The sequence below is a fragment of the Papaver somniferum genome, unplaced genomic scaffold (assembly GCF_003573695.1).
Source record: "Papaver somniferum cultivar HN1 unplaced genomic scaffold, ASM357369v1 unplaced-scaffold_18, whole genome shotgun sequence".
Classification (NCBI taxonomy): Eukaryota; Viridiplantae; Streptophyta; class Magnoliopsida; order Ranunculales; family Papaveraceae; genus Papaver; species Papaver somniferum.
The window spans coordinates 8,415,738-8,487,826 of NW_020627707.1; the positions used below are offsets into that span (position 1 = coordinate 8,415,738).

The window sequence follows — 72,089 nt, forward strand, 5'->3', positions numbered from 1 at the left end:
AATGACCGCGTCAAGTGAATCCTTTTCGGCAAAAAAGGATTCTTATCGAAATTAATGACCACTTCAAGTGAATCCTTTTGGCTTCTGCTTTTGATGAAGCAAATACTTAATTTTTCGAAGCAGAAGTAAATTTTCATAGTTTAGTTTGAATACAATAACAAAATTAAATAATAAACAAAAAAAAAAAACTAAAGAGCGAACCAAAAATAATCTGCATCAAGAGTTTACCTTCCTCTTCGTCGTTCAGATTTACAAAGGAAAATCCAAAAATGAATATACAGAAAGTTAATCAAAGTAATTTAATGAACATGTAAAAATGACCGGAAAGAGAAGAACAGCTAAATCCGAATATCAATCTCCAAGCAGAAAACCATTCTTGAGGCGAGATGAGTGATGGAAAAGAAAAAACCCTATTTTCTGCAAGTATGTCACCTATATCAGCTATGTAAAGAGAACAGGGCCCACCACTCGGTAGAGTCAGTTTTTTCGATCGGTCCAAAATTGTTGTTCGTGTTTTCCATTTCAATGATTCAGTGCAGACCGCCCAATAAACACCACCAAAACCGTCGTGTGAGAGGGAGAGGGGATGGTGGGACTAGGGATGCACAACGGTAGGGTGGGTAGGATATGACCTATTTCGTCGGCGGGTAAGAAACTTTTTCCCTGCAACCCTATCCGCCATTAAATGGATAAGATCCTACCCGACTCATTATTTGGCGGGTCGGGTAGGATAGGATAGCGGGTATAATCGTTTTAAACATAACATATGATATACGAAATAGGATAAAACGATTTTGCCTCGAAAATTTCATCTGAAGACTTCACAAGACCTGAAATTTCATCTGAAGACTTCGCAAGACCTAATGGGATTGTCGTGAAAGACGGTGATGGGGCTGAAATTTCATTAGGGCCATTACAGAGAATGTTCACCTTTCTAAGCCCTCCTATAACTTGGTTAGCTACAAGTTTTACCACCTGCATGGCGTTGAAGCAAAACCTGCAGCGCAGTCAAAATCTTTATGAACCAGCTGCTTGGCTGAGATGTAATGATTAACCAAGAGCCTATGGTTGTTTGTTTGGATACCGCGGTTAAGGTGATTCTTAATAAATTCAGAGCTACAAAGTAGATCATGCCAAAGCTTGCATACACACTTACATGTTAAGATGGAATTCACTGGTAACTTTAGAAACATCTCTGCGTGAATATCTTCTGGAGTAGCTCTGACATATATATATATATATATATAGCTGTTGCTTCGTGATTTTTCTTCTTTAGCTCGTAAGAGATTAAGGTTTTCAAGTGAAAGATTCATTTTTAGCGTTTCTATCTCTTATTTATTTGCTTGAAGTGCACAATATCACAAGTAAAAAACTTTGGATACCAATCCGCAACAAGTTTGAATTCATAGTTCGCCTAGGAAAAGGAAAATTCTCTTTGTTCGGTTTTCTCACGGATTTAAAGAAGGTGGCTCTATTTCCATTATCAATTAAATTTTGGTCATCTGGCTAGGCTTGAGAAGAAGAAGAAAGGGCTTCGTGATTCGTAAACTCTAATGTGACATATAAAGATCAAAAATACCAGTCGTTAAATTATATTTGCCATATAGAAAAAAAAGCGCTGGTTATGCTAAAGTTGATCTCGGGTTGGGAAGAAGCACTTTTACTAGTCGCAAAGTCATAAATCATAATCGGTAATTCAAATTCCACCAGTTATTCTGGTTATTACAATAAAAAATTGGATTTCGAATGCCTTTAGTTTTCCACAAGGTCATTGGCCAGCTTTGTTTTTTGGGTGTAGAGGAGATTAGCTAGAGGCTCTACTTTATGTTAGTGACCTTCCTTCAGCACCTTGTTTTTTGCATTATTTATTTTATTTCTTGGTTCCAAGGACCTTTATCTATGCCGAGAGACAAGTTTTGCGACCTGCATGGAGTTGACACTTTATGGTAGATGCATGCCAACATCCCTTTGCTGGCTTTCATTCCTGAAGCTGATGTTTGTGTACTGTATATGCATGCCTGATTTGATATGTCTCTCGATATTTAGGTCACTTTTGAAGTTGTTATTTTGTATACGACATCTACAGTTAGGAAACATCTAATATATCGAATTTATATTGGTACCGGAAATTGACTATTGCCTGAGAATTTCTATAATTAGTTGTGTTTTCAGTCTATAAATAGAGGGGTAGCACCTTAGAAAATTAAGGGTGAATGCAAGTAGCATCATATCATAGGGTAAAGAGAGGTGAAAGCTGGGAGGTGTGTCCAAACTGTCGGAGGATTAAGAGGAGTGTCCGTGAAATTAAGTGCTGATGTTAGAGGAAGATAGTTTTTCACAATCGGTGAACATAGCTAGGGGTGCACATATGTTATGTTTAAGCATATGTTATGCGGGTAAGAAAGGACAGGATTATTTGGTCTTTTACATATGTTAGGCGGGTAAGCGGGTAGGGTAGGATAATTTCGGATTTTATCCGTCACCCTACCCATTTGACGGCGGATAAAATAGTGTTTACCCGTCACCCTACCCGTCAATGGCGGGTAGGATAGGATGACGGGTAAGGGTAGGATATGTGCACCCCTAGGTGGGACACATCGTCAGGGAGTTAGAAGGGGGCCATTAAAGGGTGAGCCAGGTCTACCAGCTGAGTCTAGGCGGTTTTGGAGGAGTTCTATGGGACGGTCTGTTAAAAAAAATTGTTTCCATTTATATCCTCTTTGGATGTGTTTTTTACTTTCCCTCGGGCGTTATGCATTGCATTTTTTGATCTATTACAATCTTTGATCAAGCTCATATATTGTACGGGAATACAGATATGAGGAAGCTGGTATATTGATTCGTCAATTTTCAAAAAGTGAGATACAAAATACTTAAAGATTCGTGTATATATATATTAAAAAAATATTTTAGTAAAATGAATCATATAAATATAAAATTATTTAAATACTATTTGGAATATTAAATATAAAATTATTTAAATACTATTTGGAAAATTAAAATTAAATCTCGCTCGTCCATCACTCATCAATATTGTTTTTATCAAAGAGCATTGTTCGTTAAGTGAAAGATCTGCAACTTCATTTCTAATGATACCCCACATTCTACTTTCTCCTTTCGTATAATTTTCACTTTTTCATGAAAGGAGACGAAAATTACTATGAACAAACACTAAATCTGAGTTTGTTGGGAATAATATATATATGCTCTAATTATTATATTATATATAAGAAATATTCGTTCTTAGAGTATCCGAGCAGTATCCCTGAGTATCCCCTACCCTTTTCGTACTTAATATAAAAAATGATACTTTCAATGGAGTATCCGATATATATCCCCAAGTATCCTAAGTATCTGACATTGCTACGGCGTCTGATACGGATATGTCATCGGTTTTATTTCGTACTTCATAAATTACAATTGTGGAAGCTCAGAATTCTACAATAACCTGTTAAATCTGTTTAAAGCTTTTGGTTCGAGTAATGTTATATATTTAAATAGAAAGTTTCTTCTTGTGGTAGATAGGATAACTAGAAAAAGAAGAATCGATCTTTTCTTGTTTGCAGACCTTTCATGAGATAAAAAATCTTTTTTTACTGATAATAGATTAGAGCCTGCTATTATCTAATGTAATGCAACTTTCCTTCCCTTTTTGTCAGAAAAAAAGTTATAGAAAAACCTGTAGATTAAAGAAGAAAAAAAGAGGTTAATTCCAATAATTTATTGATTTGTCTCCACTTCGAAATCATAACTTAAAATGTAATATAGGCTCAACTTCCCTAATAAAATTATTAAAGAGTCCACAAGATAGCAAACTCATAATAGAATCTAGGAACTAAAAATTAGGTGGCTTACATTTGTAACGAATAATAGGATGATAATTTATACTATTCGTGGAGACGTACTTGCCTGATCAAACAAACAGGGTCTTTTTAAATTTAGACAGTGGGATGGATAGTACCCTGATATTTTTGAAGATAATGGATGAGACGATGACGACCACGGGCGTATCCTTTATTTCTTCAGTGTCCAAGTTACGACTTAGCTTAGTGGTTGCCTCATCTATACAGTTATCTTAACATTGTTTCCGCTGGAAAAAAGATAGGGTGTAAGTCGAAAGCAAGACTATGTACAGGTAAACTGTTACTTTTGTAACTTGAAAAATGCAAAGCATGAGAGTTACAAATACCTAAGGTCTTGGAGCGTGAACTCGCGCATCATGCAAGGCTGACCATTGGCTCTCTTCATTTCTGCAGATTTGTCAGACTGCACACCCATGGAAAAAAAAGGTATCAAATAACATAAAAAAGTGGGTATACGTTACGCCAGACACTAATCAATAATTGAGTGGCTACACAGTAAAGATTACTAGTGAGGTAGGTGTTCGCCAAACGCCATTCCAGATCTTCGTATTTGGAAAAAGTGAACTTGTGATGAGGGATTTCGATTGAAGTGCCTCATAGATATTTCTCCTCAGTATCCCAGTTGAAGAAAAGGCGGTGTTCATTGTGATCTGGCCGAAATATCTTTTTATCACCAAGAGTGGCGAACCTGTTCAGGGAATATATTCCACCAAGCGTAGCAATGGATCGAATTTCCAAATGAGCTTCTTTGGTACTACGCCATGCAGTTCATTCCCCTGTGTCAGGCACAAATGTTATTTGATGAAGTCAGATGCCAGATTGTAATAAACATATGGTTGTTACCCTAAAATCAAACATAAGTATAATTCACTACAGCCAGTGAATTACGATAATTTGAACATGGAATTTCAAAATATAGAACAGACTATTTCCAACTGTTATTGCATGTAGGGGGAAATACCTATCTAACTTCAAATTTTTAGTATGTACCAAAGATTTTAGATATATTTGATTCAATGTACAGAAATATATACTAAAAATATGATATGTTCAATACGACATTAGAGATGAGACTACAGGACAAACATATTTCAGATACAAATTCAGATGCTTACACTGTCATCGAGCATGAAGACGTCCAGGCTAGTGACCTCGTTGGTACCCATGAAATCTAGTACATTCCAGTTTCTTGATATTCGAACGCGAGTCATCCATTTTGTGCCTTCTTCGGTGTCACCAATATGAAATAAGGTTTTATAGGTGTTTGCCTAACGTTCGGAAGGGCATCTGGGGATCCATTTGAATACAATGAAAGAGTATGGACTGCATAAAATTGGAAACAAATAGTCAGCAAAAGTATCACCAATGACATAAATATACACAGCAGGGACATCACAAATTATTTTGAAAGCAAAAATATTGTCAAATTAATGTCACAAATATATGTTGTGTCTATTGTCAAATTAATTTTTTCTTCATGTAAATTCGAAATCTACAGCACCTAGAGATAAACTTCGACAACAATTTTATTACTAACATCATATTTTAGTCGGTGTTATGCCAAATCTGTCTTGGAACATCACAAATTTGTCTCTGCATGTGGGTATGAAAGCAAAAATTTAGTGCGAAATGAATAAACATCAATCCTATAAGTAGAATATCAGAATTATATTGTAAATTAATTATTCCAGCTCTGTTCAATAAATATTTTTTCACTGCAGCAGGTTTAGCAGGTTCTTCATCAGAACTTTCATTAGAGCTACTTTTCTTTTTTGAAGCAGGCTTTGCAGCAGGTTTAGCTTCCTGATGGAATGAGCAGTGGAAATAAAATTCAGTAAAACATCATATCAATCAGATTAGGTTATTATCAATCTGTGGTAATACGTACAAATAGATTTGTTTTATAGATAGTTATTTTTTATCACAGTCTTGATTTAGTTTTTATTCTGATTGCATTTATTCTATTTTTTTTTTGATAACTATGTATGTTCTATTATTTTGTAGGATTGTTGAAATTTACAGACGTATTTGTTCATCCAAGCTAAGTTATGGGGAAACCCTAATAGCCACTCATGAAACGATCTCTCAATTCAGGTGATTTTTGTATTCAACTCACTGATTTTACTTTCAAATTTTCTTTTTAATTTTCAAAATTATATGTGATGGTTCCCACTCAAAAAAAAATCGTCGATATTTAATGTTTGTTAAAATTTTGTAGCATTTATGGTTGATCTTGATATATCCTCGAGAGTGTTATTGCTATCCCGTGTTAATTTACATGATAAATCTGTGAAATTGCTATTTAGAGTGCCGAGACATTATAAACTATAAATTTCAAGTCTTTCATTTGTTTCATTTGTTTACTGATTGACAAAGGCTTATCAAAGTTCTACTAATATTAGTATATACAGCTTGTGGCCCTATATTCTCAAGTGCCATAAATACACAATATGTTTTTTTTTAGAATAAATCATATCGCGTGGGTCTTGACATTTTGGCGTCTTTTCATTTATGTTTGTCTAATTCTAAAGTTTTCTAAAAATCTATGTATACTCTTCCAAGACTATATATAAAAACATCAATCATGTTCATGCAGGATGGGAAAATCTCTTTACCATATCAAAGCGGGACGGGCGAGTTTTACCAAATCATATCGGGACTGGGCGAGGCAAGGCGAAGCCGAAGCCGAGCTTTACCAAATCAAAAATATAGTTCAAAGAAAAAGATGCCCGATACGTAACACATGTATACAATATTTTTTAACATGATTTGAATTCAGATGTTCATGCATAATACCGTAGCTTTAGGACCATTACTCCGATGGTTGGTGCATAACTATACCATTGTATTTGTAATTGTAGATGGAATTGGTGAACCAAGTTTAGTATTAATAGATTTCTTAATCCTAGTTTGTTTGTGATAACAAAAGTACGTCTTTTTGCGTCTCTCGGCGTATATATATATATACATAGAGGCAGCGTCAATATTCACGTTCATGGGTCTAACATTAAGGACTGAAATTTTGTTTTGACTGCTTTACTGGGATTTCTTTTCTCTGATATATCGTTTGGTAGGAAGTAAGGAAATAAAGTTCTCACAAATTTGAAGTCAGGTCTTGTCTCACATTGATGGAGAATCTTAATGATATGAGATTAGAAATCTTTTCACGTCTTCCTCCCTTGCAACTTTTGAAGTGCAAACTTGTTTGCAAAAATTGGGAGAATCTTCTCTCGCTTCAAAAAGTGGGTCTTCTTTTCTTGATTGAACCATCTCTCCGTGACAGAAACCTACAGCTTCACTTTGGAGATTATGAGGAAATTTTTAGCATGAGCCGCTCCAGTGGGGAGGAGTTTACATATCAAAACCTTACAAAGATCAATCATCCGGCCATTAATAAGCGATCATGCGTGTTAGTGGATATGATGATTGGTTCTTGCAATGGTTTGGTTTGCTTTTGTATACCCCATAACAAAATCGATGATCCTGTCTACATCTGCAATCCTATCACTACCGAATATATTAACCTTCCCCGGTTATTAAATCATAAGAATGGTTATGTAGTGAGTGGATTTGGCTACCATCCTTTGATTGACAAGTACAAGGTCATTCGAATCCATTATCCAAGATCACATGATTCTCAAGGAGTCCCAATCACCCTAGGATCCGTCGAGGTATATACACTTGGGAGCGGTACTGGATGGAGAAGCATAGGAGAAGTCACCTATGACTTCTCAAGGAGTGGTGTCCTTGCGAATGGATCACTCTATTGGCTAGACTACAAGCAGAAAAGAATAGTGGCTTTTGATTTGGCAGATGAAGAGTTTCGATGGCTCCCAACGTTACCACCATGTTTCAACGGTAACAAAAAGGCCACATACCACGTCAAGGTGTTGGGAGGGGATTTATGTCTTGTTCATTCAGAGCCCTATGAGCCTATAGACATATGGTCATTCAAAAATAAGGAGATAAAAACGGATGTCCACGGTGATAAAGAAGAGAGGTACCAATCTTGGAGTTGGAGTCTGGAGTTTCGTATACCATGTTCACTCCTCCACACGAAGCATTATTTGTACGAACCTTTCGCTCACACGAAGAAGCACCAGGTTTTGTTGTGGATACATGATTCAGCTATTTATTGTTATGACAAGAAAACCGAAAGCTTAAATGAAGTTGTGGGAGAAGATCAAAATAGGATGGGTTTGTTTCAAGGAATCCCACACATGAACAGCCTTATTTCGATGAAAGCTCTAGGTGAAAAGTTTAAGAGTAGAACACATCAAAAGAAGGAAAAAAAGAATCGAGAAAGGATAAGATAATGGATATGTTCTTTCTGGTACTCATAATTTTTCAAGTTCCAGAGGGAAGAACTAAGAGACAGACTTGTTGTTAATTGCATATTTTCTTTCTTGATTGGTTAATGAGTTGGCAGTTTGTTGATTTTACATGTTTCATTATTTTATTTATTTTTTCGTTTGCTCTGTCGTTAGAATACACGCATTCAACTCAAAACGAATCCTTAATAAACCGCAAGATTTTAGATTTACACTCGTGCTGGCTGGTCCAAGCCTTCTAACTCGACCAACCAACCCAAATACCATCCCTACCTTTAACTGACAAGTTATCAGCCGAACTGCTCACATTCTTCATATATGAAAATACCTGGAAGTTCGGACGACAAAATTAATAACAAAAAAAAATTAAAAAAAAAAGAAATTAAGAAATTTAATATAGAAAAAGAGCTAGAACGGGCCCCTAGCTCAGTTGGTCATCCCCGTTCCTCAAAGTTTAATGCGCTCCAGGAGGCCCCGAGTTCGAGTCCCCAATGGCGTAATATTGCAGGAATTAACATGGAAGGTAGTGTTAGTTTGCCACCTTGTAACACAATCTCAGCCCCCTCCCGCCGTTTCGGCTCCCTTGGCTAGGTTACCCATGAGGCTCGCTGGAGGTTAGCACAGCAATCTGTTCAATTAATGTAATAGTATTTCGTTGGAACTTAGCTTGTTCGGCTTCCAACTAGTTTCATGTATAATATCCATCCATAAGATAAAAAAATACAAAAATTATTTTAAATTAATATTTATGTTTTTATCTTTATTTGATATGCCTCCACATATGGGTCATTAACTGCCTAATTGGGTAATAGTGAATTGTATTTTACAAAATAGTTAATCCGGTAATAGTGAATTTTAGTTGAGAATATAGTTAAGAGAAAAGACGGATCAAATGGGAAGCTTACATTTTTGCCTCATAAATAGCAGTGGTGTTTTTTTCTTTTGTTAAAATAGTTTGGTTCATTAAATTAGGATGTCTTTTGCATACTCCCTCCGTACTTATTATATAGGCGGAATTTTCATTTTTCCTTGTACCATTATATAGACGGAGTCCAAATTTCAAAACAATTTTTTACTTCTATTACCCTTATTTATTTGCTTGGAAATCCTCACAATTGAGTTTATGTCTCTAACATAGGGAATATAATAAAAGATAAAATAGGAAAAGTCATGGATATTTATGAAATTAAAAAAGAATTTTTAATCTAAGAGAATTGGTCCCTCCGCCTATATATGTGGTACGGAGAGAGTATTTTAATTTTAATGATTTTGAGACGATTGATGTCACAAAATATATGTTGTGTCTATTGTCAAATTAATTTTGTCTTCATGTAAATTCGAAATCTACAGCAGCTAGAGATAAACTTCGACAACAATTTTATTACTAACATCCTATTTTAGTCGGTGTTATGCCAAATCTGTCTTGGAACATCACAAATTTGTCTCTGCATGTGGGTATGAAAGCAAAAATTTAGTGCGAAATGAATAAACATCAATCCTATAAGTAGAATAGCAGAATTATATTGTAAATTAATTATTCCAGCTCTGTTCAATAGATACTTTTTCACAGCAGCAGGTTTAGCAGGTTCTTCATCAAAACTTTCATTAGAGCTACTTTTCTTTTTTGAAGCAGGCTTTGCAGCAGGTTTAGCTTCCTGATGGAATGAGCAGTGGAAATAAAATGAGGCTGAGGCTAATGAGTGACAGTAGATTAATGGTAACTGAGAAAGGTTGTGTATCGAGTGTCAGGATATATACAGTGCATCAAACTGATATTAAACAAATCTATGTACATTTCATTATTTTCGACAATGGATAGCAATAGGAATCACATGAATCCTGAAGAAAAGAACAAGATAGATAGCTTGGAAATTTTTATCTGTTTTACTGCGGATATAATGCTTTATAAATTTGAAATCAGTTTAGATTCACTATGAGCTTAACTTTTTCATGGAATATTCTATTTTAACTGATGAGCGATTGGATTTTGTTTTATTTTTCATAATATTTTTCTAACTAACATCCACAACTTGGCGTATTAGCTTCTGCGATTTATAAACGTGAAATGCCATGGGGTCTTAGAATATTTTTCCTAAAGGACAGAGCCTTTAACTGTACTCATATCTACGGTCTAAAAACACTTAATAGATTGGATGTGTAAATTAAAAATCCATATATTTGTTTGCTTACGGTTCACTCATGCGTTAAACTGACATTAAGAGAATGTCACTATGGTTGTGGATCTTATGTTTTCTTGGTTTTGGTTACATTTGCTTTTTCTTAAAGAGGAGTAGGACAAGTATTTTTTACTCGTATTGTGCAGCTTCTGATTCAACCTTCACAGCGACCACAAAATCCCTTCCATACCCTCCATAATCATTAGTGGTTGCAATTGTGATTCCTGGACATGATCATGAGCATGAATTAGGCTGAGGAGAAATTTAAGTTGGCATCATAGGCTTAACTTTCATCTTATAATGATAAAATGGGAGAAAAATTTGTTTCATATATTGTATTTAAATATTTTTGTCGTCAGTTCCACAATGTTAAGGAATATTAGGAATGTGCACTCGGTCCTTTCCTCTCTTTTAAAACAGGGTGTAACAATTCATTTTTTCCGTGTTAATGTCAAGGTATATATGGTGGTGACAAGTCTGCAACTGCGTGTTATCCAAACGCAAAATCTTATCTTTGTGCCTTAGGTCCATACCAGTACTTGAATAATTGTTGCTGCAACACAAAAAGTGCGTGCGTGCAGATATTTTTTTGGACACCCTTTTAAGTTTACCCACAGGTTTAGTTGGCACCTTAGCGAAAAATATCGAACTGATGCTTCGGAATATAGCCTGCTACAGCGTCCAGTCCATGCAACCTTGATTCAACAAAGGGATTTTAAAGTAGTTCAACACAAACTGAATGGGACAACGTAAGACTATTGTGACACTCGCTGACACCGGCTATTTTCAATTTGCAAGCCCTATATGAGTAGGTGCTAAACATGATACTAACAGGGGTTAAAAATTTGCAAACGTTATATAAATTTTTTTACATCCTAAGGTAAATTGATGATAACCCCTATGGCTATTAGCAATCTTTCTAAATCAGACTAATCCAAGTAACATAACATGCTAACAGTGGGCACTGGCAAAAACAAATCATCCCGGGCCATTATGGCACGGGTTATTATCTAGTAGTATAAACATAATCAGGCCAACCATGTCTTCCAAAAGCACCCGAGGAGCAATAAACTAATGTGCACAGGTAAGGCTGAATATGGTCATCCTATCCTATAAAATGAAGACAAATGGCAAACAAAAAAGAGAGTGAGAAAATCATCAATACTTTTGGTACCCGTACACCAATGAAAAGTGTGGGGGATAGATCGCCAATTGTTTCCATCGAAAATTATGCCAACATTTTGTAGAAATACAAGTAAGAAATAGTTCCTCAAGTAAGAACTTTAGCTTTTCTCCTTCTCTCGGATCTGAATTACCGATATACGGTGCAGATAAGGGATTTTCAGTGTGGAGGCATGATTGTCTACCTGCATTAACATCCAGTAAGTTACAATCTGCGCACTTATATGGAATTCCAAAGTGAAAAGATGACAATTGTAACTATTACTTGTTTTTCTAATGATTCGAAGCTCTAAATCTTTGTAGAAAATGTGCCAATCCAAAATATCATACATGTTCCAAGAACTTTATTATGTTTAATCTATATCTGAAGAGCTGTGAATGTAAACTGGTCACCTTCAAAATGGATAAGAATTATGCAAATGATTATTCAAACTGAAGTAAAAAGTGCTTTGAAGTAATATGTACCAGATTACAGAAAAGGATGCAGACACGATAAAAATTGAAGAGAGAAAACTAATCCAACTGCGATAAACAAATTCATACTCTAGAGCAGCTTGATTTAAAAGTCTTGATGTTTACTAAGCCAACCTCCTCATTAGACCCCATCTCTGAATTCTAAAAAATAAAATTAAAACATTATTATGAGATATGTTATCTAATTAAATTAAGAGAACCCATAAATGCATATTAGAATTATTGAAACAGAAAGCTAATCATACTAAAAATCAACTTCTATATGCTATGAGGGATTAAAATCAGTCATTCGCTTAAGAAAAATATCTAAAGTACCTGACGTTCGCTGCCAAGAGAGTTGGATGACTCATGACTCGGAGGGATTATTTCTGTTTGGTTGAACTGTAGGGCTGAACATGGTTTCGGTTTTCCGCTGAAACCAGACCGAACCAGACCAATTAGGAAGAAACCAAACCGAACCATTTACTAATGGATTGGTTATGGTGTAGAAAGTGGAAAACCGATAGTGTAGGTTTTGGTTTGGTTTGACCACTAAAACCGAACCAAAAACCATTGAAAAACCGATTAATTTTTAAACTTAGTTTTTACCTTGATTTACAAGTGTTAGATTCTACTCATTGATTTAGAGGATAAATAGAAACCCTAAATCTAATATTTCATTATAATACTCTCCCTCTTTATCATCCTCTTAGTCGCCTCCCTTCTCCGCCCCTAACTACAGCAGCCACTGCTGCTACTCGACTTTCTACTTCCCTTCTTCCTTCTTTTTTGTTTGTCAATAACTAAATTAAGATATATTATATATCTTTTTTTGATCTCTAGATTTAGAGTATGCTTTAACTATTTTTGATTTTTTTTTTGTCTGTAAATTTGTGTAAACCAATACTATCGGCAGTTACGATTTTTTTATCTGTAAATTTGTGTATTTGTTTTTTGTTTGAGTCATTTGACATAATTATTGGTTAACGAAAAACCACTGGGACAAACCGAAACCGGTTGGAACCATTTGGAAACCGAACCAATGGTTAATGGATTGATTTAGATTTTTAGAAACCGATAATATTGGTTTCGGTTTTGGTTTGGCTAGAAACCGAACCAAAACCGACCATGAACAGCCCTAACTGATATTACTGCTTTTAATACTCTCCTTTTTTTGCCTCATTCTTTGGTCTCAATTTCTTTCTATATCTGGATTGAACAACAAGGAATTTAGTTTTAAAACGCATATAATTAACATAACGCAAACAAAACTAACCATAAAAATTCAAGGTGACCAAATTTGTGGTACAACCCCAATCAAATGCTGGGATTAATTAAAACTCCATTTTAAATTAATTATACAAAAACCCCAAAATTTTAAAAAATTGATACAAAAACCCCAAATTTCAAAATTGGTTTCATCAAAAAAAAATTATGATGAAACCAAAAATTGGTTTCGTCAAATTCTAAGAGGTTTCATCAAATTTTACGATGAAACGAAATTTTGGTTTCATCAAAATTTTATTTTCTTGAATTTTTGTGTTACTTTTCTTTTGACGGGTTTTTTGTGGATGGATAGTGATTCCTTTGGGGTTATCACTCGCGGACCGCAACACAAAAGTTAAACATCTTGGTTTCTTTCAGTTGCGAAAATTATAGGTAGGCCCATGAGTTTTAGAAGCACTTTGCAGCAATGATTTGCAGTTGTCATTACGCAGGAAATGCCATGCTTTACAAAGCCATATGAAACTCAAGAAAATTTCTGAAACAATATAGGAGCGTTAGTGAGAGAGACAAACCTTTTGATGATGAGAAGATCGCTAAGGGATTGTAGTAAATCCATAAAGAACGTCCAGGTTTTCCGACGACACACAACCCAACGTAGCGGATTGAACTACTGCAAAACCCCAATTTATGCGTACTTAAATGATCATCATACAAAGAAGGTATTTAAATGATTATACCTTAAAATCAATGACCGCGTCAAGTGAATCCTTTTCGGCAAAAAAGGATTCTTATCGAAATTAATGACCACTTCAAGTGAATCCTTTTGGCTTCTGCTTTTGATGAAGCAAATACTTAATTTTTCGAAGCAGAAATAAATTTTCATAGTTTAGCTTGAATACAATAACAAAATTAAATAATAAACAAAAAAAAAATACTAAAGAGCGAACCAAAAATAATCTGCATCAAGAGTTTACCTTCCTCTTCGTCGTTCAGATTTACAAAGGAAAATCCAAAAATGAATATACAGAAAGTTAATCAAAGTAATTTAATGAACATGCAAAAATGACCGGAAAGAGAAGAACAATTAAATCCGAATATCAATCTCCAAGCAGAAAACCATTCTTGAGGCGAGATGAGTGATGGAAAAGAAAAAACCCTATTTTCTGCAAGTATGTCACCTATATCAGCTATGTAAAGAGAACAGGGCCCACCACTCGGTAGAGTCAGTTTTTTCGATCGGTCCAAAATTGTTGTTCGTGTTTTCTATTTCAATGATTCAGGGCAGACCGCCCAATAAACACCACCAAAACCGTCGTGTGAGAGGGAGAGGGGATGGTGGGACTAGGGATGCACAACGGTAGGGTGGGTAGGATATGACCTATTTCGTCGGCGGGTAAGAAACTTTTTCCCTGCCACCCTATCCGCCATTAAATGGATAAGATCCTAACCGACTCATTATTTGGCGGGTCGGGTAGGATAGGATAGCGGGTATAATCGTTTTAAACATAACATATGATATACGAAATAGGATAAAACGATTTTGCCTCGAAAATTTCATCTGAAGACTTCACAAGACCTGAAATTTCATCTGAAGACTTCGCAAGACCTAATGGGATTGTCGTGAAAGACGGTGATGGGGCTTAAATTTCATTAGGGCCATTACAGAGAATGTTCACCTTTCTAAGCCCTCCTATAACTTGGTTAGCTACAAGTTTTACCACCTGCATGGCGTTGAAGCAAAACCTGCAGCGCAGTCAAAATCTTTATGAACCAGCTGCTTGGCTGAGATGTAATAATTAACCAAGAGCCTATGGTTGTTTGTTTGGATACCGCGGTTAAGGTGATTCTTAATAAATTCAGAGCTACAAAGTAGATCATGCCAAAGCTTGCATACACACTTACATGTTAAGATGGAATTCACTGGTAACTTTAGAAACATCTCTGCGTGAATATCTTCTGGAGTAGCTCTGACATATATATATATATAGCTGTTGCTTCGTGATTTTTCTTCTTTAGCTCGTAAGAGATTAAGGTTTTCAAGTGAAAGATTCATTTTTAGCGTTTCTATCTCTTATTTATTTGCTTGAAGTGCACAATATCACAAGTAAAAAACTTTGGATACCAATCCGCAACAAGTTTGAATTCATAGTTCGCCTAGGAAAAGGAAAATTCTCTTTGTTCGGTTTTCTCACGGATTTAAAGAAGGTGGCTCTATTTCCATTATCAATTAAATTTTGGTCATCTGGCTAGGCTTGAGAAGAAGAAGAAGAAAGGGCTTCGTGATTCGTAAACTCTAATGTGACATATAAAGATCAAAAATACCAGTCGTTAAATTATATTTGCCATATAGAAAAAAAAGCGATGGTTATGCTAAAGTTGATCTCGGGTTGGGAAGAAGCACTTTTACTAGTCGCAAAGTCATAAATCATAATCGGTAATTCAAATTCCACCAGTTATTCTGGTTATTACAATAGAAAATTGGATTTCGAATGCCTTTAGTTTTCCACAAGGTCATTGGCCAGCTTTGTTTTTTGGGTGTAGAGGAGATTAGCTAGAGGCTCTACTTTATGTTAGTGACCTTCCTTCAGCACCTTGTTTTTTGCATTATTTATTTTATTTCTTGGTTCCAAGGACCTTTATCTATGCCGAGAGACAAGTTTTGCGACCTGCATGGCGTTGACACTTTATGGTAGATGCATGCCAACATCCCTTTGCTGGCTTTCATTCCTGAAGCTGATGTTTGTGTACTGTATATGCATGCCTGATTTGATATGTCTCTCGATATTTAGGTCACTTTTGAAGTTGTTATTTTGTATACGACATCTACAGTTAGGAAACATCTAATATATCGAATTTATATTGGTATCGGAAATTGACTATTGCCTGAGAATTTCTATAATTAGTTGTGTTTTCAGTCTATAAATAGAGGGGTAGCACCTTAGAAAATTAAGGGTGAATGCAAGTAGCATCATATCATAGGGTAAAGAGAGGTGAAAGCTGGGAGGTGTGTGCAAACTGTCGGAGGATTAAGAGGAGTGTCCGTGAAATTAAGTGCTGATGTTAGAGGAAGATAGTTTTTCACAATCGGTGAACATAGCTAGGGGTGCACATATGTTATGTTTAAGACATATGTTATGCGGGTAAGAAAGGACATGGATTATTTGGTCTTTTACATATGTTAGGCGGGTAAGCGGGTAGGGTAGGATAATTTCGGATTTTATCCGTCACCCTACCCATTTGACGGCGGATAAAATAGTGTTTACCCGTCACCCTACCCGTCAATGGCGGGTAGGATAGGATGACGGGTAAGGGTAGGATATGTGCACCCCTAGGTGGGACACATCGTCAGGGAGTTAGAAGGGGGCCATTAAAGGGTGAGCCAGGTCTACCAGCTGAGTCTAGGCGGTTTTGGAGGAGTTCTATGGGACGGTCTGTTAAAAAAAATTGTTTCCATTTATATCCTCTTTGGATGTGTTTTTTACTTTCCCTCGGGCGTTATGCATTGCATTTTTTGATCTATTACAATCTTTGATCAAGCTCATATATTGTACGGGAATACAGATATGAGGAAGCTGGTATATTGATTCGTCAATTTTCAAAAAGTGAGATACAAAATACTTAAAGATTCGTGTATATATATATTAAAAAAATATTTTAGTAAAATGAATCATATAAATATAAAAATTATTTAAATACTATTTGGAATATTAAATATAGAAATTATTTAAATACTATTTGGAAAATTAAAATTAAATCTCGCTCGTCCATCACTCATCAATATTGTTTTTATCAAAGAGCATTGTTCGTTAAGTGAAAGATCTGCAACTTCATTTCTAATGATACCCCACATTCTACTTTCTCCTTTCGTATAATTTTCACTTTTTCATGAAAGGAGACGAAAATTACTATGAACAAACACTAAATCTTGAGTTTGTTGGGAATAATAATATATATGCTCTAATTATTATATTATATATAAGAAATATTCGTTCTTAGAGTATCCGAGCAGTATCCCTGAGTATCCCCTACCCTTTTCGTACTTAATATAAAAAATGATACTTTCAATGGAGTATCCGATATATATCCCCAAGTATCCTAAGTATCTGACATTGCTACGGCGTCTGATACGGATATGTCATCGGTTTTATTTCGTACTTCATAAATTACAATTGTGGAAGCTCAGAATTCTACAATAACCTGTTAAATCTGTTTAAAGCTTTTGGTTCGAGTAATGTTATATATTTAAATAGAAAGTTTCTTCTTGTGGTAGATAGGATAACTAGAAAAAGAAGAATCGATCTTTTCTTGTTTGCAGACCTTTCATGAGATAAAAAATCTTTTTTTACTGATAATAGATTAGAGCCTGCTATTATCTAATGTAATGCAACTTTCCTTCCCTTTTTGACAGAAAAAAAGTTATAGAAAAACCTGTAGATTAAAGAAGAAAAAAAGAGGTTAATTCCAATAATTTATTGATTTGTCTCCACTTCGAAATCATAACTTAAAATGTAATATAGGCTCAACTTCCCTAATAAAATTATTAAAGAGTCCACAAGATAGCAAACTCATAATAGAATCTAGGAACTAAAAATTAGGTGGCTTACATTTGTAACGAATAATAGGATGATAATTTATACTATTCGTGGAGACGTACTTGCCTGATCAAACAAACAGGGTCTTTTTAAATTTAGACAGTGGGATGGATAGTACCCTGATATTTTTGAAGATAATGGATGAGACGATGACGACCACGGGCGTATCCTTTATTTCTTCAGTGTCCAAGTTACGACTTAGCTTAGTGGTTGCCTCATCTATACAGTTATCTTAACATTGTTTCCGCTGGAAAAAAGATAGGGTGTAAGTCGAAAGCAAGACTATGTACAGGTAAACTGTTACTTTTGTAACTTGAAAAATGCAAAGCATGAGAGTTACAAATACCTAAGGTCTTGGAGCGTGAACTCGCGCATCATGCAAGGCTGACCATTGGCTCTCTTCATTTCATGCAGATTTGTCAGACTGCACACCCATGGAAAAAAAAGGTATCAAATAACATAAAAAAGTGGGTATACGTTACGCCAGACACTAATCAATAATTGAGTGGCTACACAGTAAAGATTACTAGTGAGGTAGGTGTTCGCCAAACGTCATTCCAGATCTTCGTATTTGGAAAAAGTGAACTTGTGATGAGGGATTTCGATTGAAGTGCCTCATAGATATTTCTCCTCAGTATCCCAGTTGAAGAAAAGGCGGTGTTCATTGTGATCTGGCCGAAATATCTTTTTATCACCAAGAGTGGCGAACCTGTTCAGGGAATATATTCCACCAAGCGTAGCAATGGATCGAATTTCCAAATGAGCTTCTTTGGTACTACGCCATGCAGTTCATTCCCCTGTGTCAGGCACAAATGTTATTTGATGAAGTCAGATGCCAGATTGTAATAAACATATGGTTGTTACCCTAAAATCAAACATAAGTATAATTCACTACAGCCAGTGAATTACGATAATTTGAACATGGAATTTCAAAATATAGAACAGACTATTTCCAACTGTTATTGCATGTAGGGGGAAATACCTATCTAACTTCAAATTTTTAGTATGTACCAAAGATTTTAGATATATTTGATTCAATGTACAGAAATATATATACTAAAAATATGATATGTTCAATACGACATTAGAGATGAGACTACAGGACAAACATATTTCAGATACAAATTCAGATGCTTACACTGTCATCGAGCATGAAGACGTCCAGGCTAGTGACCTCGTTGGTACCCATGAAATCTAGTACATTCCAGTTTCTTGATATTCGAACGCGAGTCATCCATTTTGTGCCTTCTTCGGTGTCACCAATATGAAATAAGGTTTTATAGGTGTTTGCCTAACGTTCGGAAGGGCATCTGGGGATCCATTTGAATACAATGAAAGAGTATGGACTGCATAAAATTGGAAACAAATAGTCAGCAAAAGTATCACCAATGACATAAATATACACAGCAGGGACATCACAAATTATTTTGAAAGCAAAAATATTGTCAAATTAATGTCACAAAATATATGTTGTGTCTATTGTCAAATTAATTTTTTCTTCATGTAAATTCGAAATCTACAGCACCTAGAGATAAACTTCGACAACAATTTTATTACTAACATCATATTTTAGTCGGTGTTATGCCAAATCTGTCTTGGAACATCACAAATTTGTCTCTGCATGTGGGTATGAAAGCAAAAATTTAGTGCGAAATGAATAAAAATCAATCCTATAAGTAGAATATCAGAATTATATTGTAAATTAATTATTCCAGCTCTGTTCAATAAATATTTTTTCACTGCAGCAGGTTTAGCAGGTTCTTCATCAGAACTTTCATTAGAGCTACTTTTCTTTTTTGAAGCAGGCTTTGCAGCAGGTTTAGCTTCCTGATGGAATGAGCAGTGGAAATAAAATTCAGTAAAACATCATATCAATCAGGTTAGGTTATTATCAATCTGTGGTAATACGTACAAATAGATTTGTTTTATAGATAGTTATTTTTTATCACAGTCTTGATTTAGTTTTTATTCTGATTGCATTTATTCTATTTTTTTTTTTGATAACTATGTATGTTCTATTATTTTGTAGGATTGTTGAAATTTACAGACGTATTTGTTCATCCAAGCTAAGTTATGGGGAAACCCTAATAGCCACTCATGAAACGATCTCTCAATTCAGGTGATTTTTGTATTCAACTCACTGATTTTACTTTCAAATTTTCTTTTTAATTTTCAAAATTATACGTGATGGTTCCCACTCAAAAAAAAATCGTCGATATTTAACGTGTTTGTTAAAATTTTGTAGCATTTATGGTTGATCTTGATATATCCTCGAGAGTGTTATTGCTATCCCGTGTTAATTTACATGATAAATCTGTGAAATTGCTATTTAGAGTGCCGAGACATTATAAACTATAAATTTCAAGTCTTTCATTTGTTTCATTTGTTTACTGATTGACAAAGGCTTATCAAAGTTCTACTAATATTAGTATATACAGCTTGTGGCCCTATATTCTCAAGTGCCATAAATACACAATATGTTTTTTTTAGAATAAATCATATCGCGTGGGTCTTGACATTTTGGCGTCTTTTCATTTATGTTTGTCTAATTCTAAAGTTTTCTAAAAATCTACGTATACTCTTCCAAGACTATATATAAAAACGTCAATCATGTTCATGCAGGATGGGAAAATCTCTTTACCATATCAAAGCGGGACGGGCGAGAGTTATTCTGGTTATTACAATAGAAAATTGGATTTCGAATGCCTTTAGTTTTCCACAAGGTCATTGGCCAGCTTTGTTTTTTGGGTGTAGAGGAGATTAGCTAGAGGCTATACTTTATGTTAGTGACCTTCCTTCAGCACCTTGTTTTTTGCATTAGTTATTTTATTTCTTGGTTCCAAGGACCTTTATCTATGCCGAGAGACAAGTTTTGCGACCTGCATGGCGTTGACACTTTATGGTAGATGCATGCCAACATCCCTTTGCTGGCTTTCATTCCTGAAGCTGATGTTTGTGTACTGTATATGCATGCCTGATTTGATATGTCTCTCGATATTTAGGTCACTTTTGAAGTTGTTATTTTGTATACGACATCTACAGTTAGGAAACATCTAATATATCGAATTTATATTGGTACCGGAAATTGACTATTGCCTGAGAATTTCTATAATTAGTTGTGTTTTCGGTCTATAAATAGAGGGGTAGCACCTTAGAAAATTAAGGGTGAATGCAAGTAGCATCATATCATAGGGTAAAGAGAGGTGAAAGCTGGGAGGTGTGTGCAAACTGTCGGAGGATTAAGAGGAGTGTCCGTGAAATTAAGTGCTGATGTTAGAGGAAGATAGTTTTTCACAATCGGTGAACATAGCTAGGGGTGCACATATGTTATGTTTAAGCCATATGTTATGCGGGTAAGAAAGGACAGGGATTATTTGGTCTTTTACATATGTTAGGCGGGTAAGCGGGTAGGGTAGGATAATTTCGGATTTTATCCGTCACCCTACCCATTTGACGGCGGATAAAATAGTGTTTACCCGTCACCCTACCCGTCAATGGCGGGTAGGATAGGATGACGGGTAAGGGTAGGATATGTGCACCCCTAGGTGGGACACATCGTCAGGGAGTTAGAAGGGGGCCATTAAAGGGTGAGCCAGGTCTACCAGCTGAGTCTAGGCGGTTTTGGAGGAGTTCTATGGGACGGTCTGTTAAAAAAAATTGTTTCCATTTATATCCTCTTTGGATGTATTTTTTACTTTCCCTCGGGCGTTATGCATTGCATTTTTTGATCTATTACAATCTTTGATCAAGCTCATATATTGTACGGGAATACAGATATGAGGAAGCTGGTATATTGATTCGTCAATTTTCAAAAAGTGAGATACAAAATACTTAAAGATTCGTGTATATATATATTAAAAAAATATTTTAGTAAAATGAATCATATAAATATAAAAATTATTTAAATACTATTTGGAATATTAAATATAAAAATTATTTAAATACTATTTGGAAAATTAAAATTAAATCTCGCTCGACCATCACTCATCAATATTGTTTTTATCAAAGAGCATTGTTCGTTAAGTGAAAGATCTGCAACTTCATTTCTAATGATACCCCACATTCTACTTTCTCCTTTCGTATAATTTTCACTTTTTCATGAAAGGAGACGAAAATTACTATGAACAAACACTAAATCCTGAGTTTGTTGGGAATAATAATATATATGCTCTAATTATTATATTATATATAAGAAATATTTGTTCTTAGAGTATCCGAGCAGTATCCCTGAGTATCCCCTACCCTTTTCGTACTTAATATAAAAAATGATACTTTCAATGGAGTATCCGATATATATCCCCAAGTATCCTAAGTATCTGACATTGCTACGGCGTCTGATACGGATATATCATCGGTTTTATTTCGTACTTCATAAATTACAATTGTGGAAGCTCAGAATTCTACAATAACCTGTTAAATCTGTTTAAAGCTTTTGGTTCGAGTAATGTTATATATTTAAATAGAAAGTTTCTTCTTGTGGTAGATAGGATAACTAGAAAAAGAAGAATCGATCTTTTCTTGTTTGCAGACCTTTCATGAGATAAAAAATCTTTTTTTACTGATAATAGATTAGAGCCTGCTATTATCTAATGTAATGCAACTTTCCTTTCCTTTTTGTCAGAAAAAAAGTTATAGAAAAACCTGTAGATTAAAGAAGAAAAAAAAGAGGTTAATTCCAATAATTTATTGATTTGTCTCCACTTCGAAATCATAACTTAAAACGTAATATAGGCTCAACTTCCCTAATAAAATTATTAAAGAGTCCACAAGATAGCAAACTCATAATAGAATCTAGGAACTAAAAATTAGGTGGCTTACATTTGTAACGAATAATAGGATGATAATTTATACTATTCGTGGAGACGTACTTGCCTGATCAAACAAACAGGGTATTTTTAAATTTAGACAGTGGGATGGATAGTACCCTGATATTTTTGAAGATAATGGATGAGACGATGACGACCACGGGCGTATCCTTTATTTCTTCAGTGTCCAAGTTACGACTTAGCTTAGTGGTTGCCTCATCTATACAGTTATCTTAACATTGTTTCCGCTGGAAAAAAGATAGGGTGTAAGTCGAAAGCAAGACTATGTACAGGTAAACTGTTACTTTTGTAACTTGAAAAATGCAAAGCATGAGAGTTACAAATACCTAAGGTCTTGGAGCGTGAACTCGCGCATCATGCAAGGCTGACCATTGGCTCTCTTCATTTCTTGCAGATTTGTCAGACTGCACACCCATGGAAAAAAAAAGGTATCAAATAACATAAAAAAGTGGGTATATGTTACGCCAGACACTAATCAATAATTGAGTGGCTACACAGTAAAGATTACTAGTGAGGTAGGTGTTCGCCAAACGCCATTCCAGATCTTCGTATTAGGAAAAAGTGAACTTGTGATGAGGGATTTCGATTGAAGTGCCTCATAGATATTTCTCCTCAGTATCCCAGTTGAAGAAAAGGCGGTGTTCATTGTGATCTGGCCGAAATATCTTTTTATCACCAAGAGTGGCGAACCTGTTCAGGGAATATATTCCACCAAGCGTAGCAATGGATCGAATTTCCAAATGAGCTTCTTTGGTACTACGCCATGCAGTTCATTCCCCTGTGTCAGGCACAAATGTTATTAGATGAAATCAGATGCCAGATTGTAATAAACATATGGTTGTTACCCTAAAATCAAACATAAGTATAATTCACTACAGCCAGTGAATTACGATAATTTGAACATGGAATTTCAAAATATAGAACAGACTATTTCCAACTGTTATTGCATGTAGGGGGAAATACCTATCTAACTTCAAATTTTTAGTATGTACCAAAGATTTTAGATATATTTGATTCAATGTACAAAAATACATATACTAAAAATATGATATGTTCAATACGACATTAGAGATGAGACTACAGGACAAACATATTTCAGATACAAATTCAGATGCTTACACTGTCATCGAGCATGAAGACGTCCAGGCTAGTGACCTCGTTGGTACCCATGAAATCTAGTACATTCCAGTTTCTTGATATTCGAACGCGAGTCATCCATTTTGTGCCTTCTTCGGTGTCACCAATATGAAATAAGGTTTTATAGGTGTTTGCCTAACGTTCGGAAGGGCATCTGGGGATCCATTTGAATACAATGAAAGAGTATGGACTGCATAAAATTGGAAACAAATAGTCAGCAAAAGTATCACCAATGACATAAATATACACAGCAGGGACATCACAAATTATTTTGAAAGCAAAAATATTGTCAAATTAATGTCACAAAATATATGTTGTGTCTATTGTCAAATTAATTTTTTCTTCATGTAAATTCGAAATCTACAGCACCTAGAGATAAACTTCGACAACAATTTTATTACTAACATCATATTTTAGTCGGTGTTATGCCAAATCTGTCTTGGAACATCACAAATTTGTCTCTGCATGTGGGTATGAAAGCAAAAATTTAGTGCGAAATGAATAAACATCAATCCTATAAGTAGAATATCAGAATTATATTGTAAATTAATTATTCCAGCTCTTTTCAATAAATATTTTTTCACTGCAGCAGGTTTAGCAGGTTCTTCATCAGAACTTTCATTAGAGCTACTTTTCTTTTTTGAAGCAGGCTTTGCAGCAGGTTTAGCTTCCTGATGGAATGAGTAGTGGAAATAAAATTCAGTAAAACATCATATCAATCAGGTTAGGTTATTATCAATCTGTGGTAATACGTACAAATAGATTTGTTTTATAGATAGTTATTTTTTATCACAGTCTTGATTTAGTTTTTATTCTGATTGCATTTATTCTATTTTTTTTTTTGATAACTATGTATGTTCTATTATTTTGTAGGATTGTTGAAATTTACAGACGTATTTGTTCATCCAAGCTAAGTTATGGGGAAACCCTAATAGCCACTCATGAAACGATCTCTCAATTCAGGTGATTTTTGTATTCAACTCACTGATTTTACTTTCAAATTTTCTTTTTAATTTTCAAAATTATACGTGATGGTTCCCACTCAAAAAAAAATCGTCGATATTTAACGTGTTTGTTAAAATTTTGTAGCATTTATGGTTGATCTTGATATATCCTCGAGAGTGTTATTGCTATCCCGTGTTAATTTACATGATAAATCTGTGAAATTGCTATTTAGAGTGCCGAGACATTATAAACTATAAATTTCAAGTCTTTCATTTGTTTCATTTGTTTACTGATTGACAAAGGCTTATCAAAGTTCTACTAATATTAGTATATACAGCTTGTGGCCCTATATTCTCAAGTGCCATAAATACACAATATGTTTTTTTTAGAATAAATCATATCGCGTGGGTCTTGACATTTTGGCGTCTTTTCATTTATGTTTGTCTAATTCTAAAGTTTTCTAAAAATCTACGTATACTCTTCCAAGACTATATATAAAAACGTCAATCATGTTCATGCAGGATGGGAAAATCTCTTTACCATATCAAAGCGGGACGGGCGAGTTTTACCAAATCATATCGGGACTGGGCGAGGCAAGGCGAAGCCGAAGCCGAGCTTTACCAAATCAAAAATATAGTTCAAAGAAAAAGATGCCCGATACGTAACACATGTATACAATATTTTTTAACATGATTTGAATTCAGATGTTCATGCATAATACCGTAGCTTTAGGACCATTACTCCGATGGTTGGTGCATAACTATACCATTGTATTTGTAATTGTAGATGGAATTGGTGAACCAAGTTTAGTATTAATAGATTTCTTAATCCTAGTTTGTTTGTGATAACAAAAGTACGTCTTTTTGCGTCTCTCGGCGTATATATATATATACATAGAGGCAGCGTCAATATTCACGTTCATGGGTCTAACATTAAGGACTGAAATTTTGTTTTGACTGCTTTACTGGGATTTCTTTTCTCTGATATATCGTTTGGTAGGAAGTAAGGAAATAAAGTTCTCACAAATTTGAAGTCAGGTCTTGTCTCACATTGATGGAGAATCTTAATGATGATATGAGATTAGAAATCTTTTCACGTCTTCCTCCCTTGCAACTTTTGAAGTGCAAACTTGTTTGCAAAAATTGGGAGAATCTTCTCTCGCTTCAAAAAGTGGGTCTTCTTTTCTTGATTGAACCATCTCTCCGTGACAGAAACCTACAGCTTCACTTTGGAGATTATGAGGAAATTTTTAGCATGAGCCGCTCCAGTGGGGAGGAGTTTACATATCAAAACCTTACAAAGATCAATCATCCGGCCATTAATAAGCGATCATGCGTGTTAGTGGATATGATGATTGGTGCTTGCAATGGTTTGGTTTGCTTTTGTATACCCCATAACAAAATCGATGATCCTGTCTACATCTGCAATCCTATCACTACCGAATATATTAACCTTCCCCGGTTATTAAATCATAAGAATGGTTATGTAAAGAGTGGATTTGGCTACCATCCTTTGATTGACAAGTACAAGGTCATTCGAATCCATTATCCAAGATCACATGATTCTCAAGGAGTCCCAATCACCCTAGGATCCGTCGAGGTATATACACTTGGGAGCGGTACTGGATGGAGAAGCATAGGAGAAGTCACCTATGACTTCTCAAGGAGTGGTGTCCTTGCGAATGGATCACTCTATTGGCTAGACTACAAGCAGAAAAGAATAGTGGCTTTTGATTTGGCAGATGAAGAGTTTCGATGGCTCCCAACGTTACCACCATGTTTCAACGGTAACAAAAAGGCCACATACCACGTCAAGGTGTTGGGAGGGGATTTATGTCTTGTTCATTCAGAGCCCTATGAGCCTATAGACATATGGTCATTCAAAAATAAGGAGAAAAAAACGGATGTCCACGGTGATAAAGAAGAGAGGTACCAATCTTGGAGTTGGAGTCTGGAGTTTCGTATACCATGTTCACTCCTCCACACGAAGCATTATTTGTACGAACCTTTCGCTCTCACGAAGAAGCACCAGGTTTTGTTGTGGATACATGATTCAGCTATTTATTGTTATGACAAGAAAACCGAAAGCTTAAATGAAGTTGTGGGAGAAGATCAAAATAGGATGGGTTTGTTTCAAGGAATCCCACACATGAACAGCCTTATTTCGATGAAAGCTCTAGGTGAAAAGTTTAAGAGTAGAACACATCAAAAGAAGGAAAAAAAGAATCGAGAAAGGATAAGATAATGGATATGTTCTTTCTGGTACTCATAATTTTTCAAGTTCCAGAGGGAAGAACTAAGAGACAGACTTGTTGTTAATTGCATATTTTCTTTCTTGATTGGTTAATGAGTTGGCAGTTTGTTGATTTTACATGTTTCATTATTTTATTTATTTTTTCGTTTGCTCTGTCATTAGAATACACGCATTCAACTCAAAACGAATCATTAATAAGCCACAAGATTTTAGATTTACACTCGTGCTGGCTGGTCCAAGTCTTCTAACTCGACCAACCAACCCAAATACCATCCTACCTTTAACCCTAGTTAGTAAGTTCGCGAATGATTCACGAATCATTCGCGAATTTTTCCGTATCACGAATTTTACCGTTTTATTCGCGTACGTTTGCAACTCTGAACCCAAGTCGCGTATTATGTGGCATTCCCGGATTATTCGCGAACCGTTCACGAATTTTACGTATTCCGAATGATACGTCCGCTTAATTCGCCATAAATTCTTTAGCTTTTACTTTTCAAAGACTCCACTTTTTGGGCTTTACTGCCTTCCGAGCATACACGACCGAATATTAGACGTGTTGTAATTTTTATGAAACAAAAACGACTGAAGAGATTTGAAGGTGAAGATGAGAGAGATCTCAAACTCACTAACCAAGCATCTAAACCACCATACGACGTCCTCTTGGAAAACTAATGTTGTATATATTATTAATATCATCATATTAAGTTTATTTTTTCTTTAAATAACTCACACATATGCATAAAAATTGGTCTATGACCTTATAAATACAAATTATTTGTTATATATAGATACCGAATTTTCAGAGCCGAACTCACATTTATAAATCGAATTATACACGTACGTATGCCGTTCCGAATTACTGACGAATCACGTCCCGTTGACCGAATTTTGGACCGAATCTGGATTTTACAAAACCGTATAATACTCGTACGTTTGCCGTTCCGTACGTTTGCCGAATCCCGAATTGCTAACTAGGCCTTTAGCTGACAAGTTATCAGCCGAACTGCTCACATTCTTCATATATGAAAATACCTGGAAGTTCGGACGACAAAATTAATAACACAAAAAAAATTAAAAAAAAAAAAAGAAATTAAGAAATTTAATATAGAAAAAGAGCTAGAACGGGCCCCTAGCTCAGTTGGTCATCCCCGTTCCTCAAAGTTTAATGCGCTCCAGGTGGCCCCGAGTTGGAGTCCTCAATGGCGTAATATTGCAGGAATTAACATGGAAGGTAGTGTTAGTTTGCCACCTTGTAACACAATCTCAGCCCCCTCCCGCCGTTTCGGCTCCCTTGGCTAGGTTACCCATGAGGCTCGCTGGTAGGTTTGCACAGCAATCTGTTCAATTAATGTAATAGTATTTCGTTGGAACTTAGCTTGTTCGGCTTCCAACTAGTTTCATGTAATAATATCCATCCAATAAGATAAAAATTATTTTAAATTAATATTTATGCTTTTATCTTTATTTGTTATGCCTCCACGTATGCCCTAAAACAGGTTCTTATTTGACACGAAGTGTTGGAGATTCACTCAACAGTCTGAGGTGCAGGATGAAACGGGCTTGCATATTGCTCTCTCTGCGTTGGATCAGGCCTCAAAAAAATCCAGAGATGTAATGATTCATGAGTGAAGCTCATTCCGGTGGAACTGGAACACAACAAATCAAAAGACAAGGCTCCAATTTGCTTAGGAATGAATAAACATCCTCGTCTCCCACTCCTCTACCTCTACTTGTTATAGATACAGTTTAGGGAGCAATTTTGATTTGGGAGGGACTGTAGTTTAAGCAATAAGTTAATCGAGAGTAATAAGTTGTTGTACATTTGCTTACTATCAGGCATTGCAGGCGCTGTTACAACTTCTGTAGTTATACACATCTTTAGGGACGCATCAAACTTATGTAGTGTTTTGACCAAGCGATCAACGGTTGTGTTTCCCGGATATAGTCGAATTTGGCAGACGTTGGAGATTACCGGATAGCAGGATTGGCAGATGTTGCCTCACCTCGAGTTTGATGTGATAATGAACTCAAGTTTAATGCGAAGGTTTTGGAGAACCTGCGTCTGTTTACTTGTTCTACTGTTAGGCGTAGGCTCACCTGATAGTGAAGGAATTATGGGTACATTCCATCAGCTACTTCACAGTGCCAACTTAATGAAGCATGTTGAATTCTAAATTTTGTAAGTTATGTGCTTATAAATTTTTCTGGAACACTTGGACGTTTGCTGCACCTTATCTATGTTTTTACTCGGAACTGGTTAGGCAGAAAGACAGGATCAGGCTATATGCTCCTAATTGCTCCAAATTTCACATGGATCTGGAGTTACTGGACTATTCTTTACAGATCTTCACTTCTTGTTATTGCTGGTCAACTTTAAAGGAAGATGGAATAGCTTCAATGTAAGGTTATACGTATTCATGTGCACCAATGTTGTCTCTGAAGCTACTTTGCAGAGTAGCCAAACCCATCTTGTAAGTCGCACAAATTTTGAGCAAAAAAAAAAACTCCGCAGTGAAGCTTCAAACATACATGCTCATGAATCACTAGTGTAATGACCAAACACTTGCAACAAAAATTAGTACAACTGCATCTTTACAACCTAATTCATTGCATCCTATCTTTCATTCATATGAATTTTCTGCACTCCAAACCAGTGTTTCTTGGAACATTTCAAGATGGAAAAGGATTTAACATAGCAGCTGGGGTCTCCTGGAGGTATGGGTTGCTCAGTTTCATTTCTAGGGCGAACAATAAAAACCAGACTAACTAATTTCAAAGCACTTCAGTATCTAAAAAGTAAGTAACAAATTTCTGGAGTAAGCAAAATTCTTCAGACAATCAAGAACGATACTGACATTACTATCATGGTTTGACACTAGACAAGCTTGAGAAGACTACATTAGATGATTTGTTCAACTACCTCTAAGTTCTCCTTTGACCTTAGGCAACTAAAGAAATACAAGAAGCCAAAGCCTCTTTCATTTGGTAACAGTCGGACTCAACCCTATTGGTCGGAGTCCAATAACAGAAAAATACTAGAGCATTGAATATTAGATGTGCAAAAATGAAAACAAGAGAGGAGAATACAAAGGTAATGGCGAAATCGAAGAAAACTACTCATCAAACAACCATTATAGCTCAGTCTACAGCGTTTATGCATAACATAAGATGAGTCCAGCGTTTATGCATAACATAAGATGAGTCCAGCGTTTATGCATAACATAAGATGAGTCCAAGCTAAAACAAATTTCATGAAAGGCATTCTAATATAGATGGCCTGACTAGTCACTAAACGCTCTTTTCTGAATACCTAACAGATAAATCCATCCGTATCTTTAAACCTACTGAATAACTGAACCACATCTTCACAGCAATATTTCTAGAAACTTGACATCATGTGAAGTATATACACAAATTTCAGAAAATCTATCCAAAAAGGTATCAGACAAAACAAACATCTGTAATTTATGACTATAACACAATCACCATTCAAAGACTTCCATACTTGATCCACACCATTATCAAGACAAATTAATCATAATCCTTTTGGCATCACCTAATTGGCTAATCCACATCATTGGGCGCAAACACAAGAGTTTCATGCTTTGCATTGCTTGCAACACTCAGTAAGGAGCAACAGGACACTACATAATTTACCAAGCATACAGAAAATTAAACCTGACACACCTAGCTAACATGAATTTTCAAGCAGAATCCCTAGAACATTAAAGAAAATTCACAACACATAAGAAACATCAACAACACAATGAAGGTTTGCATTACTAGTAAACAGGTTTTCATCCACAAACACATACAAATTTAAGAAAAAAGAAAACATAGAATTCATAGGGAATTTAAACCCAGATTCATATTGTATTTTGTATTACTAATATATCTACACCACCATTTCTTAATAAACCCTAACCTTAATTACCTCCTTACAACACTTCTTTAGGCGCAGGAACCTGAACTGCTTGAACAGGAGCCGAATCTGAAGAGATCTTAACATAACCCATCTTCTTAGGACTTTCATATTCAAAATCACTATCATCATCATCACTTTCTTCAGATCTAACAAATTCATACCTGTTTGTAATCAAAGACCAAGCCAAATACATAGTAGCAGCCGTCAAAGCACCACAACCAGCTCCAAAAAGAAGAGCCATCACAACGCTAAGAATATCCTTAGTCCTCTCACGAAGAGAACTCACACCAAACGTTTCATCAAAACTTTTATGGTTGTGGTTATGGAATCTACGGTGAATTCTTGGAATTCTTCTAGAAAACTCAAAATCTGGTTGACGCTGAACGAAGATCTCGAATGGCTGTTGAGGTAAATCTGGTAATTGCGGTTGTTGTAATTGGTGGTGGTGAGGATTGAATCGATTGATTTCAGTGAAGATTGTTACGAAATCTGTTGGGTTTTGATTTGGGAAATTAGGGTTTTCGAATTGGGTGGGTTTGAATGTTGAGATTGTGAAGGATGAGATGAAAAAGGTTTTGCAAGGATGGAAATGAACGCCTGGTCTTGCATAAGCTCCGATTGTGAGAGATAGGATGATGAGAGAAAGGAAGAGGAGATTGTGAGAAGAACCAGACGCCATTAGAGAGAGAGAGATTTATTTATTTTTTTGCAGCAGCAGAGAGGAAATGGGAATTGGATGAGATTTAGAATGAAACGAGAGAGGAAAGCTGAATTATAGGGGAATGAGGATTTGGGGGTATTAGTAGCGGGTTAACTCGGTACAAGGGTCAACGGTTTGTCCCGATCTTATAGAGTAGTATTATTGAAGAAGAGGAAGGATCCCCTCACTTTTATTTTCAAACCATCCGACTATTGAACGTTATTTTTGTGAATAAAAATCAAATGATTAATTTAATATTTGAAGAATATGTTTTTCTTACATAACTTTATGTTCTTTTCAAAAATTGGTGCATTCCGAAATGTATAATATCACCTGCTACTACTTTAATCGTTGAACATCGACGGATTTTTGGACGTTGAAATTAACATCGGAAGATGATGGTGTTATATATTTTTGAATTTCGGTAGGTATATCAAAATTTGCAAGAGAAACATATTCCAAAAAATTTAGCTTCAAATCTGTTACTATTTAGTTTTTATTCGTAAAAATGACATCCAATATGTGAGATAGTCTGAGGGGATTCTACCTCATTGAAAAATAAAAAAAATAAATTACAAAGAAATATAGTTATTCATGTTCACGTGTTTGGATACTAAAGGTACAAGTAAACTTTACAAAAGGTTACCTTTTTGGCTTTGGATCGGAAGTCACTTCATCGCCAAATTAATTGTTGGCTTTTCGAAAAATAAATTTTCCAGATATATCCAAACACCCTGGTTAAAATAAAACTAGATGACCGCTGATACGATGGGACGGCCGACCGAAGAAATCTAGTGAAAACGTGACTCAAAACTCGACAACCAATGCCCGCTTCAATTCTCTTAGCTCCAAATCTTAACCATAAAACAATGAAAACAAACAACAACATAAGAAATAATAATGTAAGTTGACAGCATTTCGAATACCACCACCACTGCCCTTATTTGTTGTTACCTTTTTTTTTAACAAGAATATAAAAAAATCAACATTCTTATATGACTTTTTAGACAACCTCAGGTACATCTTGATGTCATCTTAGACCTTCTTGCTCGACCTTTTGCTGAACCAGACTCCAAGCTTCTCGCAAATCCAAAAAATTAACTTTCTTAACCTTCTTGCTCGACCTTTTGCTGAACCAGACTCCAAGCTTCTCGCAAATCCAAAAAATTAACTTTCTTACCCCGCAAATCAATTTTTGTAGAAAAACTCCATTTATGCCCAATTTCAAGACCTAATCGAAAACCCCAGTCTTGTTCATGTTACTGGGTACGATGCCATCACTGCTACCATTAATCCCCAAAATCAAATTCAAACAATATTCATTATAGATCTCATGAAGAACCCCTCGAATTGTACCTATGACTGTAAAGACCCCCAATTTGTTGCTCTTGTACTGTGTAGAAAATTGATGTTGGTACCTCTTACATCACTGTTGCTTGAGATGATGTTGTTTGAATCGACAGCTAGTAACATTGAGAATCCTCATGTCTACATTGCTTACGGTTTAATCAATTTGATTGACAGAAGAAAGATACTTTGTTACAGATAGAACTCAGTCTTATATAGACTTGACACTTTACTCAATCTCTGAAACTCTCAATAGACTCGCACACGTTCACACAACACACTCACAACTCACATGCTCTCAAGTGGAATGTTAAGCCAACTTGAGATTGCACTTACAACTCACATGCTCTCACACAAACCAGCATATACCCTCTATCTGCACTAGAAGTATGAAGACCAAATGACAAAGGAGAAGCACAACAGCAGCTTGTTCAATAGTTGATGCAGTGATGGAAGTAACAACAACAGTTTCCAATGGTGCAGTGAAAGCATAAAGGGGGGGAGTCTGAGAAATGACCTTGCACAGTAGGACAGAGTTGTTGCATATCTTGAAAAACAGTATCACACTCAGTTGTGGCAGTAGTAGTTGCAGTAGAAAACTTTCGCAGGGAATAGAAGTTTGTTATCTATATTGGCAGTAGCTGCTGGAGTCGTTGATGCAGGAACAGTGACAGTGATAAATCAACATTCCCAAGAACCAGGAGCTCTACAAGATGAAGTTGTACATGGCAGCAACTTCTAGCAGGAAATATGACAAAAGATAGCTTTAGCAGCTGAGAAGTTGCAACTGTGCTCCTTACATTGTAAACCATAAGCAATTTATAGAGCTGCACTTGCCTCATTCGTATCACAAGAACTGCACACACTCACCGAGTCAGTAGTACCAAAATAAGCAATAAAACCATAAGACAACCTGCACACTGGTTGCATTGTGCCAGTAATGTGGATACACAACTGAGGTCTCTTCACCCTGCCAAACTCAATTTTAAAGGAATACCGTTCTTCCTTCAATCATTCACCAGCAAGTACTAACAGCAATATCGGATCATTCCAGTTATTTGCAGATTTTCAAGAATAGAATCCTTGTCGCAGAGATGAACAAATACGCTAGCAAGAATGTACTTCCAAAGTTGCACCATGCCGAAGATATGACCAAGCAGAAGATATGGTTGGTTTCTTCATAACCAACTGAAAAATAATGACAACTATGCTCGAAATCAATGAAAACACCAATAAGCAATCAAACTCAGCACTTGTATACAAGGAGCAGCTGGAAGAGTTGGTGTAACTGGTACAGTTGATGATGCATTAGACAGATCATGCAATAGCAATGAAAAAATGTACCAGCATATTTGGGAAGCAGTAGGTATTTTCTGAAAGAGATAAAGCCAAACCACAGTTTCATGACAAGCGCAACACAGCACCATGAGCATCATAAAGCAAATACACAAAGCCATACTTGTATTCCCCTTGGGCAGTTTTTGCAGCAGTGGACCGTGAAAGAAGCAAAGTTTTCAACTATATTATTATCCTTTGATTATTCTCCAGAAGGCCATAGCACTTTGGATTATTCACTCACATAGGAAATAAAAGTAAAAAGCACCATTGAAGATGAACTTCAACTGTTTTATTCAAAGAGCATGAAAAGTAGAACAACTACAGGTTGCACATTGAAGACATATGCAAGTTCAAAGCCAGGTTGCATACTGAATGCGTACAAGCTCAACAAAAAGAACTTCAATCTGTACTTAATGTAACTCAGCAACTCCAATTCGATGTTCAATTGCAGAAACACCATTAATAAAACGCAAGAATCTTCAACACATATGTGAGGACTGCCTTGAAGTAAGATATGAGACCAACAACTTCTCAATCTTCTGCTGAATCCAATCGGTGGAACGACTTTAAGTTTTCGCCCTAACTAGACCTTGGTGTATCGGACTAGAACGCGCTCAGACTATCTCGGCATCAGGAATCAAGAACAGCAGATCTTGATGAAGAAATTAGATGCAAAATACATGTTAATTATGATGTATAAAGCAGTTGAAGATGAAACTGGATGTAGTTGAGCAAGTGATGTAAAAATTGAAGACATGAGATTAAATCTAAAGTAATCTAAACATGAAATTGGAGATTACCAGCAGAGACTCAATTTTAGTTGATGAGGTAAGAGATTTCAATCCAAACACCAAACAGGAAATTGAAAAAACCAAGAGCTCAAACCCTAAAACTGAGTTTTAGATCTAAAATACATGCTTAATCTTGTTTGTTGACGTAGCAGGGGTATCAAACCAAATCAAAACCCTAATTCGTACCAGAAAACACCATTAATGGAGGTGGATGAAGAAAATTACCTACTAATGCTGTTGATGTAGATAGAAACACATAGACCCGTCAAATTAGTCGCAAATCTGAGATGATTCAATCAAATAAAGCTTCGAATTTCGGTTTACAGTAGCAGCAGCAGAAGATGATGGATTAATGGGGGTGATGATTGTTGAAGATGGAAGTAATGGTAGTTTTGATGAAGAAACATGCTAGGATCGGTACCCTCAGAAATGGATTTCTGAGTCTGATACCATAGTAACATTGAGAATCCTCATGTCTAAATTGCTTACGGTTTAATCAATTTCATTGATAGAAGAAAGATACTTTGTTACAGATAGAACTCAGTCTTATATAGACTCGACACTTTACTCAATCTCTGAAACTCTCAATAGACTCGCACACGTGCACACAACACACTCACAACTCACATGCTCTCACACTTTATGTTATTAAGAGCAAGAACCACCACAAACACTTTAAATCCACTGTTGTTGCTACTGTAGTTGATGTAGAATCGACCTCACTACTTCATGAACTGATGTCGTTGATGCTTACCGGAAAACCCCTAATCACAGATCTGAAACCCAATCTCTTAAACATAGTTGTTGAAAGGTAATTTGAAATAGAAATTAGGTCGATTAAATTGAGTTGCGTTGGAATTGGTGTCTGTTAATCTGTATGGTGGAAACGATGGTGGACAATCTGGTACCGGTGCTGATGGTGATGGAGGTAATGGTGGTGGACTGAATTTTCTGAGATGAAAAAAGATGGGGATTTTCTGGTTTTCTGAACCCAAATCGAAAAAAGAATGAAGAAGAAGGAAAAAAAGAAAAAACTAAAATTTGGAAGGTGGACGGGTTCAATCCCGTGACCTCTACCTCGATTTTTACAAAAACACCCTCAACAATAAAAAGATCTCCAACCTCTGTGTCCTTTTTTCTTTCCGCTAAATTTACGCGATTACCCTTCATTTTTCGGCTCATCTACGAAACATACTGTTTAAAAGAAAAGAAAAAATTAACTAGGCATGCGTCCTTTTTGAGATGTATTTTGGGATTTTTATTAATAGACAGACACCAACTCCCATATTTTCGTGTCAAATTGAAAAAAAAGTCATGCTTCAAAATGACACAAAATCACCATATATAGAGTATCCCTCACTTCGCTCGGTCGGTCTAATAAAAAAAAATCTGATAATAAATAAAAAGACTAATTTCGGCGATATCAACCAAAAGCGAATATGATTTGATATTTAGGTACGATTTAGTTGATGGCAAATACAACACCCGATAAACCTTTGTCCATCAATGACAATGTTTGTTATAAACCAGACGAGGCTTATGTTTTGTATGAAAATTGATAAAGGTATCTACGAAGGCGTCGAGCATACATTAAAAGAAGACATATAATAATATCATGACTTTGACCGACAGCGGTCCTAAGACAGTATTTTTGTGAGGAAGTTGGGAAGAATTGCAAATATTTTCCTTTTAATTTTTTTGCTCCACAATGTTTACAGCCTAAGATGTATGCATATTGCATTTATAACAGAGTGGTAGTTGTCATCGACAATCTTCGACTCGACTACCATGCAGTAGGTATTATAGGATGTCGATTTACTCCTTCGTACAAACATAAGAAAAGTAAATAAAAGCTAACCTAGTTATAGCATCACTACAAGAAACTTAATATATTGCAACACCCAATGGTTATGGCGTAAATCCATACTAGTGTCGCGACAACCTATGTAGCAAGAAGTCTATTGCGGCACCCAATCTTTATTGCTGCAGCAAGAGATTATACTTTTTTTGCCACTCTTTTCGTATTGTTGCTATAATTGTGTGGCAAAAATTTCATTTTGCAGCAGTAATTTATAACTTTTAACTGCAACTGAAAAGAACTGTGACTAGAAATTTGTTTTTGCAACACCTATATTAAAGTTGTGGCAATATACGGTGTAGCAATAGCTAGATTTTCTTGGAGTGCATCCACAATCACGTATAGAAATAGTTATCCTAAAAGAATAAATCTACCACTAGAAAATAGGATTTTTAGTGCACGTCACAATGAGGAATTGAAATCCTATTTTTGGGCGGAGTTTGACCCACACGTGAGGATTAAAACATGGTGCGGTACTATAAATTGAGCGGTTTTAATGGTGTTTGAAAGCTCACCTATATTTTAGGAGGTGTTTAAACACATCACGGTGGTCTTCATCTTCATGAAAATATGGTGGACTAGAAGATGCATCAGAAATCATAGCACCGCACTTTTTAATCGGTATGAGATCAATTTGGTATACACTTTGTATGATCGTTTATGGATACGAGATCAAGATAATACAACAACAAAGTGTTCACTTGACAATAGGTACGGTATAAAACCGAAACACTATAGGATCGATATCAAAGTGACTTGGATTAACGTACGTGTGTAATTTACGTAATTATAGTAACAATTATAATGCGTAAATAAAGTAAATGGAACAGAAGGATTTTGTTAATTAGGAAACCGCAAATCAATATGGTAGACTAGATACTTAGTTTCCTCAGTATCCCTACGCCTTCGACTTCTAGAGTCATGCACGTGAATCACCAATCATTTTGATCGTATTCCAAACAGTAAAGGATAAAGTTGTTTGGTAAGTACTCTATTCAATCTTGGTAATAAGATATTATGAGTCATTTGACAAAGGTTCTTCCGTTTAATCTAATAAACTCCTTTGTATGGTTAAATCAATCTAAACTTTGATTACCGAAATAACCATATTTTCAGATTTGCAATCAATCGATATAGAACACAAAAAGAGCAATTATAAAGTGATGCATGTCTCACGCAACTAGCCAATCAAGTCTATCAAAGATAAACACGATTCTAGCTGGATCCCAGACGATCAAATTTTGTGCACTAAATTCACAAGATACAAAAACTAATAAGAAAATCTTTGTCGTCTTCAAATATTCGTTTATCTTCAATTATAACCTGCACAATACAACTTGAATCCTCTTGTGATCAATCACACATAGAATGGAGTCTGTTAACAATGGATTATCACAAGATGTCTCTAGATCCGAAAATGGTTCTAAAGATCCCGTTGATACTTTGATCTAATTTGAGTGGGCCTTATATCAGAAGAGAAGGTTCTCAAGAATAAACAAACTGGGTGCAATCGAAGTTTCAACAACCGTTAGTCAATCAAATCAATAACCAAAAACTAAAATAATAATTCAATTATTTAGTTTCCCACCAACGGTACTCGTAGAGATTATTGATCCCACAAAAGACTTTAAACGAGCGGTCGTAAGAGATTTTTCCTAATTAGGGTATTTTCCTCTCCAAATAGACGTCTCCACTGGAAACAACACGAATGAAGTTTGCCTAGCTCTTAGGATAGTTTGCAAGCAATGCAAACTCAAGTATTTATAGACCAAGGTTGTTTGGACAACAAGGAAATTCCAAAAACGAAAATATTCTCAAGATATTCATTAAAGTACCTAATTTCGGTTTTCCTGTTTCCAATTAATTACCAAACCATATTCTCGAAGTCTCACTCAGAAAACTTTTATTATTAGTGTAGCACATTAACTAATAATATTTTCCATATAATATGCTTTAATTGCTTGTAATTAAAAGATATATTATGAAAATCGTAATTAAATGCTTTTCAATATTTAGTATGAGATCACTTTGAGTATCAAGAAATATCTTCTAACAATTAATGATGGGAGTTATGTATATGTTCAAATAATGTCGACATCTAGAAGTTTCTCAGCAAACCCTAATTTCAATCTTCACACAAATTAACATAAAGAGATATGTGAATATTGGAAAATCGGTTTTACTCCTTGGGATTGGTTCTACACGTTGCTTCCCAGGCGTAACTTGTGATTGGTTACACCTTACTTCCCGAGTTAGCTTGTGATCGGTTATACCTTGGTTCCCAAAAGTAGCTTGTGACCAATTACAACTAACTTCCCAAATTAATGATTCAAAATCAATGATACACACTCTGAAAAATATCTTCACGATGATAGAAAAGACGTTGATTACATGAATATAGTAACATAATAACTAAAAGAACTGAGTGAACAATTTTTCTCATGTGCAACTGAACTTACTCTTGCACTAGGAGAATCAAAGCTTCTAGACGACATGTGTTGTACGAAAGATGAAAATGATCAACTTGCTCTTGATTTAACTAACTTGAAAGGAGGACTAGACTCTCTCAAGATCACATCTTCGTTGAAGATTCAATTCTTAGAAGAGAATCTTAGTTAAAATCATTGATCAATAAAAATGGACTGAGCTTTTAAGAATATCAGCTTCAGACAAATACAATGTCTTCAAAATCTCATATGATTCTAAGATTAAGACATTTTCCGAACTTGTCAAAAGGCTAAAAGATGAAAATCAATCTTTAATGTCATAAAATCAACCGGTAGTATCCTATCCAGATAAATCCAAAAAGTATGATTTAACTTATTCCTCAAAAAGGAAAAAGGTTGACATTGAAGTCTCTCGAAAGAAATTTTCATCTTCTAAAGAAGCTTCTGTAGTCTATGATAATTCCAAAATGAACTGCTCACATCATAGTATTCCACGACATCACAAACATCATTACAAACGATGTTTTTATTGTGGAATTAAAGGTCACGTTTTAAGAGATTGTCAACAATCAGATTGTTCAAGTTCTAAAAGGAAAACTTCTAATCAAAGTTGTCAACAATCTAGGCTGCACTTTAGGTTGCATAAGTCCGAATTTTGAGGCTAGCTAGACTTTCTCTATTTCTAACGATTTCCAATATTACCTTGATCTACGATCAAAAGGGTAAGCACACATATAGGATTATCTGTGGGACGCATATTGGTTTAAAGTCTTCAATTGAGTTAAAGCAACTCTTAGGTTGTAAAGGACGTCAATTATGGGAATCAATTGCGCAGAGTCCTTCTAGGATTAAAGAGGTGTAAGGAGCGCGATTGTACCTTAATAGGTGTGATACTTAAAAGGGCTCAACTACATTCTAGTCTGAAGTTAATTGGTAGTAGGCTAGTGTCTGTAGCGGCTTAATGCAGTTTGGTGTTCAATCTGGCCTAGGTCTCGGGGTTTTTCTGCATTTTCGATTTCCTTGTTAACAAAACTTCTGGTGTCTATGTTATTTTATTTTCCGTATTATATTGTTTATCTTTATAATTGAAATATCACAGGTTGTACGTTAATCAATTATATATAGTAGATACATCCATCCTTGTTTTTTGGATACAACTTGATTGATTACTTGGGAAATTGATCTTTGAAATCATCCAAGTACTCTCACACGTAACAGATTAGTCTCTGTAAACTTTATGATTGTGAGAGAAAGAGATCACTCTGAATATTATTCCTTGATGGAGATTCATTAAGTTGAACTCTCAGAATTGTATTTAAGGTTGTCCATATAGATTGCTTAAGATATATTTTGTGGTGTATTTTGGTACTCCCGTGTTTTCAATTGGTGTCAGAGAAAGAAAACACGTTTAAGACCTAACAAGCATGTGTTTGAAGTAATCTAACTATATGGATATGAGTAAAATCTCAGTTAACGTGTCACCAACTCAGTTTATACCAAATCCTGAGTGTGTTATGAAAACCATCGATGATGATTTTGGTAGTGATCTGAAGAAGATAATCCAAAATATTTGTCATGAGAAACAACGATTGATAAGGAAAATCGATGGACTTCACTGTGAAGCTAACATTAAAGATTCGATCTTCGAGAAGATTTGAAAGGGATCCGGGATAAATTGGATGAACATATTCAAATTAATAAAAAGATTATTGCAGATACATACCATTCCAAGTATACTCTCGTTAAAACTCTTGGAATTTCAAACCCTGTTGAATCTTCCAATCTCTCTAAGGATTCGAGTGTTTCTCTTAATTCATGTCTAAATAATTATCGTCAGTATGGAAATATACGTGGCCTAGGCTTCATTAAAACCGATGCAACTCAGATTGGTTCAAAAGAATCTAATAATGTAACTTCAACAACCGTTGGCTCCTCTATGTTTTGTGATACTTTCAATCATTACCAACATACCTGTAAGCTCTTCAGGAATAAATTTAAGGTTGCTAGTAATCTTAACAAGAAAGCTAGAAAATTTTTCTCTAACCTCATGAGTCTTAAAAACCTAAATAAACGTTCCACCAGGAGAAATACTGTTAGTATGTGAGCTTTTGCTTTAAAATCAACTTCAAACTTTCAATGGTTGCTTGACAGAGGATGTAGCTGGCGTATGACAGGTGACCTTTCGTGGTTCGTGAATTTGAGCGACTTTAATGGAGAACCTGTAACATTTGGAGACAGGAGTTGTTGCTACATTAGCAAAAAGCGAACGATCAAACTTCCTAGTGTTCTGCAAATCTTCTTTCTTTTAGTCAAATTTGTGATAAAGGCCATAAAGTTATCTTCAATGCTGAAAGATGTGACATTGAAGATAAGTCTGGAAAAGTATTTTTTTGGGGTATACGTGGTAACAATAATTGTTATCTCTTGGAAATTCAATCTAATCTTTGTTGCAATCTGACAAAGGTGAAATCTACACATTTTTGGCATGAGCGTTTTGGTCACATCAATTTTTGTCTTCTTGGCAAGATCATTAACAAAGAACTTGTCAGAGGTGTACCCAAAATCAATGTTAAGATCGATGGTGTTTTTGGAGCTTGTCCAAATGATAAGCAAGTAAGATTTCCACATAAATCATCTCGAGAAATTACCACCAACGCTCCACTTGATTCAATTCATATGGATAACTTTGGACCCATTCAACAACCTACTGTTGGAGGGAAGAAATATGATTTGGTAATGGTTGATGATTACAGCAGATTCACTTGGTGGCGTTCTTGGTATACAAGAATGAGACCCTGAGTGAGTTAAAGATTGTTAATAGAATCCAAAATAAGCAAGGTCGCAGACTAAAGAAAATTAGGAGTAATCGGGAACTGAATTTAAGGATACTAAAGTGTTCGAATTCTGTGACCAACTGGGTGTTATTCAACAATATTCATGATTAAATATTTTCTGTGGTTGTAGTAATGAAGGTTCAAACTCTCGGATTTGTGAAGGATATTTTTTTTAGAATTAATAAAAAAAATATAAATATATACAATAAAATATTAACAATGGTGAGAGTTACTGGGGCTTAGGATTCGGCCAAATTCATTTCTTAAGGTTCAAATAATAATTCTTTTATCAATAATATCTCGAAAAATATATTAAATATATCGACTCTAATTTATTGCCAAGATTGATTCTTAAAATATTAGGTGTAAATGTTAAGCATGAGACATCAAATCATCTAAGCTAAGCATGACCCATCAAATCAAATCACAACTAATTAATTTAAATCATAATTTCAATTAAAATTAATGCAAAAGTCATGAAAAGAATTAAATATAATTACCCAAGTGTGAAATAAGACTTCCTCCATTGCCCCAGTGTTGGGATTTAGCTTCTTATATTAATCATAATCTCAAAATACATGTATGTTGCTCAAAAGTTGATTAAAATGATAAAAATGAGTAAAACAGTGAATGTACGACCCACAGAAGGCGTCAGAAAAAGAACGATAAGAGAAGGTGCTGCTGATATTTAGACTGCGCTGCGACCCACGATTGTGCGTCTTAGACACTAGTGATAAACGACTTCTCTCGCGAGTCCGTTCTTCGTGTTCTTGGTGTTCTTCATCAGCAGCAGCAGCATCAACAAAGTTTCATCAACTCTTGATTTCTGCTTCTATGGACCTCCTCTAGACCCCAAACTCTCGACAGCCCCTCTAATCGACCCAAAGAACCTTTATATACTCACATGCATCATCAAATCCCCCGCAATAACTCGTGAAAATCCTTCTTTACTCGGGAATATTTTTTTTCTTATTTCGGAGAATAATTTCCAAAAATAACTTCTTCACGCTCCAAATCTCTTCCAACACACTCCAAATCATGTTTTAATCACCCAAAGTGTTGCTGGAGCCATCAAACTCGATCGAAACACGTCCATAACTCTCAAAAACTCGTGTTTTTCTCCTCCCTGTACGTGTGTCTCTTTTTTGAGTTCGTGGCTTCCCTAGCCAATTCTAGCCATATTCGATCGAACCCGACACCCAAAATATCTTCCTTAGGCTTAATCACATCTTCCTGCCAAGTCTCAGCCATTTAATCTCCCTATAACACGTTAAAAAATTCGATCAAACTTCTGCCAGTTCTCATGCATGTTTTCCCGCCACTCCCCCTATCCAAACTGGGGGTGCGAATAGTAATTTTGGGGTGGAAATAGTAATTTTTCTGGATTCCTTCGGCACATTTCTGGGACGCTTCCGGTGCATTTCTGGGGTGCTTTAGTAATTTTCTCTGGGGTGTAAAACACTGCTTTTTGAGCCCATTTCGCCGCAAGGGCTTATTTCTCTAAAACTTCCTACAAAGACATAAAATAACACAATAAGTACAAAAACGGGCACTAACAGTATATACAAATGAGATATATTAGACACATAAATGGGTCTATCAAATACCCTCAAACTTATTATTTACTAGTCCCGAGCAAATCAAAACTACAAAATAAAATCCTAACTCACTTTCGCAGGCATCGTCGATTGCATTTAGCATATGCAATAAGCCTTTAAACCCCTAGGTGGCCCTAGTGGCCGAGTTATAGTCTCGGGAGGGCTTACCAGAGATATACCCACAAAATCATTACTCCAGACCCTAACTATCTATGAAAAATCTTGGAAAGCACTAAAGAACCTCCTTGGTTGGCATACTTATTAATTACAGGAGGAAGTACCCTGACGCGAAATTCCAATTGATATATACGAGTTTGCATTCAAGCATACTAAAATTCATATAAGTGACAGAGCTCTACTAAGATAGTTTCACGATGGACATCATACTCGGAGTCAGACTAATCACATGAAAAGATTAAGAAGATGGAAAAAGAAAAATGTAGATGGTTGAAAAGTGAAAGGTGTTTCCCATATCTGTCTGAAGGCCTCTGCCAAGGTGAACCTAACCTAAATGACTGAGATACATGTCTGACTAATATTAACACACTGGCATATACAAGGGAACCAGTGGTTAATAATCCTAACTCTAGGTCAACACAACTGGCATATACAAGGGTACCAGTGGTCGACTTTATTAAACACACATTTATTTAAGAACTAACAACATGATTGGACCTTGTGGACCGAAGCGCATGTTTCTTGTCAGCAGATTACATGGTGATTCCCGTGGATCCTGCATTCCACGCTTGTTTAGGCGACGGAGACAGGGAGAACACACACATATTTCTATCCAAGTGTTAGTATTTATTCCGATTGGTCTACTGGTCTGGTCTATTTTTTTTTTATTTTTTTTTATTTTTTGAAAAGGTAACTCAGTCACTCTATTTCACCCTAGAAAAGGTAACAACTTGAATCGTGTGCCCCACCAAATCACTTGAAATAAAAGAAAACTAAAAATAGAAAGTGAAAAGGACTCGACGAGATATGGCGAAACTATCATGTTAATTCTAACACCTGAGCTCTGTGCTTTTATGAATAGACTCTATAGATGTTTCCATCTAGTCAGATTGGTTCCTCAGCTCCTAAAACAAAAATGTTTCCATCCACTTAGATTGGTTAGTGCTATCCTTAATAGGCGTAAATTTCTAGGCTCTGGAGTTTATTTATTGCAACTAAAAAGTTTCTCCCATACCCCCAAACTTAAAATTAACATTGTCCTCAATGTTCTAAAGATGAAATTAAAAGCATGCACAAGGAGAGACAGTTATTATTTGAAGCAAAAGAGTGAAGGAAGGATATTACCGGGTTGCATGAGATTGGGTTACCTCCCAAGAAGTGCTAAGTTTATAGTCTTCAGCCAGATTAAGAAAGGTTTAATCACCTCGAATCATAAAGCAATAGCCGAAATAATTATGGGTTATCGAAACCAAATAGAGCTATCACAAGTAAAAGGAATCTGCAACAAGCCAAGAAAATGAACATGTACTGCATACCCTTATCTAGTTTCCTGATTAAGATACCTATGTCCCATTGTGGTTCAGGTTCAGGTTCTATGAAAGGATCTTGATAGAAAATTTTCATTGGATGCACTTCCTCATATCTAAGATCCAACAGTTCAGGTTGAAAAGTCTGGAAAAACTCAATTAAAAATAATAACAACCTGAATAATTGAGGATCCTTAAAGTCAATCAGATTTGACTTACACAGCTGACCACAAAGAGAGTGGTGGTCTTCCTTAAACAGACGTGTCGACCCTAATCTCCTAAAGTAATTAGGTTTAGTCTCAAAACTTAATAATTGACACATCTGAAATTTATATGTTCCCGCAATTGGTATAAAAGTTTTTGGTGGGAAAACAAATTCAAACTTGGTATTATTGCCTGAGCTAACCTCATCAACCAGAGAATGGGTTTCTAACAGTTGAGACTCGTGTTGAATATTATTAAGTTCGGGAAAACGAGTATGAAGATAGTCTTGTAACATGGTTGAGGCATTGATGTCAAGTCCCACGTGAGGGATTTTTGTTAAAGAACATGGAGAATGATAATCACCCCAAACTTAGAGTTTTCGGTGTCTCTAGGTAGACTGGTCATAATCTCCCTAATTTCTAGTTCATCAGATTCCTGAAAGTGGGCGATTGATTTTTCTAAGTCAGGTTCATCCTCGCTAATCTCTACGAGTTCATCTAAGACTATTGTTTCTAAATCATTTGACTCGAAAACAGTACTCTCAAGATAAACTGGTTCCTCTAAACCATCATCGGTTTCGTAATCATCGTCTAAAACGGGGGTATTTCTAGTCAAATCCTCGTCATTTTGAATAGGTAAATAATTATTAAAATTATTTGGATTTGAACTAGAAATATCGTTATAATCATCATCACCATCCTCCTCCTCATCATCATCACAATATAATTTTTGATATTCACGAATTCTCAAGCTTTGTTCCCAACTACATGGTCTATGTTTATAATATTTCTCATAGATCGTTAGAGGTGATTCCTCAATAAAAGTTGGAGTATCCATATATCGCTGCCCACGCATATATTCACCAAGAGTCATTTCCGAAGACGCCTCTTGATAACGAGAATTTCTAGACATATATTCTCGTAACATCATCTCAGGTGGCGTCTCTTGAAAAGGATTCATCACCGAGGAAACACAAACTACAGAGGAATTCTACACAATCACAAACAAGGCTGACTCGACCAAATCAAACCTATAAATTCTAGAAAACAAAAAGCATGATGGCTCCACTTAGATTGTTTCTAGACCAGCTTCTATCTTTCGAAAGGGAATTCGTTGCAATTTGAGCAAACCCCTCTGGAATCAATCCGAGTCAAAGTAAGTTGAATAGAGGCGAGGGAAGATGAGTAGAGCTTTGATACCTAAGGCCTCACCGCATTAGGCGGCGCAGTCACGTATTCAACTCACAGAAATCATCATGAACTTTGAAGTGTGCTTAAAGAGCAACCAATATTTTTCGAACGAGTTTCCTATTAAGCTCGTTACCCTATCGGTCTCGTTCTATTCCAAATTTTAAAGCTTAGGTTCGCGTTCGGTTTTGTTTTCCTAAGGCGGGCAAGAAGGAAACGGTGATGAAATCCGAGTCCTTATCTTGATTTGGCCAGGCCTTGCCCTTTACTAGGAATTTAAAAACAGTCTAGTTCAAGTCCTCAGCATATATTCACCTTAAGGAAAACAGTAAACCCGCTTGCAGGAGATTCGCGGGTGTTTAGAAGTTTACCTCCCGTACCAGACGGGCGAAGAACCGATGTAGTCGACTCGGGCCACTGACTCCGGTGTCAGTGTGCGAACCCGAGGGGCCGAGACGATATAGTAATCGTCGTCCTTCCCTGCAAACAGTTTGTATTTAATTTTTTATTTTTTTTTAATTTATAACACTTCCGTAGGGTTTTAAAAATAATGTCCAATATTTAATGTCCGGAAAAAAAATTGTCCAAAAATAAAAACCTTAATTACATTTTCTAAAAAAAATAAATAATAATAATAAAAAAAAAGTCCTTCGTCTTCTTTCCGTTCTTTTTGCTTTAAGCTTTGCTCCTAGTCTTTATGAAATCGCCAAAAATCTTTGACAACTTCTTTTTTTTTTTTCTTTTCGATCCAAGCCTCAAAACCTGTATCACATAGACAAATACCCAAAGAACGTAAAAAAGAACAAAGAAAAAAAAAATCTAAAAAAAAAATTCTACCTAAACATAATTCCGCGTCGGCGGCGCCAAAATGATTAAATATTTTCTGTAGTTGTAGTAATGAAGGTTCAAACTCTCGGATTTGTGAAGGATAATTTTTTTTAGACTTAATAAAAAAAATATAAATATATACAATAAAAAATTAACAATGGTGAGAGTTACTGGGGCTTAGGATTCGGCCAAATTCATTTCTTAAGGTTCAAATAATAATTCTTTTATCAATAATAGCTCGAAAAATATATTAAATATATCGACTCTAATTTATTGCCAAGATTGATTCTCAAAATATTAGGTGTAAATGTTAAGCATGGGACATCAAATCATCTAAGCTAAGCATGACCCATCAAATCAAATCACAACTAATTAATTTAAATCATAATTTCAATTAAAATTAATGCAAAAGTCATGAAAAGAATTAAATATAATTACCCAAGTGTGAAATAAGGCTTCCTCCATTGCTTCGGTGTTGGGATTTAGCTTCTCATATTAATCATAATCTCAAAATACATGTATGTTGCTCAAAAGTTGATTAAAATGACAAAAATGAGTAAAACAGTGAATGTACGACCCACAGAAGGCGTCACAAAAAGAACGATAAGAGAAGGTGTTGCTGATATTTAGACTGCTCTGCGACCCACGGTTGTGCGTCTTAGACACTAGTGATAAACGACTTCTCTCGCGAGTCCGTTCTTCGTGTTCTTGGTGTTCTTCATCAGCAGCAGCAGCATCAACAGAGTTTCATCAACTCTTGATTTCTGCTTCTCTGGACCTCCTCTAGACCCCAAACTCTCGACAGCCCCTCTAATCGACCCAAAGAACCTTTATATACTCACATGCATCATCAAATCCCCCGCAATAACTCGTGAAAATCCTTATTTACTCGGAATATTTTTTTTCTTATTTCAGAGAATAATTTCCAAAAATAACTTCTTCAGCTCCAAATCTCTTCCAACACGCTCCAAATCATGTTTTAATCACCCAGAGTGTTGCTGGAGCCATCAAACTCGATCGAAACACGTCCATAACTCTCCAAAACTCGTGTTTTCTCCTCCATGTACGTGTGTCTCTGTTTTGAGTTCGTGGCTTCCCTAGCCAATTCTAGCCAAATTCAATCGTACCCGACACCCAAAATATCTTCCTTAGGCTTAATCACATCTTCCTGCCAAGTCTCAGCCATTTAATCTCCCTATAACACGTTAAAAAATTCGATCAAACTTCTGCCAGTTTTTGAAATGAAAAAGATGGTGTCCCCCTATCCAAACTGGGGGTGCGAATAGCAATTGGGGTGGAAATAGTAATTTTGGGGTGGAAATAGTAATTTTCTGGATTCCTCCGGCACATTTCTGGGACGCTTCCGGTGCATTTTTTGGGGTGCTTTAGTAATTTTCTCTGGGGTGTAAAACACTGCTTTTTGAGCCCATTTCGCCGTAAGGGCTTATTTCTCTAAAACTTCCTACAAAGACATAAAATAACACAATAAGTACAAAAACGGGCACTAACAGTATATACAAATGAGATATATTAGACACATAAATGCGTCTATCAATTCACCACCCATAACTCGGCAAACCAATGGAGTTGCAGAAAGAAAGAATAAAAGTATACAGGAAATGGACAGAGTAATGCTTCACAATAAAAACTTACCTCTAAAGTTTTGGGTAGAAGCTATCTTCATAGCATGCTACTTGATCAATCGTATGTACATGCACTCACGAACCATAAATACTCCTTATGAGTTACGGTATGGTAAGAAACCTAACCTATATTATCTTCGTGTGTTTGGCAGTAAGTGCTACATTCTTAAAGATCGATAACAGAGAGAGAAATTTGATTCAAAAAGCGACGAAGGTATTTGTTAGAGCGTTTCTCAGTCGAACTCTCAAGCGTTTTTATCTCAAGCTTGTTTGTCAAGTTTAGTTTCCAAAACTATAAGTCTTGATTTCTAGTCTACTTATAGCTAAGTCTCGGATTTGGATAGTAAGTGTAGTTGAGCTCTAGACTCCACGACGTTCATCGAATGAAAACGAATAACTACTCAAGGGAACTTGTAGAACTTCATCAACAAAGAGGTATGTGGAGACTTGAACTTATCTATTACTCAAAAGTCTATCAATTATATCTCCTATTTTTGGGACAAAAGTCGTATTGCTATATAGACTTCAATTATACACATTTGATATTTTGAGTCGAGTTTATCTCGCTTATCTATTTTTCGAAATATGTGTTGGTAAGCTTTCGCATTGGCCAAGTTCATCTTTACTCGTGACGAAAGTCATTATTTCAATAACTTGAAAATCGCTTTGATGAAAATAGTTTGTGGATAACAACTATTTTAACATCCTCTAAGAAAGTTTCAATGATTGAAATGAGATTTAAGAACAAGTAACCATGTTTGGATATAAACATAGTGTGTTCTCACATTTGTGTAAAAGTCAAAAACCGGGAACCTAAAGTATGCGTACCCGTACGCGTACCGACGGTTGTTGGAAACTCGGGTACGCATACTGGCGGAAGTTTCACGTCCGTGAATTTCTGCTGGAGTTTGGAAATGTGAATTTCCATGCATAACCGTACGCGTACAGGCGTAACCAAACTTGGTCCGACTACTTAGGTGCGCGTACCTGTTTGCATAATTAAGTAGGTTACTTTCTAAAATCGGTTTGTTCATGAACTAAAACATTTATATAACAAGGAATGAAATCTTTGTAAACCGTGGCTATAATATTCCTTAACTGATTCGAGTGAATCAAAATCGATTAAATAGAGGGGTAGCACCTTAGAAAATTAAGGGTGAATGCAAGTAGCATCATATCATAGGGTAAAGAGAGGTGAAAGCTGGGAGGTGTGTGCAAACTGTCGGAGGATTAAGAGGAGTGTCCGTGAAATTAAGTGCTGATGTTAGAGGAAGATAGTTTTTCACAATCGGTGAACATAGCTAGGGGTGCACATATGTTATGTTTAAGCCATATGTTATGCGGGTAAGAAAGGACAGGGATTATTTGGTCTTTTACATATGTTAGGCGGGTAAGCGGGTAGGGTAGGATAATTTCGGATTTTATCCGTCACCCTACCCATTTGACGGCGGATAAAATAGTGTTTACCCGTCACCCTACCCGTCAATGGCGGGTAGGATAGGATGACGGGTAAGGGTAGGATATGTGCACACCTAGGTGGGACACATCGTCAGGGAGTTAGAAGGGGTCCATTAAAGGGTGAGCCAGGTCTACCAGCTGAGTCTAGGCGGTTTTGGAGGAGTTCTATGGGACGGTCTGTTAAAAAAAATTGTTTCCATTTATATCCTCTTTGGATGTGTTTTTTACTTTCCCTCGGGCGTTATGCATTGCATTTTTTGATCTATTACAATCTTTGATCAAGCTCATATATTGTACGGGAATACAGATATGAGGAAGCTGGTATATTGATTCGTCAATTTTCAAAAAGTGAGATACAAAATACTTAAAGATTCGTGTATATATATATTAAAAAAATATTTTAGTAAAATGAATCATATAAATATAAAAATTATTTAAATACTATTTGGAATATTAAATATAAAAATTATTTAAATACTATTTGGAAAATTAAAATTAAATCTCGCTCGTCCATCACTCATCAATATTGTTTTTATCAAAGAGCATTGTTCGTTAAGTGAAAGATCCGCAACTTCATTTCTAATGATACCCCACATTCTACTTTCTCCTTTCGTATAATTTTCACTTTTTCATGAAAGGAGACGAAAATTACTATGAACAAACACTAAATCCTGAGTTTGTTGGGAATAATAATATATATGCTCTAATTATTATATTATATATAAGAAATATTCGTTCTTAGAGTATCCGAGCAGTATCCCTGAGTATCCCCTACCCTTTTCGTACTTAATATAAAAAATGATACTTTCAATGGAGTATCCGATATATATCCCCAAGTATCCTAAGTATCTGACATTTCTACGGCGTCTGATACGGATATGTCATCGGTTTTATTTCGTACTTCATAAATTACAATTGTGGAAGCTCAGAATTCTACAATAACCTGTTAAATCTGTTTAAAGCTTTTGGTTCGAGTAATGTTATATATTTAAATAGAAAGTTTCTTCTTGTGGTAGATAGGATAACTAGAAAAAGAAGAATCGATCTTTTCTTGTTTGCAGACCTTTCATGAGATAAAAAATCTTTTTTTACTGATAATAGATTAGAGCCTGCTATTATCTAATGTAATGCAACTTTCCTTCCCTTTTTGTCAGAAAAAAAGTTATAGAAAAACCTGTAGATTAAAGAAGAAAAAAAGAGGTTAATTCCAATAATTTATTGATTTGTCTCCACTTCAAAATCATAACTTAAAATGTAATATAGGCTCAACTTCCCTAATAAAATTATTAAAGAGTCCACAAGATATCAAACTCATAATAGAATCTAGGAACTAAAAATTAGGTGGCTTACATTTGTAACGAATAATAGGATGATAATTTATACTATTCGTGGAGACGTACTTGCCTGATCAAACAAACAGGGTCTTTTTAAATTTAGACAGTGGGATGGATAGTACCCTGATATTTTTGAAGATAATGGATGAGACGATGACGACCACGGGCGTATCCTTTATTTCTTCAGTGTCCAAGTTACGACTTAGCTTAGTGGTTGCCTCATCTATACAGTTATCTTAACATTGTTTCCGCTGGAAAAAAGATAGGGTGTAAGTCGAAAGCAAGATTATGTACAGGTAAACTGTTACTTTTGTAACTTGAAAAATGCAAAGCATGAGAGTTACAAATACCTAAGGTCTTGGAGCGTGAACTCGCGTATCATGCAAGGCTGACCATTGGCTCTCTTCATTTCTTGCAGATTTGTCAGACTGCACACCCATGGAAAAAAAAAGGTATCAAATAACATAAAAAAGTGGGTATACGTTACGCCAGACACTAATCAATAATTGAGTGGCTACACAGTAAAGATTACTAGTGAGGTAGGTGATCGCCAAACGCCATTCCAGATCTTCGTATTTGGAAAAAGTGAACTTGTGATGAGGGATTTCGATTGAAGTGCCTCATAGATATTTCTCCTCAGTATCCCAGTTGAAGAAAAGGCGGTGTTCATTGTGATCTGGCCGAAATACCTTTTTATCACCAAGAGTGGCGAACCTGTTCAGGGAATATATTCCACCAAGCGTAGCAATGGATCGAATTTCCAAATGAGCTTCTTTGGTACTACGCCATGCAGTTCATTCCCCTGTGTCAGGCACAAATGTTATTTGATGAAGTCAGATGCCAGATTATAATAAACATATGGTTGTTACCCTAAAATCAAACATAAGTATAATTCACTACAGCCAGTGAATTACGATAATTTGAACATGGAATTTCAAAATATAGAACAGACTATTTCCAACTGTTATTGCATGTAGGGGGAAATACCTATCTAACTTCAAATTTTTAGTATGTACCAAAGATTTTAGATATATTTGATTCAATGTACAGAAATATATATACTAAAAATATGATATGTTCAATACGACATTAGAGATGAGACTACAGGACAAACATATTTCAGATACAAATTCAGATGCTTACACTGTCATCGAGCATGAAGACGTCCAGGCTAGTGACCTCGTTGGTACCCATGAAATCTAGTACATTCCAGTTTCTTGATATTCGAACGCGAGTCATCCATTTTGTGCCTTCTTCGGTGTCACCAATATGAAATAAGGTTTTATAGGTGTTTGCCTAACGTTCGGAAGGGCATCTGGGGATCCATTTGAATACAATGAAAGAGTATGGACTGCATAAAATTGGAAACAAATAGTCAGCAAAAGTATCACCAATGACATAAATATACACAGCAGGGACATCACAAATTATTTTGAAAGCAAAAATATTGTCAAATTAATGTCACAAAATATATGTTGTGTCTATTGTCAAATTAATTTTTTCTTCATGTAAATTCGAAATCTACAGCACCTAGAGATAAACTTCGACAACAATTTTATTACTAACATCATATTTTAGTCGGTGTTATGCCAAATCTGTCTTGGAACATCACAAATTTGTCTCTGCATGTGGGTATGAAAGCAAAAATTTAGTGCGAAATGAATAAACATCAATCCTATAAGTAGAATATCAGAATTATATTGTAAATTAATTATTCCAGCTCTGCTCAATAAATATTTTTTCACTGCAGCAGGTTTAGCAGGTTCTTCATCAGAACTTTCATTAGAGCTACTTTTCTTTTTTGAAGCAGGCTTTGCAGCAGGTTTAGCTTCCTGATGGAATGAGCAGTGGAAATAAAATTCAGTAAAACATCATATCAATCAGATTAGGTTATTATCAATCTGTGGTAATACGTACAAATAGATTTGTTTTATAGATAGTTATTTTTTATCACAGTCTTGATTTAGTTTTTATTCTGATTGCATTTATTCTATATTTTTTTTTTGATAACTATGTATGTTCTATTATTTTGTAGGATTGTTGAAATTTACAGACGTATTTGTTCATCCAAGCTAAGTTATGGGGAAACCCTAATAGCCACTCATGAAACGATCTCTCAATTCAGGTGATTTTTGTATTCAACTCACTGATTTTACTTTCAAATTTTCTTTTTAATTTTCAAAATTATATGTGATGGTTCCCACTCAAAAAAAAAATCGTCGATATTTAACGTGTTTGTTAAAATTTTGTAGCATTTATGGTTGATCTTGATATATCCTCGAGAGTGTTATTGCTATCCCGTGTTAATTTACATGATAAATCCGTGAAATTGCTATTTAGAGTGCCGAGACATTATAAACTATAAATTTCAAGTCTTTCATTTGTTTCATTTGTTTACTGATTGACAAAGGCTTATCAAAGTTCTACTAATATTAGTATATACAGCTTGTGGCCCTATATTCTCAAGTGCCATAAATACACAATATGTTTTTTTTAGAATAAATCATATCGCGTGGGTCTTGACATTTTGGCGTCTTTTCATTTATGTTTGTCTAATTCTAAAGTTTTCTAAAAATCTACGTATACTCTTCCAAGACTATATATAAAAACGTCAATCATGTTCATGCAGGATGGGAAAATCTCTTTACCATATCAAAGCGGGACGGGCGAGTTTTACCAAATCATATCGGGACTGGGCGAGGCAAGGCGAAGCCGAAGCCGAGCTTTACCAAATCAAAAATATAGTTCAAAGAAAAAGATGCCCGATACGTAACACATGTATACAATATTTTTTAACATGATTTGAATTCAGATGTTCATGCATAATACCGTAGCTTTAGGACCATTACTCCGATGGTTGGTGCATAACTATACCATTGTATTTGTAATTGTAGATGGAATTGGTGAACCAAGTTTAGTATTAATAGATTTCTTAATCCTAGTTTGTTTGTGATAACAAAAGTACGTCTTTTTGCGTCTCTCGGCGTATATATATTATACATAGAGGCAGCGTCAATATTCACGTTCATGGGTCTAACATTAAGGACTGAAATTTTGTTTTGACTGCTTTACTGGGATTTCTTTTCTCTGATATATCGTTTGGTAGGAAGTAAGGAAATAAAGTTCTCACAAATTTGAAGTCAGGTCTTGTCTCACATTGATGGAGAATCTTAATGATGATATGAGATTAGAAATCTTTTCACGTCTTCCTCCCTTGCAACTTTTGAAGTGCAAACTTGTTTGCAAAAATTGGGAGAATCTTCTCTCGCTTCAAAAAGTGGGTCTTCTTTTCTTGATTGAACCATCTCTCCGTGACAGAAACCTACAGCTTCACTTTGGAGATTATGAGGAAATTTTTAGCATGAGCCGCTCCAGTGGGGAGGAGTTTACATATCAAAACCTTACAAAGATCAATCATCCGGCCATTAATAAGCGATCATGCGTGTTAGTGGATATGATGATTGGTGCTTGCAATGGTTTGGTTTGCTTTTGTATACCCCATAACAAAATCGATGATCCTGTCTACATCTGCAATCCTATCACTACCGAATATATTAACCTTCCCCGGTTATTAAATCATAAGAATGGTTATGTAAAGAGTGGATTTGGCTACCATCCTTTGATTGACAAGTACAAGGTCATTCGAATCCATTATCCAAGATCACATGATTCTCAAGGAGTCCCAATCACCCTAGGATCCGTCGAGGTATATACACTTGGGAGCGGTACTGGATGGAGAAGCATAGGAGAAGTCACCTATGACTTCTCAAGGAGTGGTGTCCTTGCGAATGGATCACTCTATTGGCTAGACTACAAGCAGAAAAGAATAGTGGCTTTTGATTTGGCAGATGAAGAGTTTCGATGGCTCCCAACGTTACCACCATGTTTCAACGGTAACAAAAAGGCCACATACCACGTCAAGGTGTTGGGAGGGGATTTATGTCTTGTTCATTCAGAGCCCTATGAGCCTATAGACATATGGTCATTCAAAAATAAGGAGAAAAAAACGGATGTCCACGGTGATAAAGAAGAGAGGTACCAATCTTGGAGTTGGAGTCTGGAGTTTCGTATACCATGTTCACTCCTCCACACGAAGCATTATTTGTACGAACCTTTCGCTCTCACGAAGAAGCACCAGGTTTGTTGTGGATACATGATTCAGCTATTTATTGTTATGACAAGAAAACCGAAAGCTTAAATGAAGTTGTGGGAGAAGATCAAAATAGGATGGGTTTGTTTCAAGGAATCCCACACATGAACAGCCTTATTTCGATGAAAGCTCTAGGTGAAAAGTTTAAGAGTAGAACACATCAAAAGAAGGAAAAAAAGAATCGAGAAAGGATAAGATAATGGATATGTTCTTTCTGGTACTCATAATTTTTCAAGTTCCAGAGGGAAGAACTAAGAGACAGACTTGTTGTTAATTGCATATTTTCTTTCTTGATTGGTTAATGAGTTGGCAGTTTGTTGATTTTACATGTTTCATTATTTTATTTTTTTTTTTCGTTTGCTCTGTCATTAGAATACACGCATTCAACTCAAAACGAATCATTAATAAGCCACAAGATTTTAGATTTACACTCGTGCTGGCTGGTCCAAGTCTTCTAACTCGACCAACCAACCCAAATACCATCCTACCTTTAACCCTAGTTAGTAAGTTCGCGAATGATTCACGAATCATTCGCGAATTTTTCCGTATCACGAATTTTACCGTTTTATTCGCGTACGTTTGCAACTCTGAACCCAAGTCGCGTATTATGTGGCATTCCCGGATTATTCGCGAACCGTTCACGAATTTTACGTATTCCGAATGATACGTCCGCTTAATTCGCCATAAATTCTTTAGCTTTTACTTTTCAAAGACTCCACTTTTTGGGCTTTACTGCCTTCCGAGCATACACGACCGAATATTAGACGTGTTGTAATTTTTATGAAACAAAAACGACTGAAGAGATTTGAAGGTGAAGATGAGAGAGATCTCAAACTCACTAACCAAGCATCTAAACCACCATACGACGTCCTCTTGGAAAACTAATGTTGTATATATTATTAATATCATCATATTAAGTTTATTTTTTCTTTAAATAACTCACACATATGCATAAAAATTGGTCTATGACCTTATAAATACAAATTATTTGTTATATATAGATACCGAATTTTCAGAGCCGAACTCACATTTATAAATCGAATTATACACGTACGTATGCCGTTCCGAATTACTGACGAATCACGTCCCGTTGACCGAATTTTGGACCGAATCTGGATTTTACAAAACCGTATAATACTCGTACGTTTGCCGTTCCGTACGTTTGCCGAATCCCGAATTGCTAACTAGGCCTTTAGCTGACAAGTTATCAGCCGAACTGCTCACATTCTTCATATATGAAAATACCTGGAAGTTCGGACGACAAAATTAATAACACAAAAAAAATTAAAAAAAAAAAAAGAAATTAAGAAATTTAATATAGAAAAAGAGCTAGAACGGGCCCCTAGCTCAGTTGGTCATCCCCGTTCCTCAAAGTTTAATGCGCTCCAGGTGGCCCCGAGTTGGAGTCCTCAATGGCGTAATATTGCAGGAATTAACATGGAAGGTAGTGTTAGTTTGCCACCTTGTAACACAATCTCAGCCCCCTCCCGCCGTTTCGGCTCCCTTGGCTAGGTTACCCATGAGGCTCGCTGGTAGGTTTGCACAGCAATCTGTTCAATTAATGTAATAGTATTTCGTTGGAACTTAGCTTGTTCGGCTTCCAACTAGTTTCATGTAATAATATCCATCCAATAAGATAAAAATTATTTTAAATTAATATTATGCTTTTATCTTTATTTGTTATGCCTCCACGTATGCCCTAAAACAGGTTCTTATTTGACACGAAGTGTTGGAGATTCACTCAACAGTCTGAGGTGCAGGATGAAACGGGCTTGCATATTGCTCTCTCTGCGTTGGATCAGGCCTCAAAAAAATCCAGAGATGTAATGATTCATGAGTGAAGCTCATTCCGGTGGAACTGGAACACAACAAATCAAAAGACAAGGCTCCAATTTGCTTAGGAATGAATAAACATCCTCGTCTCCCACTCCTCTACCTCTACTTGTTATAGATACAGTTTAGGGAGCAATTTTGATTTGGGAGGGACTGTAGTTTAAGCAATAAGTTAATCGAGAGTAATAAGTTGTTGTACATTTGCTTACTATCAGGCATTGCAGGCGCTGTTACAACTTCTGTAGTTATACACATCTTTAGGGACGCATCAAACTTATGTAGTGTTTTGACCAAGCGATCAACGGTTGTGTTTCCCGGATATAGTCGAATTTGGCAGACGTTGGAGATTACCGGATAGCAGGATTGGCAGATGTTGCCTCACCTCGAGTTTGATGTGATAATGAACTCAAGTTTAATGCGAAGGTTTTGGAGAACCTGCGTCTGTTTACTTGTTCTACTGTTAGGCGTAGGCTCACCTGATAGTGAAGGAATTATGGGTACATTCCATCAGCTACTTCACAGTGCCAACTTAATGAAGCATGTTGAATTCTAAATTTTGTAAGTTATGTGCTTATAAATTTTTCTGGAACACTTGGACGTTTGCTGCACCTTATCTATGTTTTACTCGGAACTGGTTAGGCAGAAAGACAGGATCAGGCTATATGCTCCTAATTGCTCCAAATTTCACATGGATCTGGAGTTACTGGACTATTCTTTACAGATCTTCACTTCTTGTTATTGCTGGTCAACTTTAAAGGAAGATGGAATAGCTTCAATGTAAGGTTATACGTATTCATGTGCACCAATGTTGTCTCTGAAGCTACTTTGCAGAGTAGCCAAACCCATCTTGTAAGTCGCACAAATTTTGAGCAAAAAAAAAAACTCCGCAGTGAAGCTTCAAACATACATGCTCATGAATCACTAGTGTAATGACCAAACACTTGCAACAAAAATTAGTACAACTGCATCTTTACAACCTAATTCATTGCATCCTATCTTTCATTCATATGAATTTTTCTGCACTCCAAACCAGTGTTTCTTGGAACATTTCAAGATGGAAAAGGATTTAACATAGCAGCTGGGGTCTCCTGGAGGTATGGGTTGCTCAGTTTCATTTCTAGGGCGAACAATAAAAACCAGACTAACTAATTTCAAAGCACTTCAGTATCTAAAAAGTAAGTAACAAATTTCTGGAGTAAGCAAAATTCTTCAGACAATCAAGAACGATACTGACATTACTATCATGGTTTGACACTAGACAAGCTTGAGAAGACTACATTAGATGATTTGTTCAACTACCTCTAAGTTCTCCTTGACCTTAGGCAACTAAAGAAATACAAGAAGCCAAAGCCTCTTTCATTTGGTAACAGTCGGACTCAACCCTATTGGTCGGAGTCCAATAACAGAAAAATACTAGAGCATTGAATATTAGATGTGCAAAAATGAAAACAAGAGAGGAGAATACAAAGGTAATGGCGAAATCGAAGAAAACTACTCATCAAACAACCATTATAGCTCAGTCTACAGCGTTTATGCATAACATAAGATGAGTCCAGCGTTATGCATAACATAAGATGAGTCCAGCGTTTATGCATAACATAAGATGAGTCCAAGCTAAAACAAATTTCATGAAAGGCATTCTAATATAGATGGCCTGACTAGTCACTAAACGCTCTTTTCTGAATACCTAACAGATAAATCCATCCGTATCTTTAAACCTACTGAATAACTGAACCACATCTTCACAGCAATATTTCTAGAAACTTGACATCATGTGAAGTATATACACAAATTTCAGAAAATCTATCCAAAAAGGTATCAGACAAAACAAACATCTGTAATTTATGACTATAACACAATCACCATTCAAAGACTTCCATACTTGATCCACACCATTATCAAGACAAATTAATCATAATCCTTTTGGCATCACCTAATTGGCTAATCCACATCATTGGGCGCAAACACAAGAGTTTCATGCTTTGCATTGCTTGCAACACTCAGTAAGGAGCAACAGGACACTACATAATTTACCAAGCATACAGAAAATTAAACCTGACACACCTAGCTAACATGAATTTTCAAGCAGAATCCCTAGAACATTAAAGAAAATTCACAACACATAAGAAACATCAACAACACAATGAAGGTTTGCATTACTAGTAAACAGGTTTTCATCCACAAACACATACAAATTTAAGAAAAAAGAAAACATAGAATTCATAGGGAATTTAAACCCAGATTCATATTGTATTTTGTATTACTAATATATCTACACCACCATTTCTTAATAAACCCTAACCTTAATTACCTCCTTACAACACTTCTTTAGGCGCAGGAACCTGAACTGCTTGAACAGGAGCCGAATCTGAAGAGATCTTAACATAACCCATCTTCTTAGGACTTTCATATTCAAAATCACTATCATCATCATCACTTTCTTCAGATCTAACAAATTCATACCTGTTTGTAATCAAAGACCAAGCCAAATACATAGTAGCAGCCGTCAAAGCACCACAACCAGCTCCAAAAAGAAGAGCCATCACAACGCTAAGAATATCCTTAGTCCTCTCACGAAGAGAACTCACACCAAACGTTTCATCAAAACTTTTATGGTTGTGGTTATGGAATCTACGGTGAATTCTTGGAATTCTTCTAGAAAACTCAAAATCTGGTTGACGCTGAACGAAGATCTCGAATGGCTGTTGAGGTAAATCTGGTAATTGCGGTTGTTGTAATTGGTGGTGGTGAGGATTGAATCGATTGATTTCAGTGAAGATTGTTACGAAATCTGTTGGGTTTTGATTTGGGAAATTAGGGTTTTCGAATTGGGTGGGTTTGAATGTTGAGATTGTGAAGGATGAGATGAAAAAGGTTTTGCAAGGATGGAAATGAACGCCTGGTCTTGCATAAGCTCCGATTGTGAGAGATAGGATGATGAGAGAAAGGAAGAGGAGATTGTGAGAAGAACCAGACGCCATTAGAGAGAGAGAGATTTATTTATTTTTTGCAGCAGCAGAGAGGAAATGGGAATTGGATGAGATTTAGAATGAAACGAGAGAGGAAAGCTGAATTATAGGGGAATGAGGATTTGGGGGTATTAGTAGCGGGTTAACTCGGTACAAGGGTCAACGGTTTGTCCCGATCTTATAGAGTAGTATTATTGAAGAAGAGGAAGGATCCCCTCACTTTTATTTTCAAACCATCCGACTATTGAACGTTATTTTTGTGAATAAAAATCAAATGATTAATTTAATATTTGAAGAATGTTTTTCTTACATAACTTTATGTTCTTTTCAAAAATTGGTGCATTCCGAAATGTATAATATCACCTGCTACTACTTTAATCGTTGAACATCGACGGATTTTTGGACGTTGAAATTAACATCGGAAGATGATGGTGTTATATATTTTTGAATTTCGGTAGGTATATCAAAATTTGCAAGAGAAACATATTCCAAAAAATTTAGCTTCAAATCTGTTACTATTTAGTTTTTATTCGTAAAAATGACATCCAATATGTGAGATAGTCTGAGGGGATTCTACCTCATTGAAAAATAAAAAAAATAAATTACAAAGAAATATAGTTATTCATGTTCACGTGTTTGGATACTAAAGGTACAAGTAAACTTTACAAAAGGTTACCTTTTTGGCTTTGGATCGGAAGTCACTTCATCGCCAAATTAATTGTTGGCTTTTCGAAAAATAAATTTTCCAGATATATCCAAACACCCTGGTTAAAATAAAACTAGATGACCGCTGATACGATGGGACGGCCGACCGAAGAAATCTAGTGAAAACGTGACTCAAAACTCGACAACCAATGCCCGCTTCAATTCTCTTAGCTCCAAATCTTAACCATAAAACAATGAAAACAAACAACAACATAAGAAATAATAATGTAAGTTGACAGCATTTCGAATACCACCACCACTGCCCTTATTTGTTGTTACCTTTTTTTTTAACAAGAATATAAAAAAATCAACATTCTTATATGACTTTTTAGACAACCTCAGGTACATCTTGATGTCATCTTAGACCTTCTTGCTCGACCTTTTGCTGAACCAGACTCCAAGCTTCTCGCAAATCCAAAAAATTAACTTTCTTAACCTTCTTGCTCGACCTTTTGCTGAACCAGACTCCAAGCTTCTCGCAAATCCAAAAAATTAACTTTCTTACCCCGCAAATCAATTTTTGTAGAAAAACTCCATTTATGCCCAATTTCAAGACCTAATCGAAAACCCCAGTCTTGTTCATGTTACTGGGTACGATGCCATCACTGCTACCATTAATCCCCAAAATCAAATTCAAACAATATTCATTATAGATCTCATGAAGAACCCCTCGAATTGTACCTATGACTGTAAAGACCCCCAATTTGTTGCTCTTGTACTGTGTAGAAAATTGATGTTGGTACCTCTTACATCACTGTTGCTTGAGATGATGTTGTTTGAATCGACAGCTAGTAACATTGAGAATCCTCATGTCTACATTGCTTACGGTTTAATCAATTTGATTGACAGAAGAAAGATACTTTGTTACAGATAGAACTCAGTCTTATATAGACTTGACACTTTACTCAATCTCTGAAACTCTCAATAGACTCGCACACGTTCACACAACACACTCACAACTCACATGCTCTCAAGTGGAATGTTAAGCCAACTTGAGATTGCACTTACAACTCACATGCTCTCACACAAACCAGCATATACCCTCTATCTGCACTAGAAGTATGAAGACCAAATGACAAAGGAGAAGCACAACAGCAGCTTGTTCAATAGTTGATGCAGTGATGGAAGTAACAACAACAGTTTCCAATGGTGCAGTGAAAGCATAAAGGGGGGGAGTCTGAGAAATGACCTTGCACAGTAGGACAGAGTTGTTGCATATCTTGAAAAACAGTATCACACTCAGTTGTGGCAGTAGTAGTTGCAGTAGAAAACTTTCGCAGGGAATAGAAGTTTGTTATCTATATTGGCAGTAGCTGCTGGAGTCGTTGATGCAGGAACAGTGACAGTGATAAATCAACATTCCCAAGAACCAGGAGCTCTACAAGATGAAGTTGTACATGGCAGCAACTTCTAGCAGGAAATATGACAAAAGATAGCTTTAGCAGCTGAGAAGTTGCAACTGTGCTCCTTACATTGTAAACCATAAGCAATTTATAGAGCTGCACTTGCCTCATTCGTATCACAAGAACTGCACACACTCACCGAGTCAGTAGTACCAAAATAAGCAATAAAACCATAAGACAACCTGCACACTGGTTGCATTGTGCCAGTAATGTGGATACACAACTGAGGTCTCTTCACCCTGCCAAACTCAATTTTAAAGGAATACCGTTCTTCCTTCAATCATTCACCAGCAAGTACTAACAGCAATATCGGATCATTCCAGTTATTTGCAGATTTTCAAGAATAGAATCCTTGTCGCAGAGATGAACAAATACGCTAGCAAGAATGTACTTCCAAAGTTGCACCATGCCGAAGATATGACCAAGCAGAAGATATGGTTGGTTTCTTCATAACCAACTGAAAAATAATGACAACTATGCTCGAAATCAATGAAAACACCAATAAGCAATCAAACTCAGCACTTGTATACAAGGAGCAGCTGGAAGAGTTGGTGTAACTGGTACAGTTGATGATGCATTAGACAGATCATGCAATAGCAATGAAAAAATGTACCAGCATATTTGGGAAGCAGTAGGTATTTTCTGAAAGAGATAAAGCCAAACCACAGTTTCATGACAAGCGCAACACAGCACCATGAGCATCATAAAGCAAATACACAAAGCCATACTTGTATTCCCCTTGGGCAGTTTTTGCAGCAGTGGACCGTGAAAGAAGCAAAGTTTTCAACTATAATTATCCTTTGATTATTCTCCAGAAGGCCATAGCACTTTGGATTATTCACTCACATAGGAAATAAAAGTAAAAAGCACCATTGAAGATGAACTTCAACTGTTTTATTCAAAGAGCATGAAAAGTAGAACAACTACAGGTTGCACATTGAAGACATATGCAAGTTCAAAGCCAGGTTGCATACTGAATGCGTACAAGCTCAACAAAAAGAACTTCAATCTGTACTTAATGTAACTCAGCAACTCCAATTCGATGTTCAATTGCAGAAACACCATTAATAAAACGCAAGAATCTTCAACACATATGTGAGGACTGCCTTGAAGTAAGATATGAGACCAACAACTTCTCAATCTTCTGCTGAATCCAATCGGTGGAACGACTTTAAGTTTTCGCCCTAACTAGACCTTGGTGTATCGGACTAGAACGCGCTCAGACTATCTCGGCATCAGGAATCAAGAACAGCAGATCTTGATGAAGAAATTAGATGCAAAATACATGTTAATTATGATGTATAAAGCAGTTGAAGATGAAACTGGATGTAGTTGAGCAAGTGATGTAAAAATTGAAGACATGAGATTAAATCTAAAGTAATCTAAACATGAAATTGGAGATTACCAGCAGAGACTCAATTTTAGTTGATGAGGTAAGAGATTTCAATCCAAACACCAAACAGGAAATTGAAAAAACCAAGAGCTCAAACCCTAAAACTGAGTTTTAGATCTAAAATACATGCTTAATCTTGTTTGTTGACGTAGCAGGGGTATCAAACCAAATCAAAACCCTAATTCGTACCAGAAAACACCATTAATGGAGGTGGATGAAGAAAATTACCTACTAATGCTGTTGATGTAGATAGAAACACATAGACCCGTCAAATTAGTCGCAAATCTGAGATGATTCAATCAAATAAAGCTTCGAATTTCGGTTTACAGTAGCAGCAGCAGAAGATGATGGATTAATGGGGGTGATGATTGTTGAAGATGGAAGTAATGGTAGTTTTGATGAAGAAACATGCTAGGATCGGTACCCTCAGAAATGGATTTCTGAGTCTGATACCATAGTAACATTGAGAATCCTCATGTCTAAATTGCTTACGGTTTAATCAATTTCATTGATAGAAGAAAGATACTTTGTTACAGATAGAACTCAGTCTTATATAGACTCGACACTTTACTCAATCTCTGAAACTCTCAATAGACTCGCACACGTGCACACAACACACTCACAACTCACATGCTCTCACACTTTATGTTATTAAGAGCAAGAACCACCACAAACACTTTAAATCCACTGTTGTTGCTACTGTAGGTTGATGTAGAATCGACCTCACTACTTCATGAACTGATGTCGTTGATGCTTACCGGAAAACCCCTAATCACAGATCTGAAACCCAATCTCTTAAACATAGTTGTTGAAAGGTAATTTGAAATAGAATTAGGTCGATTAAATTGAGTTGCGTTGGAATTGGTGTCTGTTAATCTGTATGGTGGAAACGATGGTGGACAATCTGGTACCGGTGCTGATGGTGATGGAGGTAATGGTGGTGGACTGAATTTTCTGAGATGAAAAAGATGGGGATTTTCTGGTTTTCTGAACCCAAATCGAAAAAAAGAATGAAGAAGAAGGAAAAAAAAGAAAAAAACTAAAATTTGGAAGGTGGACGGGTTCAATCCCGTGACCTCTACCTCGATTTTTACAAAAACACCCTCAACAATAAAAAGATCTCCAACCTCTGTGTCCTTTTTTCTTTCCGCTAAATTTACGCGATTACCCTTCATTTTTCGGCTCATCTACGAAACATACTGTTTAAAAGAAAAGAAAAAATTAACTAGGCATGCGTCCTTTTTGAGATGTATTTGGGATTTTTATTAATAGACAGACACCAACTCCCATATTTTCGTGTCAAATTGAAAAAAAAAGTCATGCTTCAAAATGACACAAAATCACCATATATAGAGTATCCCTCACTTCGCTCGGTCGGTCTAATAAAAAAAATCTGATAATAAATAAAAAGACTAATTTCGGCGATATCAACCAAAAGCGAATATGATTGATATTTAGGTACGATTTAGTTGATGGCAAATACAACACCCGATAAACCTTTGTCCATCAATGACAATGTTTGTTATAAACCAGACGAGGCTTATGTTTTGTATGAAAATTGATAAAGGTATCTACGAAGGCGTCGAGCATACATTAAAAGAAGACATATAATAATATCATGACTTTGACCGACAGCGGTCCTAAGACAGTATTTTTGTGAGGAAGTTGGGAAGAATTGCAAATATTTTCCTTTTAATTTTTTTGCTCCACAATGTTTACAGCCTAAGATGTATGCATATTGCATTTATAACGAGTGGTAGTTGTCATCGACAATCTTCGACTCGACTACCATGCAGTAGGTATTATAGGATGTCGATTTACTCCTTCGTACAAACATAAGAAAAGTAAATAAAAGCTAACCTAGTTATAGCATCACTACAAGAAACTTAATATATTGCAACACCCAATGGTTATGGCGTAAATCCATACTAGTGTCGCGACAACCTATGTAGCAAGAAGTCTATTGCGGCACCCAATCTTTATTGCTGCAGCAAGAGATTATACTTTTTTTGCCACTCTTTTCGTATTGTTGCTATAATTGTGTGGCAAAAATTTCATTTTGCAGCAGTAATTTATAACTTTTAACTGCAACTGAAAAGAACTGTGACTAGAAATTTGTTTTTGCAACACCTATATTAAAGTTGTGGCAATATACGGGTTGTAGCAATAGCTAGATTTTCTTGGAGTGCATCCACAATCACGTATAGAAATAGTTATCCTAAAAGAATAAATCTACCACTAGAAAATAGGATTTTTAGTGCACGTCACAATGAGGAATTGAAATCCTATTTTTGGGCGGAGTTTGACCCACACGTGAGGATTAAACATGGTGCGGTACTATAAATTGAGCGGTTTTAATGGTGTTTGAAAGCTCACCTATATTTTAGGAGGTGTTTAAACACATCACGGTGGTCTTCATCTTCATGAAAATATGGTGGACTAGAAGATGCATCAGAAATCATAGCACCGCACTTTTAATCGGTATGAGATCAATTTGGTATACACTTTGTATGATCGTTTATGGATACGAGATCAAGATAATACAACAACAAGTGTTCACTTGACAATAGGTACGGTATAAAACCGAAACACTATAGGATCGATATCAAAGTGACTTGGATTAACGTACGTGTGTAATTTACGTAATTATAGTAACAATTATAATGCGTAAATAAAGTAAATGGAACAGAAGGATTTTGTTAATTAGGAAACCGCAAATCAATATGGTAGACTAGATACTTAGTTTCCTCAGTATCCCTACGCCTTCGACTTCTAGAGTCATGCACGTGAATCACCAATCATTTTGATCGTATTCCAAACAGTAAAGGATAAAGTTGTTTGGTAAGTACTCTATTCAATCTTGGTAATAAGATATTATGAGTCATTTGACAAAGGTTCTTCCGTTTAATCTAATAAACTCCTTTGTATGGTTAAATCAATCTAAACTTTGATTACCGAAATAACCATATTTTCAGATTTGCAATCAATCGATATAGAACACAAAAAGAGCAATTATAAAGTGATGCATGTCTCACGCAACTAGCCAATCAAGTCTATCAAAGATAAACACGATTCTAGCTGGATCCCAGACGATCAAATTTTGTGCACTAAATTCACAAGATACAAAAACTAATAAGAAAATCTTTGTCGTCTTCAAATATTCGTTTATCTTCAATTATAACCTGCACAATACAACTTGAATCCTCTTGTGATCAATCACACATAGAATGGAGTCTGTTAACAATGGATTATCACAAGATGTCTCTAGATCCGAAAATGGTTCTAAAGATCCGTTGATACTTTGATCTAATTTGAGTGGGCCTTATATCAGAAGAGAAGGTTCTCAAGAATAAACAAACTGGGTGCAATCGAAGTTTCAACAACCGTTAGTCAATCAAATCAATAACCAAAAACTAAAATAATAATTCAATTATTTAGTTTCCCACCAACGGTACTCGTAGAGATTATTGATCCCACAAAAGACTTTAAACGAGCGGTCGTAAGAGATTTTTCCTAATTAGGGTATTTTCCTCTCCAAATAGACGTCTCCACTGGAAACAACACGAATGAAGTTTGCCTAGCTCTTAGGATAGTTTGCAAGCAATGCAAACTCAAGTATTTATAGACCAAGGTTGTTTGGACAACAAGGAAATTCCAAAAACGAAAATATTCTCAAGATATTCATTAAAGTACCTAATTTCGGTTTTCCTGTTTCCAATTAATTACCAAACCATATTCTCGAAGTCTCACTCAGAAAACTTTTATTATTAGTGTAGCACATTAACTAATAATATTTTCCATATAATATGCTTTAATTGCTTGTAATTAAAAGATTATATTATAAAATCGTAATTAAATGCTTTTCAATATTTAGTATGAGATCACTTTGAGTATCAAGAAGAATATCTTCTAACAATTAATGATGGGAGTTATGTATGTTCAAATAATGTCGACATCTAGAAGTTTCTCAGCAAACCCTAATTTCAATCTTCACACACAAATTAACATAAAGAGATATGTGAATATTGGAAAATCGGTTTTACTCCTTGGGATTGGTTCTACACGTTGCTTCCCAGGCGTAACTTGTGATTGGTTACACCTTACTTCCCGAGTTAGCTTGTGATCGGTTATACCTTGGTTCCCAAAAGTAGCTTGTGACCAATTACAACTAACTTCCCAAATTAATGATTCAAAATCAATGATATACACACTCTGAAAAATATCTTCACGATGATAGAAAAGACGTTGATTACATGAATATGTAACATAATAACTAAAAGAACTGAGTGAACAATTTTTCTCATGTGCAACTGAACTTACTCTTGCACTAGGAGAATCAAAGCTTCTAGACGACATGTGTTGTACGAAAGATGAAAATGATCAACTTGCTCTTGATTTAACTAACTTGAAAGGAGGACTAGACTCTCTCAAGATCACATCTTCGTTGAAGATTCAATTCTTAGAAGAGAATCTTAGTTAAAATCATTGATCAATAAAAATGGACTGAGCTTTTAAGAATATCAGCTTCAGACAAATACAATGTCTTCAAAATCTCATATGATTCTAAGATTAAGACATTTTCCGAACTTGTCAAAAGGCTAAAAGATGAAAATCAATCTTTAATGTCATAAAATCAACCGGTAGTATCCTATCCAGATAAATCCAAAAAGTATGATTTAACTTATTCCTCAAAAAGGAAAAAGGTTGACATTGAAGTCTCTCGAAGAAATTTTCATCTTCTAAAGAAGCTTCTGTAGTCTATGATAATTCCAAAATGAACTGCTCACATCATAGTATTCCACGACATCACAAACATCATTACAAACGATGTTTTTATTGTGGAATTAAAGGTCACGTTTTAAGAGATTGTCAACAATCAGATTGTTCAAGTTCTAAAAGGAAAACTTCTAATCAAAGTTGTCAACAATCTAGGCTGCACTTTAGGTTGCATAAGTCCGAATTTTGAGGCTAGCTAGACTTTCTCTATTTCTAACGATTTCCAATATTACCTTGATCTACGATCAAAAGGGTAAGCACACATATAGGATTATCTGTGGGACGCATATTGGTTTAAAGTCTTCAATTGAGTTAAAGCAACTCTTAGGTTGTAAAGGACGTCAATTATGGGAATCAATTGCGCAGAGTCCTTCTAGGATTAAAGAGGTGTAAGGAGCGCGATTGTACCTTAATAGGTGTGATACTTAAAAGGGCTCAACTACATTCTAGTCTGAAGTTAATTGTAGTAGTAGGCTAGTGTCTGTAGCGGCTTAATGCAGTTTGGTGTTCAATCTGGCCTAGGTCTCGGGGTTTTTCTGCATTTTCGATTTCCTTGTTAACAAAACTTCTGGTGTCTATGTTATTTTATTTTCCGTATTATATTGTTTATCTTTATAATTGAAATATCACAGGTTGTACGTTAATCAATTATATATAGTAGATACATCCATCCTTGTTTTTTGGATACAACTTGATTGATTACTTGGGAAATTGATCTTTGAAATCATCCAAGTACTCTCACACGTAACAGATTAGTCTCTGTAAACTTTATGATGTGAGAGAAAGAGATCACTCTGAATATTATTCCTTGATGGAGATTCATTAAGTTGAACTCTCAGAATTGTATTTAAGGTTGTCCATATAGATTGCTTAAGATATATTTTGTGGTGTATTTTGGTACTCCCGTGTTTTCAATTGGTGTCAGAGAAAGAAAACACGTTTAAGACCTAACAAGCATGTGTTTGAAGTAATCTAACTATATATGAGTAAAATCTCAGTTAACGTGTCACCAACTCAGTTTATACCAAATCCTGAGTGTGTTATGAAAACCATCGATGATGATTTTGGTAGTGATCTGAAGAAGATAATCCAAAATATTTGTCATGAGAAACAACGATTGATAAGGAAAATCGATGGACTTCACTGTGAAGCTAACATTAAAGATTCGATCTTCGAGAAGATTTGAAAGGGATCCGGGATAAATTGGATGAACATATTCAAATTAATAAAAGATTATTGCAGATACATACCATTCCAAGTATACTCTCGTTAAAACTCTTGGAATTTCAAACCCTGTTGAATCTTCCAATCTCTCTAAGGATTCGAGTGTTTCTCTTAATTCATGTCTAAATAATTATCGTCAGTATGGAAATATACGTGGCCTAGGCTTCATTAAAACCGATGCAACTCAGATTGGTTCAAAAGAATCTAATAATGTAACTTCAACAACCGTTGGCTCCTCTATGTTTTGTGATACTTTCAATCATTACCAACATACCTGTAAGCTCTTCAGGAATAAATTTAAGGTTGCTAGTAATCTTAACAAGAAAGCTAGAAAATTTTTCTCTAACCTCATGAGTCTTAAAAACCTAAATAAACGTTCCACCAGGAGAAATACTGTTAGTATGTGAGCTTTGCTTTAAAATCAACTTCAAACTTTCAATGGTTGCTTGACAGAGGATGTAGCTGGCGTATGACAGGTGACCTTTCGTGGTTCGTGAATTTGAGCGACTTTAATGGAGAACCTGTAACATTTGGAGACAGGAGTTGTTGCTACATTAGCAAAAAGCGAACGATCAAACTTCCTAGTGTTCTGCAAATCTTCTTTCTTTTAGTCAAATTTGTGATAAAGGCCATAAAGTTATCTTCAATGCTGAAAGATGTGACATTGAAGATAAGTCTGGAAAGTATTTTGGTATTTGGGGTGGTATAGGTAACAATAATTGTTATCTCTTGGAAATTCAATCTAATCTTTGTTGCAATCTGACAAAGGTGAAATCTACACATTTTTGGCATGAGCGTTTTGGTCACATCAATTTTTGTCTTCTTGGCAAGATCATTAACAAAGAACTTGTCAGAGGTGTACCCAAAATCAATGTTAAGATCGATGGTGTTTTTGGAGCTTGTCCAAATGATAAGCAAGTAAGATTTCCACATAAATCATCTCGAGAAATTACCACCAACGCTCCACTTGATTCAATTCATATGGATAACTTTGGACCCATTCAACAACCTACTGTTGGAGGGAAGAAATATGATTTGGTAATGGTTGATGATTACAGCAGATTCACTTGGTGGCGTTCTTGGTATACAAGAATGAGACCCTGAGTGAGTTAAAGATTGTTAATAGAATCCAAAATAAGCAAGGTCGCAGACTAAAGAAAATTAGGAGTAATCGGGAACTGATTTAAGGATACTAAAGTGTTCGAATTCTGTGACCAACTGGGTGTTATTCAACAATATTCATGATTAAATATTTTCTGTGGTTGTAGTAATGAAGGTTCAAACTCTCGGATTTGTGAAGGATATTTTTTTTAGAATTAATAAAAAAATATAAATATATCAATAAAATATTAACAATGGTGAGAGTTACTGGGGCTTAGGATTCGGCCAAATTCATTTCTTAAGGTTCAAATAATAATTCTTTTATCAATAATATCTCGAAAAATATATTAAATATATCGACTCTAATTTATTGCCAAGATTGATTCTTAAAATATTAGGTGTAAATGTTAAGCATGAGACATCAAATCATCTAAGCTAAGCATGACCCATCAAATCAAATCACAACTAATTAATTTAAATCATAATTTCAATTAAAATTAATGCAAAAGTCATGAAAAGAATTAAATATAATTACCCAAGTGTGAAATAAGACTTCCTCCATTGCCCCAG

At 35.7% G+C, this 72,089-nt stretch overlaps 5 protein-coding genes and 2 long non-coding RNA genes across 7 annotated transcripts; 3 read left to right on the forward strand and 4 right to left on the reverse strand.

Annotated features, from left to right (window-relative positions):
• Positions 1-6,991: 6,991 nt before the first annotated feature.
• On the forward strand, positions 6,992-8,179 carry LOC113338012 (F-box protein At3g07870-like). Its single transcript, XM_026583537.1, has one exon. It carries the CDS (start codon positions 6,992-6,994, stop codon positions 8,177-8,179), a length of 1,188 nt encoding a protein of 395 aa, XP_026439322.1.
• Positions 8,180-25,786: 17,607 nt separating this feature from the next.
• On the forward strand, positions 25,787-26,977 carry LOC113338013 (F-box protein At3g07870-like). The gene has a single exon (XM_026583538.1). The coding sequence runs from the start codon at positions 25,787-25,789 to the stop codon at positions 26,975-26,977; it is 1,191 nt and encodes a 396-aa protein (XP_026439323.1).
• Positions 26,978-30,927: 3,950 nt separating this feature from the next.
• Positions 30,928-31,593, reverse strand: LOC113338014. The gene has a single exon (XM_026583539.1). The coding sequence runs from the start codon at positions 31,591-31,593 to the stop codon at positions 30,928-30,930; it is 666 nt and encodes a 221-aa protein (XP_026439324.1).
• A 1,510-nt stretch (positions 31,594-33,103) lies between these two features.
• LOC113338122 lies at positions 33,104-36,175 on the reverse strand. Its single transcript, XR_003354625.1, has 2 exons — positions 35,316-36,175; positions 33,104-34,951 (listed from the first exon to the last, which is right to left on the reverse strand). It is a non-coding gene; the product is annotated as an uncharacterized LOC113338122 (long non-coding RNA).
• An 18,950-nt stretch (positions 36,176-55,125) lies between these two features.
• On the forward strand, positions 55,126-56,163 carry LOC113338015 (F-box protein At3g07870-like). The gene has a single exon (XM_026583541.1). It carries the CDS (start codon positions 55,126-55,128, stop codon positions 56,161-56,163), a length of 1,038 nt encoding a protein of 345 aa, XP_026439326.1.
• A 4,100-nt stretch (positions 56,164-60,263) lies between these two features.
• LOC113338016 lies at positions 60,264-60,929 on the reverse strand. The gene has a single exon (XM_026583542.1). It carries the CDS (start codon positions 60,927-60,929, stop codon positions 60,264-60,266), a length of 666 nt encoding a protein of 221 aa, XP_026439327.1.
• A 1,507-nt stretch (positions 60,930-62,436) lies between these two features.
• Positions 62,437-65,123, reverse strand: LOC113338123. The gene is made up of 2 exons (XR_003354626.1): positions 64,647-65,123; positions 62,437-64,282 (listed from the first exon to the last, which is right to left on the reverse strand). It is a non-coding gene; the product is annotated as an uncharacterized LOC113338123 (long non-coding RNA).
• Between the last annotated feature and the right edge of the window lie 6,966 nt (positions 65,124-72,089).

Excerpts from the sequence above, each read along its gene's own strand:
- LOC113338012 (XM_026583537.1), top strand. The coding sequence starts at position 6,992 with ATGGAGAATCTTAATGATATGAGATTAGAAATCTTTTCACGTCTTCCT.
- LOC113338013 (XM_026583538.1), top strand. The coding sequence starts at position 25,787 with ATGGAGAATCTTAATGATGATATGAGATTAGAAATCTTTTCACGTCTT.
- LOC113338016 (XM_026583542.1), bottom strand. The coding sequence starts at position 60,929 with ATGGCGTCTGGTTCTTCTCACAATCTCCTCTTCCTTTCTCTCATCATC.
- LOC113338015 (XM_026583541.1), top strand. The coding sequence starts at position 55,126 with ATGGAGAATCTTAATGATGATATGAGATTAGAAATCTTTTCACGTCTT.
- LOC113338014 (XM_026583539.1), bottom strand. The coding sequence starts at position 31,593 with ATGGCGTCTGGTTCTTCTCACAATCTCCTCTTCCTTTCTCTCATCATC.